General features: G+C 27.9%; 4 protein-coding genes, 2 long non-coding RNA genes and 4 pseudogenes across 6 annotated transcripts; 7 read left to right on the top strand and 3 right to left on the bottom strand.

Moving 5' to 3' along the window:
• Positions 1-4,982: 4,982 nt before the first annotated feature.
• On the top strand, positions 4,983-6,555 carry LOC126553374 (uncharacterized; annotated as a pseudogene).
• Positions 6,556-7,957: 1,402 nt separating this feature from the next.
• On the top strand, positions 7,958-8,819 carry LOC126553373 (uncharacterized). The gene is made up of 2 exons (XM_050208550.1): positions 7,958-8,753; positions 8,814-8,819. The coding sequence occupies exons 1-2, from the start codon at positions 8,055-8,057 to the stop codon at positions 8,817-8,819; spliced, it is 705 nt and encodes a 234-aa protein (XP_050064507.1). The 5' UTR covers positions 7,958-8,054.
• Positions 8,820-9,796: 977 nt separating this feature from the next.
• On the bottom strand, positions 9,797-11,823 carry LOC126553369 (uncharacterized). The gene is made up of 7 exons (XM_050208547.1): positions 11,566-11,823; positions 11,398-11,508; positions 11,042-11,340; positions 10,676-10,985; positions 10,510-10,614; positions 9,968-10,442; positions 9,797-9,897 (listed from the first exon to the last, which is right to left on the bottom strand). Exons 1-7 carry the CDS (start codon positions 11,633-11,635, stop codon positions 9,867-9,869), a joined length of 1,401 nt encoding a protein of 466 aa, XP_050064504.1. The 5' UTR covers positions 11,636-11,823; the 3' UTR covers positions 9,797-9,866.
• Positions 11,824-13,286: 1,463 nt separating this feature from the next.
• Positions 13,287-14,803, bottom strand: LOC126553372 (uncharacterized). The gene is made up of 3 exons (XM_050208549.1): positions 14,758-14,803; positions 13,879-14,046; positions 13,287-13,802 (listed from the first exon to the last, which is right to left on the bottom strand). The coding sequence occupies exons 1-3, from the start codon at positions 14,801-14,803 to the stop codon at positions 13,588-13,590; spliced, it is 429 nt and encodes a 142-aa protein (XP_050064506.1). The 3' UTR covers positions 13,287-13,587.
• Positions 14,804-19,061: 4,258 nt separating this feature from the next.
• LOC126553371 (uncharacterized) lies at positions 19,062-19,667 on the bottom strand (annotated as a pseudogene).
• Positions 19,668-34,345: 14,678 nt separating this feature from the next.
• LOC114132721 (uncharacterized) lies at positions 34,346-35,195 on the top strand (annotated as a pseudogene).
• Positions 35,196-38,985: 3,790 nt separating this feature from the next.
• LOC126553370 (THAP domain-containing protein 1-like) lies at positions 38,986-40,499 on the top strand. The gene is made up of 4 exons (XM_050208548.1): positions 38,986-39,056; positions 39,164-39,359; positions 39,462-39,564; positions 39,842-40,499. Exons 1-4 carry the CDS (start codon positions 38,986-38,988, stop codon positions 39,904-39,906), a joined length of 435 nt encoding a protein of 144 aa, XP_050064505.1. The 3' UTR covers positions 39,907-40,499.
• Positions 40,500-42,969: 2,470 nt separating this feature from the next.
• Positions 42,970-43,870, top strand: LOC126553377 (uncharacterized; annotated as a pseudogene).
• A 4,160-nt stretch (positions 43,871-48,030) lies between these two features.
• Positions 48,031-51,321, top strand: LOC126553376 (uncharacterized). Its single transcript, XR_007606546.1, has 3 exons — positions 48,031-48,404; positions 48,462-48,665; positions 51,165-51,321. It is a non-coding gene; the product is annotated as an uncharacterized LOC126553376 (long non-coding RNA).
• Positions 49,028-50,540, top strand: LOC126553375 (uncharacterized). The gene is made up of 2 exons (XR_007606545.1): positions 49,028-49,592; positions 49,662-50,540. It is a non-coding gene; the product is annotated as an uncharacterized LOC126553375 (long non-coding RNA).
• Positions 51,322-65,107: the final 13,786 nt, after the last annotated feature.

Raw genomic sequence — 65,107 nt, 5'->3', positions numbered from 1 at the left:
TTTATGTGTGCAGTAGTTCCTAGAACACACAATAATAATTAAATATTGAAAATAAGAATTCATTTTTTTTTTTTTATTTAGTATTATAATACTTTTCATAGAATTATATTATACTTTCTCTAAATTTAAAAATACATGTAATGAGTATAGTTTCATGTGTAAAAATGAAATATTATGTCTTATATTAGCAAATGATTAAAAATTATGTATCTTTACACGAATATAAAAAATTAAAAATTAGTTTTATTTTTTTAAAAATGTAATATTTTCATTTAATTCAAATAGCATTAATAAACTTTCTCTAAATTTAAAAATACATGTAATGAGTATAGTTTCATGTGTCCAAATGAAATATTATGTCTTATATTAGTAAATGATTAAAAAATTTGTATCTTTACACACATATAAAAATTAAAAATTAATTTTATTTTTTTAAAAATTTAATTTTTTCATTTCATTCAAATAGTTTTATTAAACTTTCTCTAAATTTAAAAATAAATGTAGTGGTAGTTGGTTCTTTTTTGAGAATGAAATCTAATGTTTTAAATTAGCAAATAATTATTAAAGTTGGAATCTTTACATACATATTAAAAATTAGGCTGTTGAGATAGGACTCTTTTCAAGGGGTTGAAGATAGGCAATATTTTTTTTTTTAAATTTATGTGTGCAATAGTTCCTCGAACACACATTAACAATTAAATATTGAAAATAAGAATTCATTTTTTTTTTATATTTAGTATTATAATTTTTTTAATGAATTATATTATACTTTCTCTAAATTTAAAAATACATGTAATGAGTATAGTTTCATGTGTGCAAATGAAATATTATGTCTTATATTAGCAAATGATTAAAAAATAAAGTATCTTTACACACATATAAAAATTAAAAATTAGTTTTATTTTTTTATAAATTTAATATTTTCATTTTATTCAATGAATTAAATTCTATTTACTCCAAATTTAAAAATAAATGTACTGGTAAATGGCTCTTGTTAGAGCAATAAAATCTAAGGTTTTAAATTGGTAAATAATTATTAAAGTTTTAATATTTACAAACATATTAAAAATTAGGCTGTTGAGATAGGACTGTTTTCAAGGGGTTGGAGATAGGCAATATTTTTTTTATTTTTAAATTTATGTGTGCAATAGTTCCTCGAACACACATTAACAATTAAATATTGAAAATAAGAATTCATTTTTTTTTTATATTTAGTATTATAATTTTATTTAATGAATTATATTATTATTTCTCTAAATTTAAAAATACAGGTAATGAGTATAGTTTCATGTGTGCAAATGAAATATTATGTTATCATTAGCAAATGATAAAAAAATTATGTATCTTTACACGAATATAAAAAATTAAAAATTAGTTTTATTTTTTTAAAAATGTAATATTTTCATTTAATTCAAATAGCAATAATAAACTTTCTCTAAATTTAAAAATACATGTAATGAGTATAGTTTCATGTGTGCAAATGAAATATTATGTTATCATTAGCAAATGATAAAAAAATTATGTATCTTTACACGAATATAAAAAATTAAAAATTAGTTTTATTTTTTTAAAAATGTAATTTTTTCATTTCATTCAAATAGTTTTATTAAACTTTCTCTAAATTTAAAAATAAATGTAGTGGTAGTTGGTTCTTTTTTGAGAAATGAAATCTAATGTTTTAAATTAGCAAATAATTATTAAAGTTGGAATCTTTACATACATATTAAAAAATTAGGCTGTTGAGATAGGACTCTTTTCAAGGGGTTGAAGATAGGCAATATTTTTTTTTTTAAATTTATGTGTGCAATAGTTCCTCGAACACACATTAACAATTAAATATTGAAAATAAGAATTCATTTTTTTTTATATTTAGTATTATAATTTCATTTAATGAATTATATTATACTTTTTCTAAATTTAAAAATACATGTTATGAGTGTAGCTTCATGTGTGCAAATGAAATCTTATGTCTTACATTAGCAAATGATTAAAAAATAAAGTATCTTTACACACATATAAAAATTAAAAATTAGTTTTATTTTTTTATAAATTTAATATTTTCATTTTATCCAATGAATTGAATTCTATTTACTCAAAATTTAAAAATAAATGTACTGGTAACTGGCTCTTGTTAGAGCAATAAAATCTAAGGTTTTAAATTAGTAAATAATTATTAAAGTTGGAATATTTACAAACATATTAAAAAATTAGGCTGTTGAGATAGGACTGTTTTCAAGGGGTTGGAGATAGGCAATATTTTTTTTATTTTTAAATTTATGTGTGCAGTAGTTCCTAGAACACACAATAATAATTAAATATTGAAAATAAGAATTCATTTTTTTTTTTTTATTTAGTATTATAATTCTTTTCATAGAATTATATTATACTTTCTCTAAATTTAAAAATACATGTAATGAGTATAGTTTCATGTGTCCTAATGAAATATTATGTCTTATATTAGTAAATTATTAAAAAATTTGTATCTTTACACACATATAAAAATTAAAAATTAATTTTATTTTTTTAAAAATTTAATTTTTTCATTTCATTCAAATAGTTTTATTAAACTTTCTCTAAATTTAAAAATAAATGTAGTGGTAGTTGGTTCTTTTTTGAGAAATGAAAATTAATGTTTTAAATTAGCAAATAATTATTAAAGTTGGAATCTTTACATACATATTAAAAAATTAGGCTGTTGAGATAGGACTCTTTTCAAGGGGTTGCAGATAGGCAATATTTTTTTTTTTTAAATTTATGTGTGCAATAGTTCCTCGAACACACATTAACAATTAAATATTGAAAATAAGAATTCCTTTTTTTTTTTATATTTAGTATTATAATTTTTTTTAATGAATTATATTATACTTTCTCTAAATTTAAAAATAAATGTAGTGGTAGTTGGCTCTTTTTTGAGCATTGAGATCTTATGTTTTAAATTAGCAAATAATAATTAAAGTTGGAATCTTTACACAAATATTAATAATTAAATATTGAAAATAACAATTCATTTTTTTTTATATTTAGTATTATAATTTTATTCAATGAATTATATTATACTTTCTCTAAATTTAAAAATACATGTTATGTGTATAGTTTCATGTGTGTAAATGAAATATTATGTTTAACATTAGCAAATGATTAAAAATTATGTATCTTTACACACACATAAAAAATTAAAAATAAGTTTTATTTTTTTAAAAATTTAATATTTTCATTTAATTCAAATAGCTTTATTAAACTTCTCTAAATTTAAAAATAAATGTAGTAGTTGTTGTTTCATTTTTGAGCAATAAAATCTAATTTTTTAAATTGACAAATAATTATTAAAATTGGAATATTTACACAAATGCGCACATTGGTTATCTATATTGAAGTCTCACGGAGGCCTCGATTTCTTTAAGCCCTCACTTTTGTGCTACGACACGTTATCACGTGTTTGTTGTTGTATGCATTGAACTATAGGATAACATGTTACCATATGGTTAAACGGTTGTATGTTTTTGCCACAATGTAGAGAAGATAAGGTGATACCACTTGTAAATATTCCGGATGCCAATTTGGACGTCAGTTTGATAGTACCACGGGAGCGCGATAGGTAGCGCCACAATTTCCCGAAGCCCTGTTTTCCATTTTGTTGCACGTTAAATCGTGAGGTTTATTTAGGATTTAGGATTTTCTTTATGAAATAGTTAAGATTTTGAAGTTTAAACTTACCAAGTGTTGAATATGACTCACTGACTATAAATAGTTTTATAAATTATATTTCAATATGTTTGTGTCAATTGTAAGAACTATTTTCTATAATTAAAATAATGGAATAGGAATACTTACCTTCTATTTACATTTCACTAATATTTATATTTATCAATCAGTCAGACAAGAGTCATGAAATATTAAATTAGTAATATTAAAATATATCAATAACTTATTAATTAAAATTAAAAAAATATCTAGAACTTGGAAGTTGTAAGTATTTTAAGTACAATAAATAAATTTTAAAAAATGTTTTATAAAATAAAGCAATAAAACTTTTTACATTTTTTAAAATTTATTGATTGGTAAATAATATTTGTGTTATCAATTTATGATTTTGCTAACTTGGTTTAGTATATCACAAGATTACATTTTAACAAATGATTTTAGTCTGACACTTAAATATTTTTTTGTTAAAAAAAATCAGACAAAATGTGTGGAGTCTTTCCAAAATTTCAAAATTTCATAATTTAAATTACTAAATAAAGAAGGATCTCTTGTAAATTTTTTAATGTTATAGAGTAGTGATTCTCAAACTATGGGTCACAACTCAATTTTTAGTACCTATGTCTTAAGAATTAAGATATATTGATATTAAAATTAATTTTCTAGATTCGTATAAGATATTTATGATATTTTATTTTGTATGAACATCAACTATATAAATTGTGAGTTGCTGTTATCACTCATAGTAGAAAAAAACACACACTTTTCATATGCCTTAATATTAAAAATACATTTGTAAAATTATATTTATAACCCGAAACTTGATGATTTAAAAATATATAAAAAATTATAATTAATGTAATTAAAAATGTATATTTTACTGTAAAAATTAATAAATAAGTATTGTTTTGATACAAAAATTAAAATATTAAAATTATTATATTATATTATTATTCTATTATTTATTATAGAATTAATTTTATTTAACTAAATTAAACTATAGAGACCGTGCAGTGGTACAGCTAGCGCTCCCAGTGGTAAATTTGCTTACTTTTACCGGGAAACAAATCACACGCAAAATGTGTTATATTAATAATATTGCATGTATTCCATTTGATTTATAAACATTTTGATAGATACTTTGCGTAATTTACTATACACTTTACGTATAAACATTGTAGATAGGTATCTTAAGTTTAAAACTAAACCATTTATAAAGTTATTTTAATTTTCTTCTTCATAATAAAATATATAAATATGAATAAAAAATCGAATAACAATGTTGTGTTGTGAATTGCAATAATACATACAAAAATACAACAAATATAAAATTTTATAATTTTCCAAATCGGGCACATGAGAAAAAACACAAAAGACTGTTGGATTAAAGCAGTTAACAGAGTTGAGTAAGTAAATGAGATATAAATAATAAAATAATAAATTATTTTAAATAAAAATGTATAAAATATTATATACATTTATAGTCATTTATCAAAGTATTTATTTGAATTATATGTTACCTTATTAAAGTATTAATGGAAAACCTTGGATTCCAACAAAGAACAGTGTCATTTGTAGTGCTCATTTTGTTGGAAATAAGAAATCACTTGATCCAAGGAGTCCTTCATATATACCAACAATATTCCTAAAACTTTATAGAAAGAAATTGAATGACCCACTACAACAAAGTGCAAGATATGAACGAGCTATTAATCGTGGTGCCCTAGCTATTGAAAATCAATCAAACAATTCTGATGAAGTTGTAGGAGTCTTACCCCTTATAATAGATCAAAATAATATAAATACTTCAGTTAGTATATGTACACAAGTAGCATTTGATGTGCCTGATGATAATTTTATATTTTCTTGTAATTTTGATGGTAATAATGTTAGCACTCAAGTATCAATTCCTAAATTATTTCATAATTTTACTAAACCTACTATGGTTGAAAAATCTTGTGGGTTAGATTTTGAACAATCAACATTTTGTTTTTCTAAAATTTCATTTCATGGGTATGATTCAATCAAGTCAGAAAATTCATTAAAGACTTACTGGCACAACTTTTCAAATATTTAACTTTTTTTTGAAACTTTTACCTCAAAGTAATAGATTAATTATAAGTCAGGAAAATACTCTTTTAATTTGTTTGATGAAATTAGAACTTGGACTAACATATTCATCTTTAAGCACATTTTTTTCGATTCACAGAACAACTGTTAGTAGGGTTTTTTCAGAGTTTACTATTTTTAAGTCAGAAATGTAAACATTTAATATTTTGGCCCAGTAAAAGTACAATAATGGAAACGTTACCAGAAGTTTTTAAAAAAAATTACCCAAATTGTAGGTGCATTATTGACTCTACAGAAATTCGGTCAGAACAGCCTAAAACTGTGGAGCAGAGGGTTTGTATGTATTCACATTATAAAGGAGGATATACTATTAAAGTACTTGTTGCCATTACTCCAAATGGAATGGTTAGCTTTTTGTCTAAATCGTATGGTGGTAAATCCAGTGACAGTTATATCACTAACGATTCTGGTTTTTTGAATAAACTTGAACCTGGAGACCAGGTCCTTGCAGATAAGGGGTTTCCAGGGATAAAAACAGGTGTTGATGATCAGAATAGTATTCTTGTAATTCCTCCCATGCTCCATAATGGTAGATTTACCGAGGAAGAAGTTCTAAGTACTTATAATGTTGCTAGTGTGAGAATACATATTGAGAGGCTTTTTGCTAGGTTAAAAACATTTAATGTACTTAATAAAATTACATCTGATCTATTGGTATATATAGATAACATTTTATTTATGTGTTGTGTGTTAGTAAATTTAAGCAATCCAATAATAAAACAATAACACATTTATATAAAAACAATTTACTATTATTTCTTAATTAACAATGTTAAATAGATGTAAGTATCATATGATTTACTGATACGTGTATAATATATATATTAATCATATAAACCTCTTGCAATATGACTATTTATTTGATGTTACATAAGTTTGGTAAATAATATGAAAAATAAAATGTATCTAACTTAGAAATTAAGTTAGACAAGAATATTGGATCTTTTTTTATAACCAACAATAAAGGTTCAATAAAATTGAAAATATAAAAGTGACAATCATTTAAACCTGTACAGTACATTAAAATTTGAATTTGTGTATAATACACATGGCTAGCTTTTAAAACAATTTCTCCGTTTGAAATTTTTAAATAAGACAAATTTGGTATTCCAGTACTTGGATCAATTATTGGTTTTTTTTTGCAGGAACTAGGACATTTAATTTCTAATACTGAGATAATTTCTCCATTTTTCAAAATCAAACCATCAGGACTAGCACAAATCCAAGGTTTAGATGAATGAATAATAAGTCCACTTTTAATTACATCAACATTGTATGAAGAAGAGAACAACGTAAATGCTTTGTTTTCAGTCTGTAATCCATATAAAACATTAGATGCTCCTTTTCCTTTGATTTCCGTCTCATTTATTAAAGATATGGCCAATTTATTTTTACTTTTCTCAGATTTAGATTTTAATGTTTTTATTTTATGAGCTTTTAAACTAGATGAAATGCGAAATTTTCTGTATTCTAACCAAAAAATGTTTTGGGATTGGTTCAGTGTTTGATTAAAAATATGTTTAATTGTATCAGCATTAACAGAAATATGTGTAAAGAAAAAAATGTGTTCAACACAATTTAATGGAAATATAAAATAATTTGAAGCCTCATTATGAACTTGTTTCCTAATAAGATTAGATAAGTGTACAGCATTTTTTTCAATTTTTAATTGTTCAACAATCGTATTAAGTAGGTGTAAAATGGGGCTTCTGGAACCTAAGCAGCCCTCTAAGCAGCCGCCGCCGATTTTGTCTAAGCAGCCGCCGCCGCCGCCGCCGCCCCCCGCCGCCGCCGTCCCCCTCCCCGCCTCCACCACCGCCGCTGCCGCCGTCCCCGCCTCCGCCACTTCCATCGCCATGGTTATCATATTATTGTACACGTACTATATTACCGTATATTACCGTATATTACCGTATATTCAGCAGTTATCATGCGCAGAACTATTTTATCATATATTCAACAGATAACGCTATCTATCCTTGTTGTTGTTACCGGCATATTACCATTTGAAAAATTATAGTATAACAAGCATGTAGAGTCTTGTCTGCATTACAAACAATAGTATTATTCAATAATCTAACATGTTCTGACATGCATACTTAAACCTGTAGAAGAAATCCCTACCATAAAATATACATGTGAGGGTTTCAAAATCTGAAATGAAATCAGTCTATCACCACTCTTCGTTCGATTAAGTGCGTTGTTTTGTGATTAAATTTTTGAGTATGGCTGGTTCGATTGAAAACATGCGTGCTGTTTACAAGAAGAATGTTTTTACATATGTGCCTCCGTCACCACCAGCTAACCTAATCGATTGCAGTAATTTTTTCCTTGATTTTTCATCTCGCAAGTTTTTAAACATCGGACTCGATCCGACAGATGAATTCAACACCTTGATTCACATTATAACACCATCACGTTTTGTAAATATTTCCGCCGATTTTCTCAAACGTATTTTCCGACTTATGGGGAACATTTTATCATTTATACTTGAACAACCACAAAAGTATAAGCGTAATTTATTTTTGGATTCCGATTCAATTACAATATCTAGTATGGTGTACCAAGGAGAGAATATGCTCATTATAGAGTCTAAAATTCAAGACGGATGTCGCATACTGTTAAATCGTAACGACTTATTAAAGTTACAAGATTTAGAGTGGTCAATTTTCGAGATCATCGAGAGAAAAACCAAAATCGTTAAACCGCTCGTAATACAACAAATTAATCAAATCGCATCATACTTAAAAACAAATACCAAGGTTGAAACTAGAACGCTTGAAGATATGACAATTCGCGTGAAAAACATTAACAACATTTGCATTGCAACACATGTAAATGACTACAATTTCACAAGTCAGCTTCAATTACATGTAGCTAAACATATCGCACAAAGATGGTTGGACGAATTAGAAAAAGATGAGGTAAGAAAAAAAATATTTTTTTTATTTTTCTCATACCAATATTAATATTATATTTTATAGGGATAGGAGAAACCTTTTTCACCGCCATCATTTTACACTATATTTAATGAGGTAATATAACAAAACCTACTTTATAAAAAACAGATATTTTAATATTTCATGTTTTAGGAATTCTTTCTGATATCTCCCCTCCATCACAGACAAGCTGTACAGACGAAAACGATGGACCATACGGCCCGCAATACAATACTTATACAGACGAAAACGATGGACCATACGGACCGCAATACAATACTTATACAGACGAAAACGATGGACCATACGGACCGCAATACAATACTACCAACTCACTACCCAAAAGACGACACACTGTTTAATATACTTTTGTGTAAAAATATTTTTGTATAAAATTTGTATAGTATTTGTGTTAAAATAAAAACAACTCAGTTATTTTTTTAAAAAAAAGTTTTCTTTTTATTTATTAATAATAAGGTATAAAAAATATTTACAAAGTAAAAATAATATATTTACAAGGTATAAAAAAATAATTACAAATAGAATAATATACATATTTATGTATAAAAATTACAGTTTTCTAACATCACCGCTAAACGGGTTATAAGTTATAATCTGATCATGTAAAATTAAAATAAGCTGCAGTTTTCTCAGGAATAACCGTATCCGTTTCAAATTCTACTCGTAGGTCTATGGTCGATGCTTTTACGTTATCATTCTGATGCGATAAATCGACAACGACGATTGGAACATATGTTTGAAAAACATTTTTTGATAACAATGGTTCAGAATAATCTCTCTCGTAATACGATTTTTGAAAGTCTGTATAGGCTTTATACAGTAAGCTGATGGTATTATTTTTAAAATCAGCACGAAAGTCTTCATATGGAAACACTTCAGAATTTAAGTGTACCTTAAGATTTTTTAGTTGGCAGTGGTCAAAGCGCCCAGCATCGTTTTCTATATTTTTTTTTCTATCTGTTTGTAATCCAAACAAAATAAATCTAGGTTTTTCAAGCAAGCTGCTAGACTTTATCGTCCATGAATGTGAAGTATTTCTAGTTATCTTAACTTAATTATCTATAATCTTTACAAAAACTAACTATCTAGTTCTGCTTCGAGTTCCTCCCTATAAAATTCAAAATTATTAATTAAAAAATAATTAAAATATATATATATATATATATTTATATACTCACTCTATAGAATAGTGTCCATGAGCTAGGGTGTGTACTTTGTCTTCAAGTATAACCCTTTTATCATCAAAACTGTTATAAGTTAATTTATCGGATTTGATGGTCTTTAATTTGTGCTTGAATGAACGGATAGAGACGTTTGACGTTGTTACTTCCAAACTGGTATCACCAAACAAACACCGTTTATGATCTTGAAAAGTCATGTGGTTTCTAACAACATGTCCACGGATTCCTTTTGCTTTGATTTTCTCCTTATCTTCTAAAATGTAAGCGTAGGACTTTGCACGGAGAGCACAAAACTCTCTCATAATACGTCCATCGGTTTCATCAGAAAATAGCCCAGGAATCTTCTTTCTCTCAGCAATGTAACACGGGTGGTCACGAGACAGATTTGCAGTATCCATTCGATTCAACAAGTTGGGATTGTTCAACAGATCATTGTAAAAATCATCAGTTTGAATATAGTATACCAATGAATCTAAAATAATAAATTAAATTAATACCAATGAAACTAAAATAATAAATTAATAAAAGTACTAATTTACCTGTATCTGTATACATGAGCTCAATTTTATCATCATAATGTTTCTGCATTACGTTATAGTGATAGTCATACATTAAATACTTGGAAATTTCCAGCACTGCAAAACCTGATAAAAAAATTTAAAATATTAATATAACAATAAAAAATTTAAAATAAATGTAAATTACCTATATAAATAGGTTTACAAAAATCAATGATTTTGTTTTCTAATGCAACTGCATTTAGAGTTTCATTGTATGTGGTACAGTGTTTGAATGTTGACTGATTTATCAGTTTTTGTAAACGACGATCACTAGACACCAGTTCCATTTTTATTCTTTTCCGCATAGACTCCATGGTTTTCCCAAAAACCGCATTATTTAAAAGTTTGAAAAAGTCTTTCTCAAAGTCATTTGCTGCTTTTTTTCGCATCTCTGTGTTTAGTGCTATGTATGGAGCCAGCCATGGTGATTGATTAAACTGAACTACTCTATGAACCTATAATAAAAAATAATTATATTATAAATGTAAAATAAAAACATTTATACATTTACTTTTTCAACTATGAGTCCATTGGCTATAGCTTGCTGAAGGTTTCGGTAATGTATAATATAGTTTTTTTTCGACTGAAGTGTTGCCATGAGTTTTTTAACTTTTGAACCATTTTGTGGTAAGAAAGGAAAGTCGTTGTGTTTATCGTGGAGTTCTTTTGGATAAGTAATGTCAACTTCATATATCCGTCCGATGGGTGATGTATCGTTCAAATCATTCAGCCCTTCTAGTTTAGGTTCAACCCACTTAAAACCACCATAGGGCATGTGTTGTGACATTGCCCAACCGTACAGATTATTACCTAAAAAAATAAATTAATATTAAAAAATAATTAAAATATATGTATATGTATACTTACAATCTTGATAAATTAACCATGATTTGGGCTTTGTTGGATCATAATCTGGGGTCTTTTCATTATTAGCTTTAGCATACCTCATACTTGCTTGTGTCAAACCACCTCGAATTCCTATAAAAAATTTATATATTATAAATGTAAATTTTTATATATAATTATTATAATTACCCTTTTCAATCATCAACAGCATATCATACTCTGTGAGTAACTCTAATTTGACTCTGGTATATTTTAACATACAATCAAAGGAGAATCCTGGTGCTGTATAGTAAAAAGATGGGTCCAAACAGTATGTGGTTAAACATAGGTCTCTGAAGTTCTCAAACACGTCAGCCAACAATAAAACATCAATTTTCAGATATAGATCACTGTATTCACCCAAAGTCTTGCATCCAAAGTGACTCCAAACAGTTTTTGCATGTTCATAATCTTTCTTTATATGTGATTCTGTTAGTGTACTGTAGAAATCTGCTTTCTCTGGTAAATTGGTTTGCTCCAGCTTGTTCCAACCCCGTATACTCATAAGGGTAAACACCTTTACGAGTAACGAGTGGCAAGTCTGCGGTATTAAAATGTTTAGCTGTTTCTCTAAACTTTTCGAACCCTGGTGTTAATAATTGTCCGAGAGTGTTGATAAACTTGAAGCCATAAATCTTAATGTGTCGATGAACCGTATTGAAAAGTTGTTGGAAACGTGTTTTGAAAATGAGATGAATTTTTCTTCACTGTTTGGTACAACAGAAATTTTTTTCACATCGAGACCAAGTTCAGTTACAATAAAATGTGCATCATAATTCGATAAATTGTGAAAAAAACATGGTACAAAATTTGGTGTTTGAAGCTTGAGGTTGCAGGTATTACACAATGTTTGTCGAAATTTACCCGATAAGTGACAGTGATCAGCAACTTTATGGTTTCTCACAGAAAAACCGTTTTTACATAAATTACATGTCTTACATAAATTATGTGCTTGTTGTTGTTCTGTAGTAAAGGTTATTGGTATGTTGGTTTGTAATAATTTTTCAATGTTTTCAGCTATTTCAACGATACTCTTCACAAAAAGTTCACCCACATTCTGATTATCTTCATCGCCACGAAAAATTATAGGTGAAGTTGGAATATTAAATTGTTCAAGCAGTTCTGCGGGAACGTCGTTATTTGCTTTAACCATAAAACCATAACTCATGGCCTCGTGTTTTTGAATAGCTTTTGTATTGTTTCCACATTTTTCATCTGATTTTTTTAGTAGTGCTTCAAAATCAGCATATATAACTATCGGATGTCGTTGAGTTTTTTTCCATGCGTCGAATTCTAACATCGATCCGGGAGCAGGCATTCGAGGTAAAATTGGTTTGTGTGTTCCGCATATTAACTTGTGTTCTTCAAATCGTATGCGCTCATTTAATTCATATTTATTAATATTTAGAGGTTCGAACGATGTAAAGCACCGTTTACAAAATACAGCGCTTGCTTTATGTCGGGTTTTCTGTGATCGCACAAGTCGGGAAAAATTAGAGATGTAGGTAAAATGAGAATTTTCATCATCGGTTATTAGTAACAAGTCGAAATGATCTGTTTTTTCTTCGTCTACCACCTTCAATGGAAACACTTCATATTTTGGAAATTTTTGCGGTGGTTGGAAATGTTTTTCGAGTCCGTAAACATTGACAGTTACATTAGGATTATTTTTTTCAAAAATGCTAACCTGATGTAATTTTGTTGGGAACGTGAGACCGGAAAAATAATATTTTTCTTCGTGCGTTGTATAATTTTCTATACGTTGTTTATTCGATCCCGTAACGTGTTTTGCTAAAATTGCCCACTTGAAGCACTATTGGTCTGAGTTTTGGGGATTGATTACAGCTTTTTTTCTTTCAATGAAATCAGGTAACGGAATATAAGACGATGCGCTCATAGGCGTATATTGATAAACACCTAATAATATTCCGTCAATACACTGTAGCGTATAACCACTTCCTTTGCTAGAATATTCGTCTTGTTCAGCCATTAATTTTATAATGCCTTCTTCAACAATTTCCCGTACACCAGTTTCGGCAAAAATCGGTCTAGCTGAGGTCTTAAATGAACGGTTCTCTGATGTATTATCAACATTTGGAATATTGTATGTAGCTTCCAGCTTTAAATTAAACTTGATCGGATGTTTAGACGCTTGTGATTTTAGTAACTCGACTAATTCAGATTTAATCGAATTAAAAAATTCAATATAGTTTTGAATATTTTCGATATTTTTTGCGTAATACCATACGACTTTTCTATTTGCAGAAGACGAAATTTCGATAAAGCCGGGAGACTGTACAAGAAGTAAACGTGCTTTTTAGCTTTGATAGCAGACGTAGTGTTTGCGGAAGAAGTACGTTTTCCGTTATCGGTTGTAGTGTAAGAATCTTTAAAAAATAAAAAACCTAATTAATATCTAAAAATGTGCTGTCGAGAATGTCGCGAGTGATAAAATATAAATACCTGTATTAGCGTCTAGCATTTCATATGCGTCCATTGCAAGCATACAAATATCGTCATCAGATAACATGTTTGAACCACCAGCCGGTATATCTGGAACAGTTATTTGTGGTGTTATCTGTATATCTTCACGTGCGGCGGGTTGACGATGAGCAGGCACGTTAATGATATCTTGAGAAAATTATTATAAATTAATATAATGAATGATGAAAAATAATATTATATAAATACGTACCATGAACATTTTTATGGTGTCTATTAAGATCTGACTTGTATTTAAATGTCGTTGGGCAAATAGTGCACGGGAAACGTATACCGGTATGTGTTTTTTGGTGTTTATTAAGATCTGACTTGTATTTAAATGTCGTAGGGCAAATAGTGCATGTGAATCGAATTCCGAGATGAGTTTTTTTATGAGTCAACAAATTACGCTTCGCGTTAAAAACTGATGGACACTTATCGCATTTAAACATGTTTAAATAAAGTGATTAGGCACTTGGAAAAATTGTTGTGTGAAAACGCGGAGATAGTATGTACGAAATGGTTGTCTAGAACAGACTGAACGTACATCGACGGATAACGGAGCAAGTGTCTTAGCATTTGCGGTGGTGAAGATAAATTAAGAAAGGGTTAGGTAAAATATTATTTGGGAATTAGGTATATCACTATAGATTTTTAACTATTTTGGGTATCATTGTATTGAACAGAACATCGATAAAATTCCTGAAACTGACCTGCATGTGTCGAGAATAGACCGGTTGGGACAGGACATTTTCGATAACAATAGAATACATTAGTGTTTTTCGATCAAATAGTATCGTAAAACCCAACGACGTATTATTTAATTTGTATCACATTTTATATATGATTTATATTACTCACCTAAAGATGTGATTGTACGTTTTTCACCATGACTCCTCCTCATCATTTTTATCATGGAACGTTATTTTTTTATTGATATAATCTAAAATCTTATAACTATATTCTATATTTAACACATCTAAAATTAAACAGCTATTTTTTTTTCTTTTTTCCCAATTCTAATTTTTCTTATCTTCTAATTTTTCTCCTAATTTTAAATCTAAATTAAATATAATACTACTTAAACTAATATTTACATTATTAACTTATTTAACTTATTAATATAAATCTTATATAATAACTCCTCCCAATAGTTTTTTCCTATGGAGGAGTTACGAAAAAAACACTTATTTAATAATTTATCTATCCAATTATTATGATTTATTTGAAATATATAATAATTACTAACTAAACTATTATCTAATAGATGGTGTTTCCATTGTGTATGCCCATCGTCGCAATGTAATTGATAGGCTTCTTCGAAGATTTCACGTAAGAAAAATTCGATATCGAAGATCGAGTATTTGGTTATATCCTCGATTAACCATTGCGGTCTACCAATAAACTTATTATTAATAAACTTATACCATCTTGAGTTTTTTCCAAGATGGTACTTGCTACAAAAATTTTTTTTTCTTAACCTACAATCTAAACATAACAAATCTAGACTACAATCTTTACATGTAACCTTAATTAATTCTTCGAATGTAGTATTTAAATAAAAATGGAATACTTCATATACTAAAAAAAATAAAAAAAAAAAAAAAAAAAAAAATCTTAGCTGTATAACATATAAAAAAAAAAACTAAAAAGGTACTTACGTGCCATGAGATCCATATTTAAAAGAAAAAAAATGTACAGAAAATGTACAGAAAATGTATGTAGAAATGTGATGTTGCTTGTTGATCGAAAAAAATACAACTAATTTCGAAAACTCTGGTTTTCGAAATCTTAGGATAAATTTGACCTAAAACTGAATTTAGGGTTTATTTTCCCATACATTGATCTGTCTATAGATTTAAAGGAAAGACATTTTAGAAAGAAGGGATTTCTTTATTCTGGTTATTGAATTAATGTGTTATCCATAAATTTCTTTTAGTGAGTTGTGTATTCAGACACGAACGTTTTAATTTAAATTCTGGAGAATAGAAGCGTGACAATACGCAGTGACGATCAATGGTGGTCATCGAGGGATGGGGTAGATGAAATATACATTTTGTTTTGATTATACAAATATATTTATTGAAAGGAAATAACTGTTGAATATACATTAATATGTGTGTATGGTAATATAGTATGGTAACATAGTACAATAATATGATTAAATGAGCTGTGTATCAGTTTTGATCATTACAAAGTGATTTATGACGATAAAAATACAACTTATTTCGAAAACTCTGGTTTTCGAAATCTTAGGATAAATTTGACCTAAAACTGAATTTAGGGTTTATTTTCCCATACATTGATCTGTCTATAGATTTAAAAGAAAGACATTTTAGAAAAAAAGGGTTTCTTTATGCTAGTTATTGAATTAATGTGTTATCCATAAATTTCTTTTAGTGAGTTGTGTATTCAGACACGAACGTTTTAATTTAAATTCTGGAGAATAGAAGCGTGACAATACGCAGTGACGATCTATGGTGGTCATCGAGGGATGAGGTAGATGAAATATACATTTTGTTTTGATTATACAGATATATTTATTGAAAGGAAATAACTGTTGAATATACTAGATTATTGAATAATAATATTGTTTGTAATGCAGACAAGACTCTACATGCTTGTTATACTATAATTTTTCAAATGGTAATATGTGATAACAACAGGGATAGCGTATGATAATTCGTCTGACTATTGTTCATAGAATTTATATTTATTTTGGAATTTATACTTTTTATTTTCACTTACAAATATTTTGCTTACACAGGGTGCTTTGCATAAAAATATAATATTCTGGGATAGAATCGAACCGGGATATGTACAAACGTAACCAAACATATATCCCCCGCTACTATTCTACCCCATTGACATGTATCATCAAAACTGATACATTTAAAGAAAAATTACACGACCATATGAAAAACTTACTAGCCAAGCATTTACATGATGTGAGTACAATAATATGATAAAATAGTTCTGCGCATGATAACTGTTGAATATACGGTAATATACGGTAATATACGGTAATATAGTACGTGTACAATAATATGATAACCATGGAGATGGAAGTGGCGGAGGCGGGGACGGCGGCAGCGGCGGTGGTGGAGGCGGGGAGGGGGACGGCGGCGGCGGTGGGGTCGGTGGCGGCGGCGGGGGGCGGCGGCGGCGGCGGCGGCTGCTTAGACAAAATCGGCGGCGGCTGCTTAGAGGGCTGCTTAGGTTCCAGAAGCCCCATTTTACACCTACTGTATCAATTATATTAAGCAATGTGTTAGAGCATATTCTATCAATTTCAGTTCGTTCTTCTTCATAAATATTTCTAGATACAGAGCATGGTATTGAAAGTATATTATGATCCTGAATGAGTATTTTATGATTTATTGCAGGTACATCAGTATTCAAACGTTTTTGTGGGAAAAGTTCTGAAATTGTTTTCCCCTTCTTATATAAATTTTCACCAACTTTTGAGGGCTTTCCCCAAACCTGAGGCTCGTTTGTTTTGGAGGTCCCCTCTTCATTATTAATATAAATCATTACAGCTGCTATATGCTTACAGCAAGATCCAGCCCCAGCTGCACATTGACAATAAGCATTTTTAACATTTCTTAAACCATCTAACTATTAAAATATTAAACAAATATTATAAAATCTACTACTAATAAAAAATTCTACCAAAAAAATCTTATTTAAATTACCTCAAGTTTCACTTTATAAGGCTCTAAAGTAACACTTGTTTGTCTAACAACTGAACCAGTTATTACACTTAATCCATCAATAAGCTTCAGTTCCTGAACTCCAAACACATGATTACTGTCATATAAAATTTTACCCTTATTATTTTTATATGAAAAGTGTGGTTTAATATTTTGAAACCCGTACTTTATTATTAAATTTGCCATTGTTGTAAAATAAATTTGTACACTACAATTATTATAAAAAAAAACTCGTTGCTAAAGGTAATAGCTAAGCTAATAAAAGTACGTTTTAATATAGATAATCATAATATATTAATCAAATTTGAAATGTCAACAACCTCCTTAATCAATGTGACTATCAAATTATTATATTTATAAAAATACAATGATTAATTAATTATTATTGTATTTATAGTTGTATAATTTGTATTACGGCCTAATAGAATGTATACAAATAATAACAACATCGTCCCGGAATTAGTATTCATATTGTCCACCAGAGCGCGATGTTTCCCGACGTATACACAGTCTCTATATATTAAAAAATACTAGGTACAGATTATTTAATAATCGTAGATCCCGACAAAAAAAAAATAATGAAAGTTGATAATCAACAAGCTAATGGAAACTGCATATGTTACATTAAAATGTAACTTTTTACAAGAAAAATGCAAATATATGTAAAGTACTAAAATGAATAAAATGCACCAAAAATACTAAAAAATTACCGTACAGCAAAGAATTCCCTAAAAATGCAATAAATGCAAAATAAAAATTGTACCATTAAATTCTATACTTCATAAATCACATTTCTGTATAGACGAGTATTAGAAAAAAAGATGCAAATGCATCAAGTTCCGGGTCTATTTATTACAAACCTATAAACTTAATAGTTTAAAATAACAAATAGTAAAAGCAATAAACAAACATTGATTTCTTAGATTTATTTCCTGTAAGAGTAAAATCATGTGGGTCGCGATAGTTTTCCGTGGAAAATTTGGGTCTTGATCCTACAAAGTTTAAAATTCACCGATATAGAATATAATTTTGTTATCCAAATTCTTTATATGCAGATTTTTAAAATTTTCAGTTAATGTAAGAAGTATCTTTTCTATTTCAAATATAACTTTAATTGAGCTTTCGGATATGCGACAATTGTTCGCCGAAAATGATTCGTGCGACAGTTGATCACGCGTCTAATGTTCGCCTGGAAATTTTTCGAATACGAAAATTGTTCGTGCTTCCTTTGTTTGTATATTCACATAATATTAAATAAAAACAAATAAATAATAATAATAATAATAATATACTAATAATACGTCAAAAATAAAATATTAAGGTACATAGTTTTTATATCTGCAATTGAAAATTGTATGCAACACCACGAAGATAATCAATTGTTGTACGGTTATGTTATTATAATCAGCACATATTTTTTTAAATTTTCACTTTTATTTTTATACATTTTTTTTATAGTAGTTCTTGACCCGCGATATACTGCTGAATTTTTAAAGTATTAATATTTTCTTCTTTTTGGAGTGCATGTATAAATTTCCAAATTGATGGATGTTTGGATGAATTAAGTGTAGACGAAAAACAATTGTGCCATCCTTCAACTGAATTATTAGTTCGTGGAAGGTCTGCCGCTACTAAATCATAACAATTCCATACACTAATGGGGATGATCGGATCTCTTCTTTAACCTCTACGATTCAAACGGCAAATCCAGGTGCCCTCAAAGTAGTCTATAATTGGCATTAAAAGTTCTTCATTTTCAGAGAAGTATTCAGAATCTAAAAGTTTTTCATAGTCTTTTATAATTTTGTTTTGTGGCACATAAGCAAGAGCAGATAACATACTAATATGTAAGGCAAATTCAGAATCTTGTATGTAATATTTTTGTAACCCTGCTTCTTGTAAATGGTGCCAAATACATTGTGATGGGTGAATAAAACATCCATTTATTGAGGTATTTGGAAATTTAGATTTAACAGCATTCATTGCTGCTTTTTCGAAATCCATCATAATAGACTCGGGATTTAAATTTTGGTTTAATGATTTAAGAGCCTTAAACATTTGTATATATGTATCTTTTTTTTGTCGGGTAGAAGAGCGTAAGCAGAAGGAATAACATTTGAATAATGTACAGCATGAATGGTATATAACTGTTTAAATGAAATAGGTGAACAAGTAAAAGTGCCATCGCAAAACCAATTAAGGCAATTATTCATTAACTCTAAACTATTTTTTGTTGAAAACAATAATATTCTTTTTATATCCGATTTGTTATCAAAAAAAAAGAAAATCGTCGCCATTTATCGTCTTTGTAAATTCTTCAGGAATATCAAAACTAAAGTTTAAAGGGTTTACAGGAGCATTTAGTTTAGTTCGACGAGCACGTTGTATTGTTCTTTTCAAACTAGCTACGCTGGGTAATTGACCTGCAACCGATAAGGGGACATAAGAAAAATATAAACGTTAACGTATTTCTTTAAATTTCAAATAAATGATAAGTTTTTTATTGTAAGCCAAATTTATGAAAAATCTTGTATTACATTTTTACATTTTTATTTTTATAAACATTTATAAAAAAAAAAAAAAACTAAACAAAAACAAATATTTCAAAATATGGTTATTAATAGCATTAAAATAAGCGAAATATTTTGAAAATTATATCATGAAAGAAAATTGAAGTATATTTATTCTAGAATCAAAATTGAGCGAGTTCTACTCAGTCTGCGTAGACGCGTTATGTTTACGACGTACTTGTGTAAGACGGAGACAACACGCGGGTATAACATCCTCTTAAGGTGAAATTACAAGGTTTCAAAAAAAAAAAAAAAGCAAAATAAACAAAATACAAAATTAAATAAAATGCAAAAAATGTAACTTTCTTTGAAATAGTTTTAACATGACATGTATATTATTCCTATAAACATTCAGTCCAAAATTCAAGTTCTTGACGCAATTTTCAAGCACTTTTTCATAATTTTAATTTAAGATTCAAAATATTTAGATAATTCGATTTACCTGACTTGCTAAATTTCCTATGTCTCCATGACTTGTAGCAACGGAGGTTCGTGAATCGTGTTTCATGTTATAGATTAATTCCTTTGTCTCCACTTGAGCATTATCTAGTACAGCGTTTCCCAAACCATGGGTCGTGAAACTTTTTTGATGGGTCGCGACTCGCAGTTATTACGATTACATTTATTTTAGTTGTAAATTGATAAATAGTATAAATAACTATTATTGTAGAATAAATGACGTAAAGTTATTACGATTATGGCATTTTTTTTATCTTATCGGTAAATGTGCTAATGACTAGTGACAAGTCGATGCGATCGGTCTCGGTCGTTTGTCCATAATCCATAATATGCAGTTGAGCAACGAGCGGTACATCGAGACTACGAAAAGTTTAAGTTTACGATTAAAAACACAGTTTAAACTATTTTATCAAATTTTTACCTAATGGATAAATTTATAATTCGTAATACTACAGCCAGTGATACTAGCCAACCAGTTCCATCAGGCAGTTCAGTAAAAAACAAGAAAACATCAGGTAACCGTAGTTTTAGTACAGATTTTATTAAATTTGGATTTCGACGTTATGAAAATAATAAAATGGTTCAACCACAATGCGTTGTATGTGGAGAAATTTTAGCCAATGAAGTTTAAAACCCTCCAAATTAAAAAGGCATCTTGATACCAAACACCCAAATGTAAAAAACAAACCTACCGAATATTTTGAACGCTTAAATGACCAGTTTAAAAGTAGTACAAATTCAATGAAGATCTATTGTCACGTAACAGTTTCTGCTGTGAAGGCTTCATATTTATTAGCATATAGAATTGCTAAAAATAATAAACCTCATACTATTGGTGAAAATCTTATTCTGCCCGCTGCAATAGATATGTGTAGATACTGAAATATTAGGAAAAGAAGCGGAAAATAAATTAAAAACAATACCAGCTTCAAACAATACTGTTCAGAGACGCATTGTTGATATAAGCGAAAACATAAAACAACAATTATTAAACAGATTAAGCTCAAAACCCATATTTCTATTTTCTATTCAATTAGATGAAAGTACAGACGTTCAAAATAAAGCTATATTATCTGTATTTATAAGGTATTTTTATGACGAGAATATTCACGAAGATTTTTTGTACTGCAACAGCTTGAGCACAACGACAACCGGTGAAGATATTTATAGCTCTTGAGACAATTTTTTTATAGAAAACAATATTCAGTGGACAAACTGTGTAGGTGTAACTACTGATGGTGCGGCATCGATGACGGGTAAACATGTTGGTGTGGTATGACGTATAAAAGATGTAGCCCCGGATGCCGAATGGACTCATTGTATGCTTCACAGAGAGGCACTTGTGTCAAAAAAAATGTCAACTGAATTAAATAAAGTTCTTAGTGAATTTGTTAAAATTATTAATTTTATTAAATCTGGAGCATTAAATAGTAGACTGTTTTACAAACTCTGTGAAGAAAATGATCAAAAAGTTAAATCACTTTTACTTCATTCAGAAGTACGTTGGCTTTCTCGAGGAAAATGCCTATTCAGACTATTTCAACTTCGTCACGAAGTCTTGGAATTTCTCAACAATAAAAATTCCGATTTGAAAAACTATTTTTGTGGCAGTAAATGGCTGATAAAGTTGGCATATTTAGTAGATATTTTTACCATGCTTAATAATTTAAATTTGTCGATGCAAGGTAAAAATTTTGACATTTTTGATCAATCAAAAAAAAATTGCTTCGTTCAAAAAAAAAAATTATTATTTACAAAAAAAAAGGAAATAGGAAATATTGATATGTTTTTTGTACTTAGCGAGTTTCTAGAAGAAGACGACTCAGTGAATGTCAATGATATCAAAACAATTATTTCATTGCATTTAAATCAAATATCAATTGCATTGAATAGTTATTTCCCAAAAGATATTCGTGACGATTTTCAATGGATTGAAAATCCTTTTACTGTTTCTATTGAAAAGTTGAACTTCAATACGCTTCTTGAAACTCAAATTATCGATCTTTCTTGTGATAAAACTTATGAATATAAATTTAAAAATGAAACTCTTGTAGATTTTTGATGTGCAGTATATAAAGAATATCCAGAACTTTCAATTAATGCAATAAAAAAACTATTCTTTTTTCCTACCACTTATTTGTGCGAAAAAGGATTTTCTACCATGGCCAATATTAAAACAAAACAAAGAAACAGATTAGATGTCACACATGACATGCGCATCAGTTTATCTGAAATTGTACCCCAGTGGGAAATTTTATGCAACAGTGTCCAAAATCAAAATTCACACTAAATTTTCTATTATACTATTTTTTTGTATTTTTTATAATTTATTTTATTTATTTATAAATTAAGTTATTATTATTCAGTATATTGTATTCGTATTGTATTTTATAAAAAATTCAATGATAAAATTATAGTAAAAATCTTATTTATTTACGGCATAATTTTTTTAGGGGGGGGGGGGGGGTTGCATACCTAATAAAGATTAAATTTATGGGTCGCCATTGCAAAAAGGTTGGGAAACGCTGATCTAGTATATGAATTATGTTTATAACTTTTGACAACTTCGTCATTTTCCACATGAACACGATCACCACACTTATATTTTTTATATAATGAACATTTCCAATAAGTTTTTGTTACCTTTTGTTTTTCGTGGTAGAACATGTAACTATTATGTACGAGTATATCTGTACCACGATCAATTTTTACGTATTTTAAAACCATAGTAAATAAATACTTATTGCGTTAAAATAAAATTGGATGGTCAAAATTACAGGTTGCACTGTTATATGATTTTTGTGACAGGTACCGGTATGTGTTAGCATTAGTATTGTTATTAGTAGGTACCTACTATTCCAGAACACATTGGGATTTTTGTGCCCATAATATAATAATGTTCTAAAACGATATACGTTATCGATATGATTTTAAAACTTCACACATTTCACACTAAATCAAATAGTATGTTATTTATTAACTGCAGTATAGATAACAAAATATATTACATGATAATCAAGTTTTATTATTATTTTTTTTACGAACAATTTATGCGCGAACAATTGTCTTATTCGAATAATTGTCCTGCGAATAATTGTCACGAGATTAATTGTCGCGCGAACTATTTTAGACGAACAATTGACGTGATACCGAGCTTTCTGATGAACATACAAGTGGAGTCATCAGCTATGGCCACATAAAGCATTTTCCCACACAAATCATACGTTTGTGATTTACTAGTTAATAGTTAAGCCTAGAAATTTTTACTATATTATCATCACAACAAGTATACTATTTGATTAAAATTTCAGATGCATAAACATAGTACACAATAAAAAATAAGTTTGTTTTTATTGTTAACTTGTTTCCCCAATTTATGTCCAGAAAACACCAGCTATGGTCAGTGAAATAATATATTATCCACTTATGACCACTTAAAAAAAAATCTAATTAACTGAAGTATTATGATATTTTATAATTATGTATTGTCGTATAGTCCGATTACTTGGACGTATACCAAAATAAAGTAAAACCAAAAATGATGTGAAATATTTTATTTGAACGCGACGTCCAGTGGTGATCGAGTCACACGATCACCACCACTGACCCCTTTTCTGCCTTAACCATATCTCTTATATACTAAATTTACAATTGAGTAATTATCGATTGTTACATCTTTCTCTTATTATACTAATTTACATTTCACACACCTTAACTTACGTAATTATTATTTTAACTCGATTAATAACTAATTTTATTTACATTTCTTACTACTATGTTTTGATTACTATGCTAACTAATATATAAAAGTTTAACAACACTATATTTCAAAATTGTTATCTTAACCTATTTAAATTCAATTTTTTATTATTGCTTAATTATTGAAATTCATTAAATCCTAATACAACAGTATATAGGTAATACATAACTATATAAAATTATACTTAAAAATAATTTCATTACATTTTAAAAATCAATAATTCAAATTATTACAACAATTAACTGACAATTTTTTTTTTATTTAAAATATATTGATATAACAGTTTTAAAATTATAAAATAAAATAAACAAACATAATAATATTAATATGTTTTAACAAAAACAGTACCTACTGTGAAACAAAGAATTATTTATTTTAATGATTAAGAATTATTTAATTTAACAAACAAATATAAAATTAAAATAACAATAAAATAAAATATTATGTAGGTACCAAATCTAAGTATTAAAAATAGTTTAGTATTATATGCTGTGTAGCTAGGAACATTTTTCGTTAAACATAACAGTCTTACATTTTAACATTGTTCAGTCTCAACATTTTTGATATTTCTTTCTTTTTGACTTGGGTACTTGTTGTACTGGCCATTTAACAACATTTTCAAAGACTGATTTTAATGACCACCGTGTTGGCAAAATTAAAGTATTAGTATCATGACTTGTAGATGATTGGTTTTGTGATTCACTGGTACTGAAATAGCTTGTGGTTGTTGGTTCTGAATTATTTAGTATTAATTGTATAGGTGGTGGGCTAATATTAGAAATAGTAATTGAAATTTGTGTGGTTGATTCGCTTGTTTGTCCATTATCAATTTCACTTGCACATTTTGACCACATATTAAATAGCATTGTTACTTTAATGCTTTAATATCACCATCCCACTCATATCCTCATATATTGGCTTTTTTTTTTTTTTTAATTCTTTCAGTAGAATAAAATCAATATTTTTTTCAATTAATTTCAAATGTAATTTTATTTCATTATTTTGGTAGTGTTTCGTTGTATCGGAACAGAATATATTATGATTTTGGTGTAATCTACATTATCTACATTCAATGAAAATAACGTAGTAGATTTAAAATCAGATTGAATATTTTTTGACGTACTTGGTGTGTTCATTATATTAGATAACGCAGTTGGCATATCAAATTTGCTAATTTCACAATCATTGTTGATTCGCCATAATTTTTGAGATGATTTGAGAGGTCCGCACACAGCTACATCAAGTGGTTTTAGGATGCGTGTAGAATTTGGGTAAAGAGAAATCAATATTAAGCCATTTTCCTGACAGCGCTTACTCAGGTGTAAGCTTAGATTTAAAATATAGCCATCCAGGAGACGCAGGTTTTGCAATCTTAGTTGGAATGCGCTCACATTTGTAAATTGCTTAGGAGGTGGCTAAATTCTTAAAGTGTTGGATGCAAATAGATTTGTTATATTTTCTTTGTTAGAATTTGTCTGTTTGTCACTTACATTGACCCATGAGGCCTTAATATAAGTTTTCCTTAAGGAACTAAATAGAAACAGGTTTCATCCATATTAAATACCCTCTCTGAATAGTTCAAGATATACACATCCGCGAAGACAGGGGAATTGGGGCGGTCGCGATATGTCAGCCACCGGCTGTACAGTCCGTCTCGGGCTCCGGGACCGGTCGGTTTCCGCGTGTGGTGCGTTGGTCGCTCTACGAAAAACCGCCGTGTAGTCGTTCCACCCGCGGTGTAAGCTTCCTACGGTACCGGGTTCTTGCGTAGATGCGCCAGTGGCATCCGGTTCACTAGTACTACCGTAGTCGCGGGGGGGAGTGTTTCGGCGCTGGCCGCTGGCAGTAACTACTGGTTTTTTTCCATGCAGTTCTGAAAAATCGAATGGCTACAGTAAGAATACACTATTCTGTCTTAGGACCAGAGGGACGATGGACAAACATCCACCTCCGAAACGCGCTGATTTTTTTATAACGAACTCAGTATTCACGTAATCTAATCAATTAATCTAAAAATAATTAAGAGAAATCTTACACAGTAAAATCAAAGTCGGAATAGATTTTGTAATAAACTTCTGAAACCCAGCACTCTTACAGCTCGGCGCAAAATGCTCGTCTCACATAATATATTGTTTGAAATCTTCGTTGATTGGTAAATTCAATAGTTTTTGGTTTCCATACCTTTCTTCTCATACGCTAAATTTTGGTTCATCTTTTGGAAATCTATCACGAAGTGCTATCGTATACAATATATGATGTGTCACACTGACACGGTCGTGTCGCACGAATTCCGCGATCTCACCCGCTAGACCCCCTTGCCTAGGTATCACCACTCGTTCGATAATCAATCAGGACGCCCGAGCGATTAATCGAACCAGTTTCTGAGTCGGCGATGAGTACCGAAGCTCCCGCGGCGTGGGTGACGACCACCGATAGGTTCGGCGGCGTTTGTCTGTTGTTAACCGTTCGTTACGACCGATCTCCACCCGCCGCCTTACGTAGTCCGTAATTGCCGCGACTTATATATATATATATATGCCCGTACACTTTTGTTTACTTTTTCGAGTTTCATCATTCATACCATTACCAAGATTAATTTGCCCATAATATTTATTGCCGTCGTACTCCAAATGTTGACGAATAGTCATTTCATCAACCATAAGGCTGCAATAAACAGGATAAGCTGAGTGTTTTACTTTAAGAGATAGAGTTTTGAAAGCTTCATGCGTAAAGCCAGGCTCAGCGTTCATGTGAGAATACCATTTTGATAGAGTGCGAGGGTGTGGAAGTATAGTGCTAAGTTCTTTTCTTACATAAGCATAAGCCTTGACAGAAAAAAAATGAAGGGATAAAGTGAATTGGTGTAAAGCAGGACTATATTTTCTAGGAAGTTGTTTCCCAGCATTTTTTTTTGCCCAATTGGTAATCAAATCACTATGCTTACCAAAAGAATCCAATAATGTGTTGGTATCCTCGGCATTGATAAGATTTTTCTTCTGAAGATTATGAATTATAGACTTCAAGGAAGCAATTTTCTTACTCTGACGTCTTGCTGTTTTGTTGGAGTAACTTCAATTTTTTGTTCTTCAGTTTTACTTCATCTGACAACTGACGAACACCACGTTTTAAAAATAGCCGTCTGGGAGTATCGCAAGAATCAATCTCAGAAGCAGCCACAAATGATGAAATTAAATTTTTCTAAAATACCGGTAAAGTGCACGATTTATCATGTTCAGATATATTTACGAAATTTGAATTCTCAGGTGTTAATGGCATCACTCCACATTCATTAATATCATCAACATTAATGGTAACAGACACGTCTTTAGTGGATATTTCATTTTCATTAACAGTAATAGGAATCTATAAATTAAATTGAATTTATATTATTGTTAAACATTGTTAATTAAAGAATAAAACCAATTACTTGATCTTCATGTTCCTTGGCGCTAACAGAAGTGTTTGTATTTAAGAAGGTAGATTTGTTGAATCTGATACTGATTCTCCATTACAAATAACAAAATCAGGTACTTAATAAAATATTGTGGCTTAAACAAGAATGTTAAAATGTATTTAATTTAATCAACTATGTACCAATAATAAGCATTAGCCTTGACAGAAAAAAATGAAGGGATAAAGCGAATTGGCGTAAAGCAGGACTATATTTTCTAGGAAGTCGTTTCCCAGCATTGCTTGCGATGATGTTGAGGTACTATATGAATTAGCTGGTGAACTCAGTTGACATTGGTACATAATATTGTTGTAATTTGGTGGTTCTTGATAAGGTTGTGTTTGAGGAGTTGATTATTTGTCATTTATCTCAGAGATTAAAGTGAGGGTCCTAAGTTTAGCTTCTTTGATCGCTTGTGGTGAAATTCGTTTAACCGTCATAACAATACTTTTGTAAAACATATCAACATCATCCTCTTCACATAGGTATGGTTTTCATACTTGTGGCCAATAATTTATTTTGTTCTTGGATACTTAATATTGTATCCTTCGTATCCTTTGAACGTTTGGCCAAAATAACAGAAATCTTATCTTCCTTTTACCGAATACGTTTCCCTGCATATGAAGTTGAGGGTAAATCGGACATGGTATTTTCTGTTAGTTCTTCGTTGTCTTGTAAATTTTCTTTGACGTCTTCAGGTTTAATATCGTCAGTAGTAGATGCATTTGAAATATCGGTATCAGTTATTTCCATATTTGTTATAGTGCTATAGTAAAAATACTTCAAATACATTTATAATTGTATGATAATAAATGTATATATTACTCTTTGTGATTAATTAGTTTTTTTTGGGTATACATAAACTGTATTATGAATCAATTTTAGAATGTAATATAAGTATCAGCATACCTACTTTCGTACTCAACAGTGTCCAAAAATGATAAATTCATTACACATTTGTTATTTTTTTATATGGAGCCGCTGACCCTGTCGGAAGTTTTTTCTTTTGCTTCACATACGTGTCTCGAATATTCTTCCAGCGTTTTTTACAGCCATCGCCTACACAATAGGTGGAGTGAAGACAAAGAATAAATAATTAATTTAAATATAAGAGTATATTATTGTAGTCTGTCGATAACGCATAATGTGTAGGCGGCTCTGAGAATATTGTAGCTACGCGACATCCGCAAGCGAGCCGCAGAGTCAGTCGATCCAGCACTCTTAAAACTGTACGTTGTCTAAACTGTACGAACTAAATATTTTGACTCATTTTAAAATTATATTAGTATAAAAATTCTTATAACTGTTTGTTGTACTTTCTCTAAAAAATTTGAATCTCACACTACCGAAAAACAACGTTCGAACGGAACAACCAGGACGGGCACTACATTTGCGGTGCAATCTAAATATACTGTTGTTTAGCAGGTTGGATAATACGAGGTGCAAACTGAATGACTTTGAAAAGTCAATGTAGCTGGCCAGATATTAATTACGTATCGTGGTAAAACCTTTGGGCATTGTTCGAATTTAAACATGACGTAGATGTTTAGGGTAAAAAAATAAGTAACTTCTTAATGAAACACAATATATTATGTATGTATTAATATTTAGAAAATGCACCTACGTAATACTTAACTAATATTTCAAGATACGTGGCTAACTATACATATAATATCCAAATACCATTTATAGTCGGGAGCAAGAAAAATAAGCACTGCCCGTCATGCTCCAAGCGGCAGTTTTTGTAAAGTGGTTATCAAATTATTAAACCCGGCTAGGAAATTTTTCTGTTGTAGAGTTAAAAGATGGAGTTAATTATCCTTCGCACTTAAAATCCACTAGGAATTCCACCAAATAATCTATGTTTAAAAATTGGAGCTCTAATAATGTTATTGCGTAACCTTATAGCTCCAAAACTTTGTAATGGTACACGACTTGGAGTTGAGACCTTACATAAAAATCTTATTGAAGCAACTATCTTTACGGGCTGCAGTATGGAAAAAACCATTTTTCTACCAAGAATACCTTTGATTGCATCTGACTACCACTTTTAATTAAAATGGCTACAGTTTCCCGTTAAGGTATGTTTTTCCATGACAATTAACAAAGAGCAAGGGCAGTCTTTGAAAGTGGCAAGAGTGGATTTAAGGAATGACTGTTTCCCCCATGGCCAATTATACGTTGCCTGTTCTCGTTTAAGCTCTTTTGATAGTCTGGTAATACTACTTCCCGAAGGAAAAACCAAAAATATTATAAATATTGCGAAACGGCTTTGCACAAAAAGACCATTTTTCACACAACAATATTACTCATAGTATTGTAAATCTGAAAAAATTACACAAGAATGATGCCGGGTAATTATAAAAAAAAGCAAAAACGATTTACTAAGCATAAAAATATATTGCACTCAACAATAAAACTTATTCTTAAATAATATTGTAAATATGAAAAAAAAACAAGAATACAAAAGTGGTTACACATTAAAAAATTATATATAATTATTTAATTTATACTTAAAAGACTTTGCTTCCACACTATATTACTCCTAAAAGGAGTTTTTTTGTGCAACGCCGGATAATTCAGCCAGTATATCTATTTAGATCATGTATAAGCATTAATATTTTGAATGAATTTGGTAACCTAATATGAAGATTTTCATTCTCCATCACATCATCAATAGTTAGGTCGACTTCCTCTTTAATGACGTGTTGGATAAAGTGCTTCCAAATTCCTGGTGTGTATTGATTGATGCAATCGATCAAAAGTTTTATTCTGTCCGGAATTTTGAAAGTGGTATTGTTTATCTTCACGTATTTTTTTTTTTTATTTAAGACCATTCAAGTTCGATAAAGTTGAACTCACAATGATACGGCGGAGTCCGTTATAATGTCATTTATTATTATTTTACATGTTAACGTATGTAGTGTACTACAAAAATGTGTTTCACGATGTCCATAAGCCGTATCTTATTCATCGGCCTATCGAACTTTCGTCCTTTTCTTCCAACCAATTTTCAAGTTCTATCTTTTTCCAGGTTAATGTTGGGCATTTTTCACTTTTAACTGAATGATTAGACGCATTGTCCAATACTATGACAGAATAGTCTTTGAGTAATGAAATGACGCCTTTTAACCAGTCCAAAAATGCATCGCCGTTCATTTCTCCATGGTAATATGCTGAGCCTTTTTTCGATTCAAATACCAATAAGCCGCCGTAAAAAAATCTCTCCTCTGACCCAATGTGTACAATAATGAGACGTTTAAACTTTTGCTGTTGGATTTGAGGCGCATGTTGATAGACCGGACACAAAGGCTTCTCTGTGGTACATAACGGTATTGACCTGCCATATTCTATCGTTGCAGTCACCTACGTTGACTCAGGTCTCGTTCAGGTAGTAGATCATTCTTCCCTGTTATCGGTATTTGCATGTCTTCGATGTGTTTTGTACGTCACAACACAATGTCTTCTCATTCCATGAGAGCGCTGTTACGACCGCGTTTGACGTAGACAAAATTTAAGTCACGTATAATCAAATGAAGAGTAGACCTTTTGTACTTGTGCAAGTCTGAGTCTTCGTTAACTGTTACTAAAATCTTGTTCAGTGTTATCAACTGTTTTCTAAAACAAAACTCGTGCACCTTCCTACGTATGGCGTTTCGTTCAAAATCGCCAAGATTTTCTTTAAAAGTTGCTAGAATTTTAGTTTTATCCGGTGATCTAACACTTTTTTCATTCCTATATTCAGCAATCATTAACTGAGCAGTCCTTTACTCAGTATCCAATTCTTTGGAAATAATCTCCACCACTTATTTTATTGTTGGAATAGGAAACGGATCTCACATTCTCAAAATGATCATCCTAGTATAGCCGTTGAAACAATAAACAATTGTAATTCTGATTTATTTTTGTGTATATACTTTTTATTAAAAAGGCTACATTACCAGTTTAAACTGCAACGCCCTAAAGAACATTCTCAACGCTGAAATGAATGAAAACATTTCTGCAAAACGCTATTTGAGAAAACCAATAAAGTTAATATTATTAACAATAAAACTAAATCTTAATTTAAAATAATATAATCATTAATTATTTTATAGTGTTATAATTTAACCACTTCACATAGAAAATATAATTTAAGTGTGGTAATTGTTTATTTTAATGTTCAGTTTTTCTAAAATCAATGTTGTGTGGTTCTTTTGAAATACTTTCAATTTTAAAAGTGAGTTCTTGAACACGTGTAGATTGTTTTGTACCCTTTTTTTTACTTAAATTTTCTGCGATAGAGATTTTTCCTTAGGCATTTCTTCACTTTCATTTTTAACAGCAAATTCTTGAACACTAGTAGGTAGTTACTTTACTTATGTGTTTTGGTGTTAAATTATCAAATTTATCATTGTTTTTTTTTAAATAGACTTGACTCATTAGAAGTGATGTCATTTGTTAAATCATCATCAGATAATGTTAGATCGATGACCTCAATTTCAGGTTTGGATGATGAAGTAGGTTTAGAATTCTTCATTTTATTCACAAAATAGACTTAATTCATTAGAATTGATGTCACTTGTTGAATCATCATCATAGGTAATGAGCTTTACAAAAACGGTCATAATATTACGAAATCACGCTTAACTCTTTTTTTACTACCTTTTATATTACAAAGTTTTATGGGTGAAACCATTTTCGACTAAAAACGTACCCTTCCATTTTGGCCGATTCACTTTTCGACCAAAACATTTTTGTAAAATTATGGCAAAATATTTTAAAATAAAATATAAAAAATTATTTTAAATTTAAGACTATATCAATATATTTTTATATTAATATGTCACATTATGTATAATATATTTTTAAATTATAAAATAATAATAATAATAATATGTAATTTTGTCAAAAGATACAAGATACTATTATTGTAACAAGCATATTTGTAATGAATAGTACCAAGAAATTTTAGTTTAATTTGCAGAACCTTCAAACTTAAATATATGAAACAATAATGATACTTTTTATCGTGTGTGTATTATTAATATCGTTTTGTAAATAATTTTGTCAAGAATTGTATTTTTACAAATAATAATTCTCCAGATGCAATTGTAAGATAATCTAAAATTGAATTTTATACTTATTTTTTATAAATTTCTTATATAATATTGTGCATACGAGTATATTGTGGCATATTAATACAAAAATAATGTTAATATTATTTTCTTATATTATATTAAAAATGTGCTGTAAATTATTTTTTACCGATCAGATTTAGGTTAGGTTAGATCAAATTGATACCTAATAGAATAAGAATTTATGCAAAAAAAAAATTTTTTTAATGATAAAAACAATTTCAATTGCTGTTACGAGTGCGTTAAATCGTATTTATATAGAAATTTTTCTCGTTTTTTAAAGCATTTAAATCTGTTCTCTTCAATTTTAAAGCACGATATTTAAATGAAGTGTTTAATGTAAATTGTATGATGACATAATTAAAAAACAGTGTAATCTCGAGTCTATGAATTACAAAGCGCATCATGCCTGAACGAAATCTGAATCTTATACCAATGTTGAAAATTACTACAGAACCTCGTACCTTAGAACAGTTAACACTCCTCATTTTGTATTGTAATGAAACTGAAAATTAAATAAGTCTATATAATTATATACACACTAATGTAAATAGGAAATTTTTTTATATACAGAAAGAACCGGGCATGCAACGTGACACGGTATTACACCGATTTAGGACTGATAGCTAGACGTTCAATTACCATTTTTCGTATTTATTTATTGACTTGAGTACTTGATCTATTTTTTTAGTGACTTGGTTTTTAAAACAATCGAATACCATTTCAAAAAAGAATTTCCGGTAAAACGATTTTCACTCGACCCCCAAAGGCGGCTTCCTCAAGCCCCGGAATCGTTTTTCACCAAAGCTAGCCTTATCACAAAAAACTGAAATTGTGATTATTAGACTTATTACGATATTTCCTTTACATTCCCATCTCTGACCTATGGTACTCACTTACAGCAAGTTTCACAAGGCTAGCCGGATAGTAATGTATAAAAGGTATAACTGGAAAATATGATGACATTTCCATATTTACATTTAATTGTAGTGTATAATTTTCAAATCCTTTAAATACACCATACATGACATATACCAGCGGTTTTCAAACTGTGGTACGCGTACCACTAGTGGTACGTGAAAGACTACATGGTGGTACGCGTAAGGCTACATGGTGGTAGAACGGAAAATTAAAAATAAATATTCGATTCTGATCTCATTGAAAATTTTTTATTTAATTCATATTTAATTTTAAAAAACTAATGAATAAAAATAATTATGTTGCAATATTTTACTGCCATATTATTTAAAATAAATGTATTTAACTAAAAAGTAAAGTATTTAAATTGTACAATTTGAATCGTCCTATTTTAAGTCATTAGCGGTACGTGACTGATTAATAATATACCTAAGTGGTAAGCAAAAAAAAAAATTTTGATTTCACTAGTGGAAAATAATAAAGTTATTTTCAATAGTGCCCATAAAGAGCAAAAAGATAATTATTTTAAAGATAATATTTGGAAAAATATATCTGAAGAAGTAGGAAGATCAAGTATGTATTGAAAATATAATTTTCAAGTATTTAGTAATTTACACGCAAACTTTATTTTAATATTAATTATTTATTCTTTGTCTACACTCCACCTATTGTGTAGGCGATGGCTGTAAAAAACGCTGGAAGAATATTCGAGACACGTATGTGAAGCAAAAGAAAAAACTTCCGACAGGGTCAGCGGCTCCATATAAAAAAATAACAAATGTGTAATGAATTTATCATTTTTGGACACTGTTGAGTACGAAAGTAGGTATGCTGATACTTATATTACATTCTAAAATTGATTCATAATACAGTTTATGTATACCCAAAAAAAACTAATTAATCACAAAGAGTAATATATACATTTATTATCATACAATTATAAATGTATTTGAAGTATTTTTACTATAGCACTATAACAAATATGGAAATAACTGATACCGATATTTCAAATGCATCTACTACTGACGATATTAAACCTGAAGACGTCAAAGAAAATTTACAAGACAACGAAGAACTAACAGAAAATACCATGTCCGATTTACCCTCAACTTCATATGCAGGGAAACGTATTCGGTAAAAGGAAGATAAGATTTCTGTTATTTTGGCCAAACGTTCAAAGGATACGAAGGATACAATATTAAGTATCCAAGAACAAAATAAATTATTGGCCACAAGTATGAAAACCATACCTATGTGAAGAGGATGATGTTGATATGTTTTACAAAAGTATTGTTATGACGGTTAAACGAATTTCACCACAAGCGATCAAAGAAGCTAAACTTAGGACCTCACTTTAATCTCTGAGATAAATGACAAATAATCAACTCCTCAAACACAACCTTATCAAGAACCACCAAATTACAACAATATTATGTACCAATGTCAACTGAGTTCACCAGCTAATTCATATAGTACCTCAACATCATCGCAAGGAATTTTGCCATTAAATTATGATGACACGTCTAATCTTTAAGTATTTAACTATTTTAATTTTTTTTTTTTAACTTTAATAATTAGTGCTTATTATAAGTATGTGCATACCAAGGTTCCTAGGTATTTATAATGTTAAGTTTTTTGTTATATTTTAAAATTCACTTAAAAATATTAAATCGGCTTTCGAAATATTTCAACATCCACATCTTTACGGTTCCTCATACGTGGCACGCTACACACATATTAACATATCACGCAGAAACCTTGGAATGTCTGAAACGCATTGCTATAACGAGTGTGAGAGAACTATTAAACGTATTTATTCTGAAGTAAAAAATGCAATCCATTCAGAAGTACCGATTATTTAACTGGCTATAAAAAGGCCGCTTATGGGTGTGGCAAAAGGAGCAGGTTTTAAAGAAATAAAAACTGCAAAAAAAAAGACATAATATGGAAATATTAAAGATTATAATACATTTTTCGCTTCTCCAAAACACGGTTTAACGATATATATTGAAAAAAAATGTATTTGTACACCTAAAAAATGTAATTTAGTGATAGAGGCGACGTATGATATATCTCGTACATAAAATTCTTCGGAAAATAGATAAATGATTAAAAGTAGTAAGTTGTAGACAATGTACATTGATAACACAGACCACGATAAAAAAAAAGCGAAAAACTTCATTTTGACGAGAAATACATGATGATTACATTAACGACGTGTATAAAAGTTTATAACAAAAATAGAACCCTCTAACTTAAGTAACAGTATTAGTTAAACTAAAACTCATTAACACAACGAAAGTAATAAAATAGAGTAGAAGAAGGGAGAGTACAAGTGTTGCTGCTGAGTGTGACACATCATATATTATATACGATAGCACTACGTCATAGTTTTCCAAAAGATGACCCAACATTTAGCGTATGAGAAGAAAGGTATGGTAACCAAAATCTATTGAATTTACCAATCAACGAAGTTTTCAAACAATATATTATGTGAGACGAGCATTTTGCGCCAAGCTGTATGATGATGATATGAAGCTGTATTATGATAAATTTCTGTTTTATCACTTATCAGTGTTGTTTATTACAATTATTTATTTATAACTAATAACTATTTTATAATAGCTGGCGCTTGTGTTTTGAGACTTAAGTGATTGTTTTAAATTGTTGAGTGATTTTTCAATTTCAAAGTTTATTGTAACTAGGTATTTAACTGGAAATGATTTAAAAATTGTTTTTTTTTTATGTGCCTCATAAGTACACATAAAGCTGAGATAATAATTAGCTCAAAAGTGCTCGTCAACCTCTTGTCCATTAATCTGAATAGAAAAATATTTAACTTTGCGTGAAAAATAAATGTTACCTAATCTAATAATTTTAACATATATAGCAAGTTAAAAAAATTCATGAAAATCGGATATTTTACTATAAATAGGGTTAAGGTTATAATATAACAGAATTGGCACATATACATTATACTTAGTAAAAACTAATTATATTTTTTTGTTTGCTATTAGAGAAAAAAACATAATAAAAAATGTTTGATGTTTTAAAATTAAACGGAAAAAGAAAAACAATTTTTGAATCTAACCATATGTTTTTAAGATGATCTGAATATCATTACTTCAAAGCCCTCACACTACATAATTCATTTGAGTAATATATGATGTAGTATTTAATAAAAAATGAAAAGATATTTTTATATTAATAATTTTTTACTATAAATTGAGTTACGTTCACAAAAAAACTAAATTGATATTACATTCATAACATTGATATTTTTTATTAGGATTAAGTAATTTACATACTTATCAATAAACATATTGATTTCAATAATATCAGCCAAAGTTACATAAACCATGCTTGGTAAAAAAATTTATTTTAAAAAATTTAATAAAAGTATTATAATTATATACACTATGTAACAACTACTTGTTAATTATTCTTTACTAGACATTTGATCATAAACTTCTTAACATTTCATAGTCAGTGCCCAGCACGTTCATAAATGCTATTAGGTATATATAAACATACAAATTATGTATAAGTCACAGCCATGTTATAATCACATATTTATAGTTAGATAACATTCATAATGTTTTGGTTTGAGATGACTGGTCGTAATTTAACATAACCATCCAAACATGCATTTATGAGCTTACAGGTCGTTAGACCATGCCAGGGGCTCATACATCTATATTTATTAATGATACATATACATTATATAATATCATAGCTAACTTGATAATGAATCAGTTGAGTGGTATACATATAACGATTATACACAATATTAAGACATTGATAATTTTTTTTTCAATAAAAACAAAAACTATATCAATGTTAATGCAAATACGATAGTAAAGAACAAATAGCTATTAGAAGTGTATATAAATAATAGTTTGATTATAATGTAATAATAAAATTAATTTTTCACATTTAGTTGTATAAACGAATAATTTAAATGTGTTAATGTAAAAGAACTTCAATTTATATCATGTAATATATTTTTTTTTAATAAATATGTTACTATCATACTATAAAATGTACTCGTAAAATAATCAACATTAACAATCATGAAATTTTTTTTACTTGATATACTAATTATCACACCTATTTTTTAAATAAAATGAAAATTTTCATTGATTCGAAATAGTTTTAAGAAACATCATAATAGGTATGTTAACATGCTAGGTTGGCTAGAACAATAACAAGGCGGATATCTTGACGAGCACTTTATAGTTTAGAAAATTTGGTTGTTCAAATTTATGCTAATTTTGCATTACAGAAGTTTAAATTTTACTATTATTAAAGTTACTATGTTTTAGAACATTAGTTCTTACTAAAATTTTCTTAAAGTTAAACATAATATTTTGTAATTATTGATTAAACGAAAAATCAACATAAAACCAAGATTAAGATCTGACTAAGTAATTTAATGAATTAAAAATAAAGGGCTGTAATAGTATTAAAAGATAAGATAGGTTATAGTCCTTGCCACAAAAACTAGCCCGTGAGTTCCACGACCAGCGCAAAGAGTCACGTGCAACGAGCTCTGATACTATATATTAAATATAATACATAATTTCCATACCGTTGACAATAATATCCAAACATTAGGGGTATAACAAATATTCTTATAATAGGGTTCTTATAATGAGCAGGTAATGATCAAGTACGGATCAGTAACTTTAGAAATAAATAAGTGAAGGGTAAAAACAATGGTGGACAACCAAACAACACTCTTAAGGTACGGTTTCCCTGCAGCGCGTCTGACGCCGAGACCCTAGATTATGTATTTTATATATGACTGTTTTCGCTACTCGCGTTTGACGCGGCGTCCGGCGTCAGTACCGGTCCGGACCCATAGAGTAATATAGAGATGGCGTTTCGTATATCGACAGTAGAATCAAATTGAAACCATCGAGGAGGCAGTTTACAATAGTCTTATCTTATAGATCGCGCTGCAAATCATTACAATTTTTATAAATGTAAATAGACAATAATATGATATCGTGATTATTAATTCTAAGTTCTAACTTTTTCGTTTTTTGTGTTTCGAATTTCGATATTCGACTTTTAATTTATTCATATTTCAGCCAAAATGCCTAGTTGTTTTATTTATGGCAGAACAAGGAATAAAAGTTCAACAATTGAAGATATTACTTTTCATAAGTGAGTATAAACTTATCGTATAATATTTGTTCCATTCGATTTTATGGGCATAAGCTCTTAACTATTAATATCAATCATTAATATAACAACACTTATTTAATTTATAGGTTTCCTGTTAATGAAAAAGTTAGAGACAAATGGAAGAATTTCGCTTTGGAAAATAAATTAAATATACAAAGTATAAATAAATACTCTGTGATTTGTTCAAAACATTTTCTTCAGACATGTTTTGTGTTGCGGAATAGTAAAAGGTTCTTAGTTGAAAATGCAGTACCATCAAAAATAATTTTAAGGATCAAAAGTGTAAGCAATTTATATAATTTATTCGTAATTTGAATTAACTACCAATTTAATTATGTAGCTAATATTATTTTATCTTGTTTCAATACTGATATATTATTTTAGGCTAAAAATTTGTATTCCGAAGAAGAGAAACTACTAAATCAGCCAATTGTGTGTTCTGATAATGAATCTAAAAGTAGTTTTAAAGTAACACAGACCCTGATCAAGGTACAACATTCTATGTCATTCTACAAAATTAGATACCTATATATTGTTTATATTATTATATTATGTTAGATTATGTTGTATAAGTTGTTTGATTATTAAATAAAATACACTTATACCCGTTACTTATTGTTCTAGCACTTAGGTAACTATTCTTGATAAATAAATCAAAATAAACCCAAAATGTTAAAATTAATATTTATTTTATTTGTTATTGGTACATAGTTGATTAAATTAAATACATTTTAACATTCTTGTTTAAGCCACAATATTTTATTAAGTACCTGATTTTGTTATTTGTAATGGAGAATCAGTATCAGATTCAACAAATCTACCTTCTTAAATACAAACACTTCTGTTAGCGCCAAGGAACATGAAGATCAAGTAATTGGTTTTATTCTTTAATTAACAATGTTTAATAATAATATAAATTCAATTTAATTTATAGATTCCTATTACTGTTAATGAAAATGAAATATCCACTAAAGGCGTGTCTGTTACCATTAATGTTGATGATATTAATGAATGTGGAGTGATGCCATTAACACCTGAGAATTCAAATTTCGTAAATATATCTGAACATGATAAATCGTGCACTTTACCGGTATTTTAGAAAAATTTAATTTCATCATTTGTGGCTGCTTCTGAGATTGATTCTTGCGATACTCCCAGACGGCTATTTTTAAAACGTGGTGTTCGTCAGTTGTCAGATGAAGTAAAACTGAAGAACAAAAAATTGAAGTTACTCCAACAAAACAGCAAGACGTCAGAGTAAGAAAATTGCTTCCTTGAAGTCTATAATTCATAATCTTCAGAAGAAAAATCTTATCAATGCCGAGGATACCAACACATTATTGGATTCTTTTGGTAAGCATAGTGATTTGATTACCAATTGGGCAAAAAAAAATGCTGGGAAACAACTTCCTAGAAAATATAGTCCTGCTTTACGCCAATTCGTTTTATCTCTTCATTTTTTTTTCTGTCAAGGCTTATGCTTATGTAAGAAAAGAATTTAGCACTATACTTCCACACCCTCGCACTCTATCAAAATGGTATTCTCACATGAACGCTGAGCCTGGCTTTACGCATGAAGCTTTCAAAACTCTATCTCTTAAAGTAAAACACTCAGCTTATCCTGTTTATTGCAGCCTTATGGTTGATGAAATGACTATTCATCAACATTTGGAGTACGACGGCAATAAATATTATGGGCAAATTAATCTTGGTAATGGTATGCATGATGACTGCTTAGACATAGCAAAAGAGTGTTTTGTCTTTATGGTTGTAGCTGTTAACGAAGACTGGAAGATTCCTATAGGCTATTTTTTAACTTCAAGTTTAAATAGTTCTCAAAAATGTGAACTATTAAAACATGCTTTGAGTTTGTTGAAAGAAACTGGTATTAATATAATTAGCTTAACTTTTGATGGTTGCTCATCTAATATTACAATGGCCAAACTGTTAGGTTGCAATTTAAATATAAGCACATTAAATACAAAATTTGTTGCACAATCTACTAACAATAGTAATACTGAAGTAGCTGTATTTTTTGATCCAGCTCATATGATAAAACTCGTAAGAAATGCTTTTGGCGAAAAAAAAATTTTTATGGATGGGGATAACCAAATAGTTGATTTTAGTTTTATACAAAAGTTATGTATTTTTCAGGAAACAGAAGGAGCCCATTTGGCCAACAAGTTAAGAAAACAACATATTCATTATCATAAACAAAATATGAAAGTTAAGCTGGCTACACAGTTAATTAGTCAGTCAGTAGCTGATGCTCTTAAATTCTTAAAAAATAACTTGTGTCTTCCTGATTTTTTGCAAGCTGGTGCAACAATAAAATTCATTGAAATGTTCAATGCTGGGTTTGATATCCTGAACTCAAGGTCAGAAAATTGTATTGGGAAAAAAAAAGCTATGTGTGAAGAAAACTATAAAGAAATATTAGAGTTTGCAAATGCTATAACAAAATATATTCAATGTTTGAAAGTCAAAGAAAACAATAATTTTGTACCTGTATTGGAGTCAAATCGTAGAACTGGTTTCATTGGATTTATTGTGTGTTTCAATTCTTTATTACACTTGTACTCTAGTTTAATAGCAACAAAAAAGCTGAATCATATTAAACTTTACAAAATTAGTCAAGACCATATAGAATTATTTTTTGGTAATGTCAGATCACTACTTGGTGGATTCAACAACAATCCAACGGCTCGCCAATTTCAATCTGCATATAAGAAACTTGTGATAAGAATAAACAATATTCCAAGTTTTAATTCTGGAAATTGTATACCATTAGAACACATAGATATTTTAAATTACTCAAGTACAGATCCGGTTAAGGTTATAAATAATACATGTTCTCTAATTGATACTGATTTAATTGGAGAAACTTCTGACAATGTGACATCTTTTAATAATGACCATGATTATATAAAAATGCAAGATACTTATACCTTCAGTAATTTTGCTCAAGAAATAGTAGTTTACATACCTAGCTGGATTTGTTGTTCATAAATTGATGTCAAGTCTTAAGTGTGAAACATGTATTGAGTCTCTGATTGCTACCGATAAGCAACAATTTTTAAATTCATTCATCAATCTTAAAAACCAAGGTGGTAATAAAGGTGGACTGATATATCCCAGTGATGATGTTATTACTATATGTATTCTTACAGAAAAAATTCTTCGGAGTTTTGATTATAAAAATAAAGCCGTAAGTACCTTATTAGTGCAGTCAAAAGTTCTAAGTGATTTTATACATAACTCACACATATTTACTTCTTTAAATATTCATAGAACAGAATCGTTAAGTCCATTATCAGATCATGCCATCCTTCTTATAAAATCAATTTCATCTACATACACAAAATTAAAAATTAACCATTGTGTCAAAAAACTAAATGAAAAACCGTCACTCCGCATGTGGTATAATAAACTAACTCTATTCCAAGGTAAATAATTTATTTACAATATTATAAATTAAACTATTGACTTTTCACTGATTTTTAATTTATAATATTATGAACTGTATTGTAATTGTTTGGTCTTAGCCAGCATTGTTAATTGTAATTATATTTTACAATAATTGATTATTTGTATTAAATAAACAATATTATTACTATTACTATTAATAAATTTAATTAATATTTCTGTTATAAATGTATTATGGACAATAAACAATAAACAATAAACATACCTTAAGAGTATTTTATTAAAATCATAATTTCAAGTATTACTAAGTGGAAAAACAATAAAATGGTAATTGCACCATATTATTTTCGCAAAACATGGTAACACTGTACACAGAAGGCATTTGACGCTTCAATTTATTTCAAAGCGCCATCTCTATATTACTCTATGTCCGGACCAGAGTTGCGTCAAGAAACTTGGAGTCAACATGTCGATCAAAAAATTTTCATTTTCCCCAACAGAGGACGAAATTTTGATTTCACTAGTGGAAAATAATAAAGTTATTTTCAATAGTGCCCATAAAGAGCAAAAAGATAATTATTTTAAAGATAATATTTGGAAAAATATATCTGAAGAAGTAGGAAGATCAAGTATGTATTGAAAATATAATTTTCAAGTATTTAGTAATTTACACGCAAACTTTATTTTAATATTAATTATTTATTCTTTGTCTACACTCCACCTATTGTGTAGGCGATGGCTGTAAAAAACGCTGGAAGAATATTCGAGACACGTATGTGAAGCAAAAGAAAAAACTTCCGACAGGGTCAGCGGCTCCATATAAAAAAATAACAAATGTGTAATGAATTTATCATTTTTGGACACTGTTGAGTACGAAAGTAGGTATGCTGATACTTATATTACATTCTAAAATTGATTCATAATACAGTTTATGTATACCCAAAAAAAACTAATTAATCACAAAGAGTAATATATACATTTATTATCATACAATTATAAATGTATTTGAAGTATTTTTACTATAGCACTATAACAAATATGGAAATAACTGATACCGATATTTCAAATGCATCTACTACTGACGATATTAAACCTGAAGACGTCAAAGAAAATTTACAAGACAACGAAGAACTAACAGAAAATACCATGTCCGATTTACCCTCAACTTCATATGCAGGGAAACGTATTCGGTAAAAGGAAGATAAGATTTCTGTTATTTTGGCCAAACGTTCAAAGGATACGAAGGATACAATATTAAGTATCCAAGAACAAAATAAATTATTGGCCACAAGTATGAAAACCATACCTATGTGAAGAGGATGATGTTGATATGTTTTACAAAAGTATTGTTATGACGGTTAAACGAATTTCACCACAAGCGATCAAAGAAGCTAAACTTAGGACCCTCACTTTAATCTCTGAGATAAATGACAAATAATCAACTCCTCAAACACAACCTTATCAAGAACCACCAAATTACAACAATATTATGTACCAATGTCAACTGAGTTCACCAGCTAATTCATATAGTACCTCAACATCATCGCAAGGAATTTTGCCATTAAATTATGATGACACGTCTAATCTTTAAGTATTTAACTATTTTAATTTTTTTTTTTAACTTTAATAATTAGTGCTTATTATAAGTATGTGCATACCAAGGTTCCTAGGTATTTATAATGTTAAGTTTTTTGTTATATTTTAAAATTCACTTAAAAATATTAAATCGGCTTTCGAAATATTTCAACATCTACATCTTTACGGTTCCTCATACGTGGCACGCTACACACATATTAACATATCACGCAGAAACCTTGGAATGTCTGAAACGCATTGCTATAACGAGTGTGAGAGAACTATTAAACGTATTTATTCTGAAGTAAAAAATGCAATCCATTCAGAAGTACCGATTATTTAACTGGCTATAAAAAGGCCGCTTATGGGTGTGGCAAAAGGAGCAGGTTTTAAAGAAATAAAAACTGCAAAAAAAAAGACATAATATGGAAATATTAAAGATTATAATACATTTTTCGCTTCTCCAAAACACGGTTTAACGATATATATTGAAAAAAAATGTATTTGTACACCTAAAAAATGTAATTTAGTGATAGAGGCGACGTATGATATATCTCGTACATAAAATTCTTCGGAAAATAGATAAATGATTAAAAGTAGTAAGTTGTAGACAATGTACATTGATAACACAGACCACGGTAAAAAAAAGCGAAAAACTTCATTTTGACGAGAAATACAATATGATGATTACACTAACAACGTGTATACAAAGTTCATAATAAAAATAGAACACTCTAACTTAAGTAACAGTATTAGTTAAACTAAAACTCATTAACACAACGAAAGTAATAAAATAGAGTAGAAGAAGGGAGAGTACAAGTGTTGCTGCTGAGTGTGACACATCATATATTATATACGATAGCACTACGTCATAGTTTTCCAAAAGATGACCCAACATTTAGCGTATGAGAAGAAAGGTATGGTAACCAAAATCTATTGAATTTACCAATCAACGAAGTTTTCAAACAATATATTATGTGAGACGAGCATTTTGCGCCGAGCTGTAAGAGTACTGGGTTCTAGAAGATTATTACAAAATCCATTCCAACTTTGATTTTACTGTGTCAGATTTCTCCTAATCATTTTTAGATTAGTTGATTAGATTACGTGAATACTGAAGTTCGTGATAAAAAAAAAAGTATATCAGCGCGTTTCGGAGGTGGATGTTTGTCCATCGTCCCTCTGGTCCTAGGACAGGATAGTGTAATCTTACTGTTGCCATTCGATTTTGAATGCAATATGATTGCATTCGATAAAAAACGATTCTGAGCGGACTAGGACGTCTTTTTTATTTAATTTTATTCGTTTCTATGGTGAAAAACAAAAACATATTTATTTTATTTTATATAATCGTGTGGTTGTACATTTTTTCTGCTTTATGCGCTTTTATTTATTCGAGTATCATTTCAAAAATCGAAAAAACGCCTGTCTAAAGTACCAGTTCAAGAACATAACCTTTCAGAAATTATGCTACACTTTTACTTTTGAGCAAGATTAGGGGGAGAAAAAGTGTTTACAGGATAAAAAAAGAAATAGACATCATTGTAAAACCAATATAATATTCTTCGCTCCGCTCAGAAACTATAAGAACAGTTTAACAAAAGTGACGGTGTTGGCAAAAATAATATCCTTTAAAGTATCGTAAGTAGAAAATTAAGTGGAAGAAGAGAAAGTACAAAATATATCTAGAATATCTTCTCCCCGACACCACCACCAACCCATAAAGGCAAGTCGTACTTTTTTTTTTTTTATTGTCATTTATTATCAACCAGTCAATCACAAAGATAACATCAAAACGTCATCGACATAGAGGACCAGCGTACAACGGACACCACTCATCTCGAACAAGCGGCAAAACTGCATGGAAATAAGCCAGTAGTTATTGCCAGCGGCCAGCGCCGAAACACCTCCCCCCGCGACTTCAGTAGGACTGGTTAGCCGGATGTCACTGACGCAGCTACGCAAGAACCCGGTATCGCAGGAAGCTTACACCCGCGGGTGGAACGACCACACGGCGGTTTTTCGTAGAGCGACCAACGCACCACACGCGGAAACCGACAGGTCCCGGAGCCCAAGACGGACCGTACAGCCGGTGCCTGACATACTGCGACCGACCCGATTCCCCCGTCTCCTCGGATATTCCGTCCACTAACCTTTCCATTCCAAGGTTGAAAGTGAAGATGATTTTTTAAAAGCGAAAAACTTCATTTTGACGAGAAATACAATATGATGATTACACTAACAACGTGTATACAAAGTTCATAATAAAAATAGAACACTCTAACTTAAGTAACAGTATTAGTTAAACTAAAACTCATTAACACAACGAAAGTAATAAAATAGAGTAGAAGAAGGGAGAGTACAAGTGTTGCTGCTGGGTGTGACACATCATATATTATAATATACGATAACACTTCGTCATAGTTTTCCAAAAGATGACCCAACATTTAGCGTATGAGAAGAAAGGTATGGTAACCAAAATTTATTGAATTTACCAATCAACGAAGTTTTCAAACAATATATTATGTGAGACGAGCATTTTGCGCCGAGCTGTAAGAGTGCTGGGTTCTAGAAGATTATTACAAAATCCATTCCAACTTTGATTTTACTGTGTCAGATTTCTCCTAATCATTTTTAGATTAGTTGATTAGATTACGTGAATACTGAAGTTCGTGATAAAAAAAAAAGTCAAATGGCACTCGGGGACTGCCGCGATAAAGCTATTGCAGTATTGCATATAACACGAAATAAGAAGTTAATACAATTTAATAAAAAGAAAAATAATATTAATATAATATAATATTATAAAATATAGGTATAATATATAATATAATATTATTATATTATTATATTTTATTATTAAACTGTATATCGTCGGTGAAACTGCAACACCGTATATCTCAAGATTTGATTGACAAAATGCATTTGTTTTGTTGGTAGATAACGTGAATAATATTAAACTAAAATAATAAATAAATGATAACGATTATTATTATTATTATTTATTTTCCCCGTTTTTGTAACATTACGATGATAACGGGTAACGGTCACGCTTTTTCGTTACGAAAAATATATTTTCAGTCACCATGCCTGCGATAAAAGCTATGCAATAGCTTAAAAATAATAATAATAATAAAAAAAAAAAAAAAAACGATAACGCAGCATGTCTCATACACTGTGTAATTTTATCATATCCACTATCCAGATATAAATATAATAAAAATGTATATTATAATATAATATAAACCGTATAATTATTAATTAATTATAGGTACATTATTATTACTTGGAAATATATCTGCAAACAATAGCCGCCGACAGCCGACCTTTTATCGCAGATAGCACGGTATGACAATAGATACGGGTCGCCGCGCGGTTGACAGGAGGGGTATTACGGGATTTCGCAGGTAGTGGTCACGCTTTTTCGTTACGAAAAATTTTTTTTCAGTCACCACACCAGGCCTGCGATAAAAGCTATGCAATAGCTTAAAAAGTATATCAGCGCGTTTCGGAGGTGGATGTTTGTCCATCGTCCCTCTGGTCCTAGGACAGGATAGTGTAATCTTACTGTTGCCATTCGATTTTGAATGCAATATGATTGCATTCGATAAAAAACGATTCTGAGCGGACTAGGACGTCTTTTTTATTTAATTTTATTCGTTTCTATGGTGAAAAACAAAAACATATTTATTTTATTTTATATAATCGTGTGGTTGTACATTTTTTCTGCTTTATGCGCTTTTATTAATTCGAGTATCATTTCAAAAATCGAAAAAACGCCTGTCTAAAGTACCAGTTCAAGAACATAACCTTTCAGAAATTATGCTACACTTTTACTTTTGAGCAAGATTAGGGGGAGAAAAAGTGTTTACAGGATAAAAAAAGAAATAGACATCATTGTAAAACCAATATAATATTCTTCGCTCCGCTCAGAAACTATAAGAACATTTTAACAAAAGTGACGGTGTTGGAAAAAATAATATCCTTTAAAGTATCGTAAGTAGAAAATTAAGTGGAAGAAGAGAAAGTACAAAATATATCTAGAATATCTTCTCCCCGACACCACCACCAACCCATAAAGGCAAGTCGTACTTTTTTTTTTTTTATTGTCATTTATTATCAACCAGTCAGTCACAAAGATAACATCAAAACGTCATCGACATAGAGGACCAGCGTTTGAGGAGAAAGGTATTGAAACAACAAATTATTGAATGTACCAATGAACGAAGAGTGTAAACAATATAATATTTTGTGACAAGCATTTTGCGCCAAGCCGTTAAAATCCTCAAACAAATCTGATGCTTCATCATCTACTAAGCAGACAAGGTATCCACCAAATGAATTTAAAATTTAGTAAATTATAAATAAATGATTTTGTTTTAGTGTTATACACAAGACTATTATTGTTGGCGGTACATCTTGCTAGTGTTATAATATTCTAATGTTAGCGGAATGACCTGTCCCAACACGTCTATTATTCTCAATACTCGTAAGTCAGTGTCTAGAATTGGTATCAAAACTCTACCGTATATACCTAATGATCCAGAAAAAAGTCAAAAATCTATTGCGATACTTACAATTGTCTTGGTAAATATTCAAATGATATTTAACCAACACCTGTTTTAATTTTCTACAAATGCTTAGACACTTGAACCGTTGTCCGTCGATATACGTTCATTCTCTTCAAGACAACCCCATAACGTATAATTTACCTCCTAGTTTTCAAGTCTCGTCGCCTATATCAATATCATTTACATTGAATGTTTAACACTATATTTTTTGTCGTTTCTATTAAAAAAATTTAAATAATATGTTTAAATGCGACAAGTACCCGTCGGTTTTCAACGTAATTTACCGGCTGACACAGCCGCGTCAAATTATAATTATTTATTTTATATAATTTAAGTACTTAAGATTCTTTATTAATTTTTACTAATTGTATACTAAACCTAAACGCATCTCATAATACATAGAAATAGTGTTTTCCAATCATCCTTTTTTGTTTTTACTATTGTTCGCGTTTATGTCATTGTGTTGTATGCGTTTGGTTTTGTTTTATCATTTTCGTGCGATGCGTAGCGGTGCGTTGCGTTGCATAGTCGCGATCATTGTCGACGGCGGCGATAAGCCTCCGTGTGCGACCGACCGGGTACGTAATCGCGCTGTTATCGTCGCACGGAAATGTTCGTTTTGTTTTAACGTTTTGAATTTTATCGGTTATGTAATATGTTTTCAGTAAAAGTTAAAGTCATGCTCTCAGTGCCACAAGTTTTATTTAGTTCGTGTGTTTGTTCAGTTTTGTGTGGTGGCACTGAGGCACTTATCTTCATTTTGTGTTGTCCGGCGGCATAGCCTTCGTGGTGAATCTCGTTGCCACCGTCGCTCTCTTGTGTTTACTGTTTTCCTTCTCGTGGTGTGCACATCAACTAAGCGTTCATGTTCCTGTGTCTGCAGCCATTTTCTTGGTGAAAAACACGTTGTCGTCACTTTTTCGTTTTGTGAATCGACCATCTGGTAAAATATCGTTCGAGGCAATTTGATATTGTCCAGCGTCTAACTTTCATTGATTTTTTTGTTTGCCAGCGGTCGCCTGTGAATAACGTTGTTTTGTCAATCGTGTCATCGTTTTGGGCTGCAGAACAAAAAAAGTTGTTTTTTGTCTTCGTTGGTGATTGTGACTTGATGGTCGCACATACTGGACTGTGACTTTTGTATTTGTAACACTGCGGTGTGCCGTCACAGTTCTGGTGCGGTTGCGTTGGGATAAAATCTGCCATCAATCACAATCACATGTGAGTATTGGTCGACCATATTTGTTTGTTTTCATTGTTTAAAGGCCGACGGGCCTAGCCGTCAAAGGCTAGTTATTATTAAAGATATTGTTCTTATTATTTATTTATTGTGTGCCATATGGGCCACATATTTTTCTTGTATTAGTTTATTGTATTATTTTATTGTAGTCACAGCGCTATAAGGCCAGTATATCATTGTTATTATACTTATTATCATTGTTATTACATAAATCATTGTTATTATTTGTTATTATTTTTATTATCATTGTTATATAAATCATTGTTGTTATATTTTATTAAATTATCTCATTTATTTATTTTAAGTAAGGCGAACAAGCCAGCCTACTGTTGTAATAGGTACTTGCCGCGCCAACAACTATTTTAATGTGCATCCAAACTTTTATGCATCTGAATTTCTCATTAATAAAATGTATGCGTGTTTATTATTTAACAAAATATTTCAAGGAAAATAAACATTTTTTTAGTGTATTAACAAATTTTATTGTATTAAATCAGTGATTTCCAACCCATTGGCCACTTGCAGCATGGTACTGGGTCGTGAATCATTAAATATTAAATATTATTTTTATTTTTATTATATATCGAATAATATTTCTGGTTATAATAATATTTTATTGAGAATAATAATTTTACAATTAAAAATATCAAACCTTTGAATTTAGTTTTCTTTAAGTAGTTAACTCATTTATTTACACATAATATATATTATATTTTATAATTATATGAATACGGATATAGATTGGTTTGGAGTATTATAATTCATAGTGCTAATAATCTTCTATTGTTAAGGTAACTAATATTATATTAATCTATAATTAATGCGCTACTATTATACCTAAAGCCTGTATGCTTAGTTATTTCATTTTGGGACAAATTTTAATACTTTTATTGACAAGTGTTTTACTATGTGCTCCTTTAAAATTTAAATAACATGATTTATCTTAATTATCAGTATATTATTTCTATTGTACTCCTGTTTATATGTGTGAATCTCATAATAACAAAGTTTAACGCTAGTCGCAAGAGTATATTTTATGATACATTAATAATTCTATTAAAGTAATTTATTTTATAAAAATAATGCTATTAGTGACTTAACTTTTGCAAAAAACATTCCATTTGAAAATGTAATTAACAATTGTGTATAAAAAATTTAATAATACACATTAAAAGTTTGAAGTACTACTCACAAATAATATTTTTGAATTACAAAAATATAATTAAAATTTTATTCTTTGATTACATTCCTCTCTAATTCTAATTCTGTTTTTAGAATGAGGGAGCAAAATGTCATTAAATATGCATCACATTAGAAGATGTTCAATTCACCTACACTGTCAATAATTCTAAGTCGGGGTTAAACAATAGAAACAAAATTCAGTAGTTTTAACGTTTTTATTAATGTTGCCAACAAGTTATATCATGTACATAAATCTACTATTATGACATTTTTATATAATAGAAATATATGACTATTTATAATTTTAAAATTTTAGGTTTGTAGTGGTGATTTAATTTCTATTTTACTTAATACATATACACCAAAAGGCTTTATATAAATGTAGAACATAAATAACAATGTATACTTAATAATTTATAACAGAAAAGTAGGTAATGAAAATGACATAGAAATTACAGTTTTAATAAGGCCAAAGGCCAATATTATTAATTGATGAGCGCAAGGTTTTTACTTTTTATAGTTTATATGTATCATTTCCCTAAGGGCTTCGAGATAGACCTTTGATAGACGTCAAAGAGAGAGATCAATTACTGCCAATTATTAATTGAATTAATATATTTATTATTAATTAATTAAATGAATTGTTATGTCTGACTAATTAGAAGATGGAAAGTCAGGATTTGAAGGGATATGACAAAACCGCGAAGCGCACTCATAATAAGAGTGTTATTGCACATTGTAATACACCTGGCTTAACTTGTACAAAAACTTTGATAGAATTAAGCGCCACAGCATAATATTATTAACAAATTTTATCTACATAATTTAACAAAATAACCAAACGGTGTATTATAAGTATTGTGACAATAGTAATTAAAACAGTTAGTTAACAACTATTTTCCAACCATGATTGTGATGAAATTCCAATACAAAAATGAGGTCCACTAAGTAGTATATGCATTTATTTTATCATCTATTAGATTAAGAGTTAATTCTTGGATTCTATATAAAAAGTATTTGAACAAAACAAGTTAGAAGGAAAATCAGTCACTTTCTCAAATTAGACAAAATCAAGGCACTTCATTGTGCAGTGTGCACAACTGATAAAATATTTACTCCTACAAGAAGAAGGCCTTTAAAAAGGTCTGATATATCACCTAATATTTCTGATCAAAATAGAGTCAAAACTGTGAATCATATTCTAAATATTATAAGATTTGATCATGTAAGTCACTGACCAGAATGGAATAAAACAAAACAAAGATGCAATTTGTCGGATTGTAAAGGTTTTACTTTTGTACACTGTTTTAAGTGCAAAAAGAGTTAATGTTTTAATAAGAACAAAAATTGTTTAGTTAAATATCATTTGTGCCATGATCACAAAAGAAACTAAATAAACCAATTTGTTTTTACTTACATAATTTTTGTTATACAGAAAATTGTTAAACAAACATTTATCTATTTGTTAATTTGTTGACTTCAAAAAAAGATTTTTCATATTTATATAAATATTATGACCCATATTATAATATTGTTTTTCTATTAGTTGTTTTCTATTATTTTTTTTCTATTCAAAGATTTGATTTTACTTATTGAAGCTATTTAAATTTTTAATTTACAAAGAATTTTTCTTTTCTTTACTAATACATCGTTACTTACATAATGTTTATTATTTATAAAATTGCTTATTAACTTTCTGTTGACTTCATATAAATAAAGGTTTTTTACATTTATGTAAAGTATAAATATGATATTGTTTTTCTATTATTATATATTATTCTTTATTCTATTCAAAGATATATATTAACATTTAGTACCTAGCTATTTTCATATATTTTAATTAAATAGATAAAAGTAATTATTTTCTTTATACATAAAGTTGCAATTATACAACACAAACATAAGTTAATAATATTTGAATCTTAAAAAAATAAAAATAAATTTTTTAGTTATTGTTCTCAAACTCAATAAGATTGAAATAATTTATAAATAATGATTTGTTTTAATTTTGAATAGTCATGCAGTAAAGGGTTATTATATTCATTACGGTTACAGTAATTGGAACTATTTAAGTATTTTAAGTCAATTACAGCATACATCACTGTCTATATTTATCAATCACAATGATTCATACTATTATAGGCCAAATAATGTAACTAACTAGGTACTTAACTTTGGAGTAATATAACAATATACAGTGTACTATAGATTATTCGCAGAATAGGGTCGCTTGGCATTGATGGATAAGTAAATTCTACGGATAATCGGAAAAATTAGAATTCCAACGAAAATGTTATAATTACTTATATGTATTATTAAAAAAATTAAATCATGTTATTTTAAATAATATTTAAAGAAAATTAAATTAGGTAGACCATGTTTTATTTGTATTTAAACATTCATATAATATTACTAAAATATTTTAAATTTTAAAATAAAAAATAAAAAATACTCATATATAATGAAAAATAAAAAATTATTTAGTTGCAAAAAATTACCACGGAAGACTACACATAATCGAGAATACACTATATATCATATTATATTTAGTTTGGTAAGTATAACATTGCTTTATTATTATATATTTAATATCAAAAAACAAAAATTAAGCTTTTAAGAATCTATTGTAATAATGACATACCTTGACGCGGACCTGGTGGGTAGTGGTTGACCGGTTTCACGGATGAACTGTCGACGTCTATGGTGCTGGTTAGATCCCGACGATGGTGCTGATCGCTTAATTTTCATGATTGGACGAGAATTGGTGTATTCAATATGGTATGGTCGTTGACATGTTCTTGGTTGGTGATGATCGATGGACAGTCGTAGCAACCGTTTTATTCACGCTGGTGAGTCGCATAGCAGAGATACTAACGCCGGCGGCCGGATTCATACAGCGCGATTTGTCTACCTGTCCCGCCTAACCTTTGTGGCGTTGGTAGGATAGTAGACCATGTCGCGTTTTGCCCATGTTGTCGTTGGTGGGTTAGTCGACCATGTCATGTTTCCTTTATTAACAACAGTTGAACTATTGATACTAAAAACACACAAGTTTTGTATGTGAAACAGCTATCTTTGTCCAGTGCGCGGTCACTGTCCTCCGCTATAGCTTTCGTAGCTACTCTACACTATATATCAATACAAACTACTAGAATGGGACCAACGCAGAACTTAGCATGGCTAAAAGATAAAATAAACAAAATGAATACTAACACGTGTTTTCAAGACGTGAAATCAAAATTGACGTTAATGGACGATAACAAATCAGTAAAATAATATAACGCGTTGTATTATAAAATGTAATTATTATTTAAGTTATGCCGATCGATGACGTACTGAATTGAAAACGATTATTGTCGGATTAGATGCTGTAAGAAGAAGAATATATTACATACCCAAGTGAAGAAGTCGACAAACAAACAACGTTGCACGGCAGATCGTAGGAGATAAAATGGACTATAAAATGGCCGACTGGAGACCGGTTCGACGACACTACACATAACAAAGCGTTAGCTATGTATTTGAAGCGCTACAGTCGGGCGTTGGTGCGGCGTTACGAGCTGCTATCCATTACATGGTGGGGAGTATAGTCAGTGAGGACGGCGTCGGTGGTTACTACAACTGTATGTGATAGTTGGTAGTATCGGCTGCTCGGCGGCGATGCCAAAATTCACAAACATCATTGCACACCAAAGTACGATTCATTATTCAGAGGTTCTCATTTTACTGACTATTGCTCTTGTGAAACAAACCGATCACATATATTAAATTATAGCAGTTACATTTACTTTTAAATTTAGAAAAAGTATAATATAATTCATTGAATACATTTATAATACTAAATCAAAAAAACAATAAATTCTTGTTATCAAATTTTAATTATTAATATTTGTGTAAATATTCAAACTTTAATAATTATTTGCTAATTTAAAACATTAGATTTCATTGCTCAAAAAAGAAGCAATTACCAGTACGTTTATATTTAAATTTAGAGAAAATTTAATAAAACTAATAGCATTAAATGATAATATTAAATTTATAAAAGAATAACACTTATTTTTAATTTTTTATATGTGTGTAAAGATACATAAATTTTTAATCATTTGCTAATGTAAGACATAAGATTTTATTTGCACATCTGAAATTATAGCCATTACAATTACTTTTAAATTTAGAGAAAGTATAATATAATTCATTGAATACATTTATAATACTAAATCAGAAAAACAATGAATTCTTGTTATCAAATTTAAATTATTAATATTAGTGTAAATATTCCAACTTTAATAATTATTTGCTTAATTAAAACACTAGAGTTCATTGCTCAAAAAAGAACCAATTACCACTACATTTATTTTTAAATTTAGAGAAAGTATAATATAAATCATTCAATACATTTATAATACTAAATCAAAAAAAAGATGAATTCTTATTTTCAACATGTAATTATAAATAAACTATTGCACATATTAATATCAAAAAAAATTGAGTATTGCCTATCTCCAACCCCTTGAAAACAGTCCTATCACAACAGCCTAAAATTTTAACATGTTTGTAAACATTCCAAATTTAATAATTATTTGCTAATTTAAAACATTAGATTTCATTGCTCAAAAAAGGAGCAATTACCACTACATTTATTTTTAAATTTTTAGAATATTTAATAAAACTATTAGAATTAAATGATAATATTAAATTTATAAAAGAATAAAACTTATTTTTAATTTTTTATATGTTTGTAAAGGTACATAATTTTTTAATCATTTGGTAATGTAAGACATAAGATTTTATTTGCACACCTGAAATCATAGCCATTACATTTACTTTTATTTTAGAGAAATTATAATATGATTCATTGAATACATTTATAATACTTAATCAAAAAAAAAAAAAAGAATTCTTGTTTTCAAATTTAAATTATTAATATTGGTGTAAATATTCCAACTTTAATAATTATTTGCTAATTTAACACATTAGATTTCATTGCTCAAAAGTGGACCAATTATCTCTACATGTATTATAAAATTTAAAGAAAGTATAATAAAACTATTAGAATTAAATGATAATATTAAATTTATAAAAGAAAAAAACTTATTTTTAATTTTTTATATGTGTGTAAAGATACAAAATTTTTTAATCATTTGCTAATGTAAGACATAAGATTTTATTTGCACATCTGTATTTATAGCCATTACATTTACTTTTAAATTTAGAGAAAGTATAATATAATTCATTGAATACATTTATAATACTTAATCTAAAAAAAAAAGAATTCTTGTTTTCAAATATAAATTGTTAATATTGGTGTAAATATTCCATCTATAATAATTATTTGCTTAATTAAAACACTAGAGTTCATTGCTCAAAAAAGAACCAATTACAACTACATTTATTTTTAAATTTAGAGAAAGTATAATATAATTCATTGAATAAATTTATAATACTAAATCAAAAAAAAGATGAATTCCTTTTTTCAACATGTAATTATAAATGTTTGTTCAAGGAACTATTGCACATATTAATATCAAAAACAATTGAGTATTGCCTATCTCCAACCCCTTGAAAACAGTCCTATCACAACAGCCTAAAATTTTAACATGTTTGTAAACATTCCAAATTTAATAATTACTTGCTAATTTAAAACATTAGATTTCATTGCTCAAAAAAGGAGCAATTACCACTACATTTATTTTTAAATTTTGAGAATATTTAATAAAACTATTAGAATTAAATGATAATATTAAATTTATAAAAGAATAAAACTTATTTTTAATTTTTTATACGTGTGTAAAGATACATAATTTTTTAATCATTTGGTAATGTAAGACATAAGATTTTATTTGCACACCTGAAATTATAGCCATAACATTTACTTTTAAATTTAGAGAAAGTATAATATAATTCATTGAATACATTTATAATAATAAATCAAAAAAACAATGAATTCTTTATCAAATTTTAATTATTATATTTGTTGTAAATATTCCAACTTTAATCATTACTTGCTAATTTACCACATTAGATTTCATTGCTCAAAGTGGACCAATTACCACTACATTTATTTTTAAATTTAGAGAAAGTATAATATAATTCATTCAATACATTTATAATACTAAATCAAAAAAAAGATGAATTCTTATTTTCAACATGTAATTATAAATAAACTATTGCACATATTAATATCAAAAAAAATTGAGTATTGCCTATCTCCAACCCCTTGAAAACAGTCCTATCACAACAGCCTAAAATTTTAACATGTTTGTAAACATTCCATTTAATAATTACTACTTGCTAATTTAAAACATTAGATTTCATTGCTCAAAAAAGGAGCAATTACCACTACATTTATTTTTAAATTTTGAGAATATTTAATAAAACTATTAGAATTAAATGATAATATAAATTTATAAAAGAATAAAACTTTTTTAATTTTTTATACGTGTGTAAAGATACATAATTTTTTAATCATTTGGTAATGTAAGACATAAGATTTTATTTGCACACCTGAAATTATAGCCATAACATTTACTTTTAAATTTAGAGAAAGTATATATAATTCATTGAATACATTTATAATAATAAATCAAAAAACAATGAATTCTTTATCAAATTTTAATTATTAATATTTGTGTAAATATTCCAACTTTAATCATTACTTGCTAATTTACCACATTAGATTTCATTGCTCAAAGTGGACCATTACCACTACATTTATTTTTAAATTTAGAGAAAGTATAATATAATTCATTCAATACATTTATAATACTAAATCAAAAAAAGATGAATTCTTATTTTCAACATGTAATTATAAATAAACTATTGCACATATAATATCAAAAAAATTGAGTATTGCCTATCTCCAACCCCTTGAAAACAGTCCTATCACAACAGCCTAAAATTTTAACATGTTTGTAAACATTCCAATTTAATAATTACTTGCTAATTTAAAACATTAGATTTCATTGCTCAAAAAAGGAGCAATTACCACTACATTTATTTTAAATTTTGAGAATATTAATAAAACTATTAGAATTAAATGATAATATTAAATTTATAAAAGAATAAAACTTATTTTTAATTTTTTATACGTGTGTAAAGATACATAATTTTTTAATCATTTGGTAATGTAAGACATAAGATTTTATTTGCACACCTGAAATTATAGCCATAACATTTACTTTTAAATTTAGAGAAAGTATAATATAATTCATTGAATACATTTATAATAATAAATCAAAAAAACAATGAATTCTTTATCAAATTTTAATTATTAATATTTGTGTAAATATTCCAACTTTAATCATTACTTGCTAATTTACCACATTAGATTTCATTGCTCAAAGTGGACCAATTACCACTACATTTATTTTTAAATTTAGAGAAAGTATAATATAATTCATTCAATACATTTATAATACTAAATCAAAAAAAAGATGAATTCTTATTTTCAACATGTAATTATAAATAAACTATTGCACATATTAATATCAAAAAAAATTGAGTATTGCCTATCTCCAACCCCTTGAAAACAGTCCTATCACAACAGCCTAAAATTTTAACATGTTTGTAAACATTCCAAATTTAATAATTATTTGCTAATTTAAAACATTAGATTTCATTGCTCAAAAAAGGAGCAATTACCACTACTTTATTTTTAAATTTTTAGAATATTTAATAAAACTATTAGAATTAAATGATAATATTAAATTTATAAAAGAAAAAAACTTATTTTTAATTTTTTTATGTTTGTAAAGGTACATAATTTTTTAATCATTTGGTAATGTAAGACATAAGATTTTATTTGCACACCTGAAATATATACCATAACATTTACTTTTAAATTTAGAGAAAGTATAATATAATTCATTGAATACATTTATAATAATAAATCAAAAAAACAATGAATTCTTGTTATCAAATTTTAATTATTAATATTGTGTAAATATTCCAACTTTAATCATTATTTGCTAATTTACCACATTAGATTTCATTGCTCAAAGTGGACCAATTATCTCTACATGTATTATAAAATTTAAAGAAGTATAATAAAACTATTAGAATTAAATGATAATATTAAATTTATAAAAGAAAAAAACTTATTTTTAATTTTTTATATGTGTGTAAAGATACAAAATTTTTTAATCATTTGCTAATGTAAGACATAAGATTTTATTTGCACATCTGTATTTATAGCCATTACATTTACTTTTAAATTTAGAGAAAGTATAATATAATTCATTGAATACATTTATAATACTAAAGCAGAAAAACAATGAATTCTTGTTATCAAATTTAAATTATTAATATTGGTGTAAATATTCCAACTTTAATAATTATTTGCTTAATTAAAACACTAGAGTTCATTGCTCAAAAAAGAACCAATTACAACTACATTTATTTTTAAATTTAGAGAAAGTATAATATAATTCATTGAATACATTTATAATACTAAATCAAAAAAAAAATGAATTCTAATTTTCAACGTGTAATTATAAATGTGGTTTCAAGGAACTATTGAACATATAAATATCAAAACAATTGAGTATTGCCTATCTCCAACCCCTTGAAAACAGTCCCATCACAACAGCCTAAAATTTTAATATGTTTGTAAACATTCCAAATTTAATAATTATTTGCTAATTTAAAACATTAGATTTCATTGCTCTAAAAAGGAGCAATTACCACTACATTTATTTTTAAATTTTGAGAATATTTAATATAACTATTAGAATTAAATGATAATATTAAATTTATAAAAGAATAAAACTTATTTTTAATTTTTTATATGTGTGTAAAGATACATAATTTTTTAATCATTTGGTAATGTAAGACATAAGATTTTATTTGCACACCTGAAATCATAGCCATTACATTTACTTTTAATTTTAGAGAAATTATAATATGATTCATTGAATACATTTATAATACTTAATCAAAAAAAAAAAAAAGAATTCTTGTTTTCAAATTTAAATTATTAATATTGGTGTAAATATTCCAACTTTAATAATTATTTGCTAATTTAACACATTAGATTTCATTGCTCAAAAGTGGACCAATTATCTCTACATGTATTATAAAATTTAAAGAAAGTATAATAAAACTATTAGAATTAAATGATAATATTAAATTTATAAAAGAAAAAAACTTATTTTTAATTTTTTATATGTGTGTAAAGATACAAAATTTTTTAATCATTTGCTAATGTAAGACATAAGATTTTATTTGCTCATCTGTATTTATAGCCATTACATTTACTTTTAAATTTAGAGAAAGTATAATATAATTCATTGAATACATTTATAATACTTAATCTAAAAAAAAAGAATTCTTGTTTTCAATATAAATTGTTAATATTGGTGTAAATATTCATCTATAATTATTTGCTTTGCTTAATTAAAACACTAGAGTTCATTGCTCAAAAAAGAACCAATTACAACTACAACATTTATTTTTAAATTTAGAGAAAGTATAATATATTCATTGAATAAATTTATAATACTAAAACAAAAAAAATGAATTCCTTTTTTCAACATGTAATTAAATGTTTGTTCAAGGAACTATTGCACATATTAATATCAAAAACAATTGAGTATTGCCTATCTCCAACCCCTGAAAACAGTCCTATCACAACAGCCTAAAATTTTAACATTTTTGTAAACATTCCAAATTTAATAATTACTTGCTATTTAAACATTAGATTTCATTGCTCAAAAAAGGAGCAATTACCACTACATTTATTTTAAATTTTGAGAATATTTAATAAAACTATTAGAATTAAATGATAATATTAAATTTATAAAAGAATAAAACTTATTTTTAATTTTTTATACGTGTGTAAAGATAATAATTTTTTAATCATTTGGTAATGTAAGACATAATATTTTATTTGCACACCTGAAATTATAGCCATAACATTTACTTTTAAATTTAGAGAAGTATAATATAATTCATTGAATACATTTATAATAATAAATCAAAAAAACAATGAATTCTTTATCAAATTTTTTAATTATTAATATTTGTGTAATATTCCAACTTTAATCATTTTTGCTAATTTACCACTTATATTTCATTGCTCAAAGTGGACCAATTTTCTCTACATGTATTATAAAATTTAAAGAAAGTATAATAAAACTATTAGAATTAAATGATAATATTAAATTTAAAAAGAATAAAACTTATTTTTAATTTTTTATATGTGTGTAAAGATACCAAATTTTTTTATCATTTGCTAATGTAAGACATAAGATTTTTAGCACACCTGAAATAATAGCCATTACATTTACTTTTAAATTTAGAGAAGTATAATATAATTCATTGAATACATTTATAATACTTATCTAAAAAAAAAGAATTCTTGTTTTCAAATATAAATTGTTATATTGGTTAAATATTCCATCTTTAATAATTATTTGCTTAATTAAAACACTAGAGTTCATTGCTCAAAAAAGAACCAATTACAACTACATTTATTTTTAAATTTAGAGAAAGTATAATAAATCATTGAATACATTTATAATACGAAATCAAAAAAAAAATGAATTCTAATTTTCAACGTGTATATAAATGTGGTTTCAAGGAACTATTGAACATATAATATCAAAACAATTGAGTATTGCCTATCTCCAACCCCTTGAAAACAGTCCCATCACAACAGCCTAATTTTAAATATGTTTGTAACTTCCCAATTTAATAATTATTTGCTAATTAAAACATTAGATTTCATTGCTCTAAAAAGGAGCAATTACCACTACATTTATTTTTAAATTTTGAGAATATTTAATATAACTATTAGAATTAAATGATAATATTAAATTTATAAGAGAATAAAACTTATTTTTAATTTTTTATATGTGTGTAAAGATACATAATTTTTTAATCATTTGGTAATGTAAGACATAAGATTTTATTTGCACACCTGAAATTATAGCCATTACATTTACTTTTAAATTTAGAGAAAGTATAATATAATTCATTGAATACATTTATAATAATAAATCAAAAAAACAATGAATTCTTGTTATCAAATTTTAATTATCAATATTTGTGTAAATATTCCAACTTTAATCATTATTTGCTAATTTACCACATTAGATTTCATTGCTCAAAGTGGACCAATTTTCTCTACATGTATTATAAAATTTAAAGAAAGTATAATAAAACTATTAGAATTAAATGATAATATTAAATTTATAAAAGAATAAAACTTATTTTTAATTTTTTATATGTGTGTAAAGATACAAAATTTTTTAATCATTTGCTAATGTAAGACATAAGATTTTATTTGCACACCTGAAATTATAGCCATTACATTTACTTTTAAATTTAGAGAAAGTATAATATAATTCATTGAATACATTTATAATACTAAAGCAGAATAACAATGAATTCTTGTTATCAAATTTAAATTATTAATATTGGTGTAAATATTCCAACTTTAATAATTATTTGCTTAATTAAAACACTAGAGTTCATTGCTCAAAAAAGAACCAATTACCACTACATTTATTTTAAATTTAGAGAAAGTATAATATAATTCATTGAATACATTTATAATACTAAATCAAAAAAAAAATGAATTCTTGTTATCAAATTTAAATTATTAATATTGGTGTAAATATTCCAACTTTAATAATTATTTGCTTAATTAAAACACTAGAGTTCATTGCTCAAAAAAGAACCAATTACAACTACATTTATTTTTAAATTTAGAGAAGGTATAATTTAATTCATTGAATACATTTATAATACTAAATCAAAAAAAAAATGAATTCTTATTTTCAACGTGTAATTATAAATGTGGTTTCAAGGAACTATTGAACATATAAATATCAAAACAATTGAGTATTGCCTATCTCCAACCCCTTGAAAACAGTCCCATCACAACAGCCTAAAATTTTAATATGTTTGTAAACATTCCAAATTTAATAATTATTTGCTAATATAACACATTAGATTTCATTGCTCAAAAAAGGAGCAATTACCACTACATTTATTTTTAAATTTTGAGAATATTTAATATAACTATTAGAATTAAATGATAATATTAAATTTAGAAAAGAATAAAACTTATTTTTAATTTTTTATATGTGTGTAAAGATACAAAATTTTTTAATCATTTGCTAATGTAAGACATAAGATTTTATTTGCACACCTGAAATAATAGAAATTACATTTACTTTTAAATTTAGAGAAAGTATAATATAATTCATTGAATACATTTATAATACTTAATCTAAAAAAAAAAGAATTCTTGTTTTCAATATAAATTGTTATATTAGTGTAAATATTCCATCTTTAATAATTATTTGCTTAATTAAACACTAGAGTTCATTGCTCCAAAAAAGAACCAATTACAACTACACATTTATTTTTAAATTTAGAGAAGGTATAATTTAATTCATTGAATACATTTATAATACTAAATCAAAAAAAAAATGAATTCTTATTTTCAACGTGTAATTATAAATGTGGTTTCAAGGAACTATTGAACATATAAATAAAAACAATTGAGTATTGCCTATCTCCAAAACCTTGAAAACAGTCCCATCACAACAGCCTAAAATTTTAACATGTTTGTTAACATTCCAAATTTAATAATTATTTGCTAATTAACACATTAGATTTCATTGCTCAAAAGTAAACCAATTATCACTACATGTATTTTAAAATTTTGAGAATATTTAATAAAACTATTAGAATTAAATGATAATATTAAATTCATAAAAGAATAAAACTTATTTTTTTTTTTTATATATGTGTGTAAAGGTACATAATTTTTTAATCATTTGGTAATGTAAGACATAAGATTTTATTTGCACACCTGAAATTATAGCCATTACATTTACTTTTAAATTTAGAGAAAGTATAATATAATTCATTGAATACATTTATAATAATAAATCAAAAAAACAATGAATTCTTGTTATCAAATTTTAATTATCAATATTTGTGTAAATATTCCAACTTTAATCATTATTTGCTAATTTACCACATTAGATTTCATTGCTCAAAGTGGACCAATTTTCTCTACATGTATTATAAAATTTAAAGAAAGTATAATAAAACTATTAGAATTAAATGATAATATTAAATTTATAAAAGAATAAAACTTATTTTTAATTTTTTATATGTGTGTAAAGATACAAAATTTTTTAATCATTTGCTAATGTAAGACATAAGATTTTATTTGCACACCTGAAATTAGCCATTACATTTACTTTTAAATTTAGAGAAAGTATAATATAATTCATTGAATACATTTATAATACTAAAGCAGAATAACAATGAATTCTTGTTATCAAATTTAAATTATTAATTTGGTGTAAATATCCAACTTTAATAATTATTTGCTTAATTAAAACACTAGAGTTCATTGCTCAAAAAAGAACCAATTACCACTACATTTATTTTTAAATTTAGAGAAAGTAAATATAATTCATTGAATACATTTATAATACTAAATCAAAAAAAAAATGAATTCTTGTTATCAAATTTAAATTATTAATATTGGTGTAAATATTCCAACTTTAATAATTATTTGCTTAATTAAAACACTAGAGTTCATTGCTCAAAAAAGAACAATTACAACTACATTTATTTTTAAATTTAGAGAAGGTATAATTAATTCATGGATACATTTATAATACTAAATCAAAAAAAAAATGAATTCTTATTTTCAACGTGTAATTATAAATGTGGTTTCAAGGAACTATTGAACATATAAATATCAAAACAATTGAGTATTGCCTATCTCCAACCCCTTGAAAACAGTCCCATCACAACAGCCTAAAATTTTAATATGTTTGTAAACATTCCAAATTTAATAATTATTTGCTAATATAACACATTAGATTTCATTGCTCAAAAAAGGAGCAATTACCACTACATTTATTTTTAAATATTGAGAATATTTAATAAAACTATTAGAATTAAATGATAATATTAAATTTATAAAAGAATAAAACTTATTTTTAATTTTTTATATGTGTGTAAAGATACATAATATTTTAATCATTTGTAATGTAAGACATAAG

Source organism: Aphis gossypii, unplaced genomic scaffold (assembly GCF_020184175.1).
Source record: "Aphis gossypii isolate Hap1 unplaced genomic scaffold, ASM2018417v2 Contig00222_ERROPOS65107, whole genome shotgun sequence".
Lineage (NCBI taxonomy): Eukaryota > Metazoa > Arthropoda > Insecta > Hemiptera > Aphididae > Aphis > Aphis gossypii.
This window is presented reverse-complemented; position numbering and strand designations above follow the sequence as displayed.

What these genes read in the sequence shown, in the direction of transcription:
- LOC126553370 (XM_050208548.1), top strand. Translation starts at nt 38,986, where the DNA reads ATGCCTAGTTGTTTTATTTATGGCAGAACAAGGAATAAAAGTTCAACA. An exon ending in GAAGATATTACTTTTCATAA is followed by an intron (nt 39,057 to 39,163) that starts GTGAGTATAAAC and finishes TTTAATTTATAG; the next exon opens with GTTTCCTGTTAATGAAAAAG. An exon ending in TAATTTTAAGGATCAAAAGT is followed by an intron (nt 39,360 to 39,461) that starts GTAAGCAATTTA and finishes ATATTATTTTAG; the next exon opens with GCTAAAAATTTGTATTCCGA.
- LOC126553369 (XM_050208547.1), bottom strand. Translation starts at nt 11,635, where the DNA reads ATGTTAAAATATACCAGAGTCAAATTAGAGTTACTCACAGAGTATGAT. An exon ending in GCTGTTGATGATTGAAAAGG is followed by an intron (nt 11,509 to 11,565) that starts GTAATTATAATA and finishes AATTTTTTATAG; the next exon opens with GAATTCGAGGTGGTTTGACA. An exon ending in ATGGTTAATTTATCAAGATT is followed by an intron (nt 11,341 to 11,397) that starts GTAAGTATACAT and finishes TTATTTTTTTAG; the next exon opens with GTAATAATCTGTACGGTTGG.
- LOC126553372 (XM_050208549.1), bottom strand. Translation starts at nt 14,803, where the DNA reads ATGATGAGGAGGAGTCATGGTGAAAAACGTACAATCACATCTTTAG. An exon ending in ACGTACAATCACATCTTTAG is followed by an intron (nt 14,047 to 14,757) that starts GTGAGTAATATA and finishes AATTTTCTCAAG; the next exon opens with ATATCATTAACGTGCCTGCT. An exon ending in AATGCTAGACGCTAATACAG is followed by an intron (nt 13,803 to 13,878) that starts GTATTTATATTT and finishes TATTTTTTAAAG; the next exon opens with ATTCTTACACTACAACCGAT.
- LOC126553373 (XM_050208550.1), top strand. Translation starts at nt 8,055, where the DNA reads ATGGCTGGTTCGATTGAAAACATGCGTGCTGTTTACAAGAAGAATGTT.